We start from the raw sequence: 72089 nt of genomic DNA on the forward strand, positions 1-72089 counted from the left end.
AAAACCTAACCCTGAGTGTGTAGACAGTGAGAGGTGAAAACTTTGGTAGGGCAGTTAGTACCTGAGGTGGAGCACTCATGGATAGACTCGATGACCTTATTAAAAACAGCAGAGAACTATCATTTTCACTCTCTGCTTCCTGCCATTTGAGAACACAAGAATCAGCCATGTGCAACTTGGAAGAGTCTTTACTATAATTTAGCCTTGCTGGCGCTCTGATCTTGACTTTCAGTGTGAGAAATAGATGCAAATTGTACATAAACCACTCACTCCATGGAACATTGATATCCAACCCAAACCAAGACATCTGGACTACATGAATAGTATTTTTTCCTATTTTTGAGACTTCTGAATCTAAAATCATTCTTCTCTAATCCAGGAACTCATTAATTCCAAGATTTCAACGTGAGTGACTCAGTACTTGGTTTCACTCCGTTTTCCCTCAGGAACTCACGTTGGGTCATAGATCTGTAGTGTTTTCAATTAGTGCTTAACTCAGTGTTCAGTAGTCTCTGTCTCTGTTGTTATGGCTGTTGAGCTGTTTTCCTTCTTGCTATTTTTACCACATAAAGTTTAATTGAATTAACTGTGGATGGCTCCGCTTGCTGTATCCAGACTGCTTCAGTAAATACAATCATTTACAGTTGTTTAAGAAACAGAGCTCTCTTCCAAGCACTCTGTAAATGTTTCACATATTGTTCAAAAGCATTTATTAATTACATTTTGGGTTTTTGTTATCAAGTTACACAAGGTTTAACTGTTTACTAGTTTCCTGCTCGCAAAGATTCCAAAATTTCCCCAAAAGGTATTCTCTGAAGCTAGAAACAATTGCCCCTCCCTCCCACTCTCTGTCTCTGTCTCTTTCTCTATCTCCTCATCTTACTAAATCTATGTAAATATAAAACCATGGTGAATTTCACTAAGCATGATGTGCTACCTAGATGACATCTTTCTGTCATTTAGCACTCTTTTTTGAATCCTACCAAGAATAACACAAGTTTTCTATACCAGATACTCAAGCTTCTTCTGCAAGCTTTTGGGTATCTACTTATATATCATTCTTTTTATTGACAATCTTTTTTGAAGGAAATTATTAAATTGCTCTCTTTTTACTGCTGAACATACCAAACACATTAAAATAGCAAAATAACTGTAGATACCTAGACAATAAATTGCTTACATTTTACTAGTTGGATAGCCAAAAGAAAATGGCCAAGTTGGTGAAATTTGGATCATACTGCTGTCACCTAGGGGGTAATGCTCCAGGCCAGTTTCTGTGATGATTCAGCCACTTTGTTCTGTTCTTGTTATATCACCAATTGCTGTGCCTATATTTTATGTTTAAACTAAGTTTATCAAGTTCAGGTTTCTCTGATTTTTTTTAACTTCTTAAGTATTAGCTCTAATGATAATAGTTATCTTAGAATAAGAACATTTTAGCGCAAGTGCTATATTAGGCATAAGATCATAGTCTGATTCTGCCAGTTTTTGCCATGTGAACTGGTACAGATAAATTTTTACCTAGCCTCAACTTCCACATTCACAAAATAAGATAATGTATCACAAGGTTTTTGCATGGAATAAACATTAATAACTATAAAATGACTAATACTGATGTGGAAAGCTAAACAAGGTATGCTCACATAATAATGGGAATTTTTAAATTAAAAAAAATTACAATGAAAAACACTGCCTTAAATTCTTCTCAAAGTAGCCCCCCCACAATTAAAATATACTTATCCCATCATTCACCCCATTTTCTCAAGCATCTGAGTGTACTTTTTCATGACTGTCCCTAAATGCAACATTGCAGAAGCATCAATGTCCTGAATCAATTCAAAATATTTCCCACAAATGGTAACTTTGACTCTGTGGAAGAGGAAGAAATTACGCAGTGTCAGACTTGGTGGGCAGATGAAGTGGACCACTACACACTAGAATGTCTTTACTTTACAAGCTGCTTTCCCATTGGGCGCTCTTATCAGCAGCATTTACTGCATTTTTTAAATATACTTTGGATAGTCACTCAGAAAGGAGGACTTCCCGAAATTCTCTGGAAATCAGCAAGAATGATGAGACACATGTGTTCAAAGTAAGAAGGAATAGTTTGAGGGAATTTAATAGCAATGTCTTTTACTGGACTAATCTTTAAAATTTATTTTTAGTTTAAATATATATTATACTTTCTTCAACCTTTGCAGACGTTCACTACTTGTAGGGCTTTGCCTTTTGGAAACACAAGGCAGACTTACCATCCTTCAGATGAGGTTCTGTCTCATCCATGTCTTCTCCTATCATAAAGCATATTTGTCCTGAGAAGTTACAAGCTGCATTTATACTAGCCTTTTAGTGCTGCTTTTTGCTTTTTTGATCCCATATTAACTGGTTATTTAATGGCTAGATATCCTTCTTCTGTGAAATATTAGGTGGATAGAGCTCATATTAAACATGAAGGATGAGACACTTGATTTTTCTTTAAAGGAAGGCTTAGAAAAAAATTACTTTTGATTTTCAGTTTAGAGAACCCAGAATGACAGAAGCTTCAAAGGGTTATGAACTTTGAAATCATAGTTTCTTGCCTCAAATTTTCTGATACCTAAATGATTTAAGTACCTGTGTCCTCAGGATATATACTTCCCTTGGACCAATAAATTGGGTCATAATAAGGGTTTTGCACTTGATCCAAGTACATATTCTGTTAGTCTATCCTTCTGTTTTGCTGCTGTAAAATGCATATATGTGCACAGTCTCAATGCAACGTTATGGGATTCCCATTATATGTTTTTCTTAAAGACAAAAGACGTTAATGTATGAGCTGTTTTTCTAAACTAAAACTATAATTCAGGTTTAATTGCCTTATTGGAACTTTGAGATAAATGAGAGGGCTTTGGACTGTAGTTTAGGCATCATCTCTAAAAGGTTTGCCAACATGGCTCTATACTGCACACACACTGCTGACAAATGTGCTGGAAAATCCCATGCAACATGCAAAAAATGTCACTTTTAGGAAATGGGCACTTTACTCATAAACTGTATTCTGTTTTTCTCATCTCTAATGTGAGTTACTTAGGCATAGCTCCCTAAAGATGGAAATGAATAGTAAATGTATTTTGTTAAAAACCTATGTCAACCTACCAAAATTCAACAATAATAAAATGATTTTAAAACTTTTTTTTATTAAGGATGAAGTATGCAAATTTTTATCTATTGAACAAGAAAATAAGCTACTTTTTGGGTTAAGATGAAAAGAAAAGAAAAATAAAAGAGAGACAAAATTTGAATACGAAAATCTAGAAACCTTAGTATGCTAAAGGCAATTTTAGAGTAGAATTTATTTCTGTAATACGATTCATGTAAACAAAAACACAAACATAGCTTCTTGTGCACATCACAAAATTCAGAGCACTGAAGGAACCTTAAAGTGTAATATATACAAATGAGTGCATGCATTTTCTATAGCAGGATTTGCCTTTTCTTAAGAAGAAAAAACATTGAACCAGACATCTCATACCTCATTTTCCAAATTAAGTTTAGAAAACCATGATCCTCAATATCATCTTCCTGCAGTGTTAGACATGAGAGATTATTTTCTTATACTAGGTATTATAATGTACTGTCAGACACCTAATGTCTGAGTATTGCCTGGGTATATTCTTTTAAATTCATCTTATGCAAAAGAGAAGGTTATATTCTGTGATATTCCAAAAGACAGAACCAGGGGGGGTAGAATTTACAGTGATGAAGATAGAAACTCAGAAAGGAAGTGTTTCCCTATTAATGTTTCCCTAATAATGTTGTAGAAATCACTGCTTCCAATTACAAGGGAATCCAGCAGAATCTTATTAGAAGGCATCAGCAGGTGGCTGATGTGAGTCGGCGTGGTCAGCAGTTGAAATAACTAATCTGTGGTGACCTTCCTACTACAAACTTGCATTGTCTGACTACAATATTTATTTTTTTAGGTCTACATTAAGCAAAATAAAGAGAAGGATAAATTTAAGAGAAGGTGAATAAAGAGGGGACAGAAATTAAGGTGTAAGCATTCAGCTTTATTTAGAATCCACAAATTGGTTGTATAAGTAATGCCCAGTTACGGATTAATGCAGTGGGTAAAGCATGTGAGGATAAAGTGGCCATAAACATATGAGGAAAGAAAACAGATTTTCAGAAGGGTGTTGTTTAATTTCTACATATTTATATAATTTTTTTAATTGGTACCGGGGATTGAACTCACAACTGCCTGCTTGCAAGGCAGGCACTTATGTCACTGAGCTAAATTCCCAGCCCCAATAATTTTTGTGATTTCTTTTGTCAATGATTTCTGTTCTCATTGTGTTACGGTCAGATATTATGCAGAGGATGACTTCAGTTCCTCTGCATTTACAAAGCGTGTGTTGTGATCTATTTTGGAGGATTTCCCACATGAAGCTGAGGAGAATGTGAATGCTGATGTTTTTCAGGGGATCACTCTGCAGACATCTACCAAGTCCATTTGTTGACGGATTTGGTTTAATTCTGATATTTCTCTGTTGATTTTTGTATAGTTGATCTATTTGTGAGAGTAGAGTATTAAGGTCCCCCGCTACAATTGCGTTAGTGCTTATTTGATTTTTCATGTCTATTAATACTTGTTTTATGTAGCTGGAAGCCTAAGTATTTGGTTCATATGCATTCACAATTGTTATCTCTTCTTCTTGGACATAATTTATAATAGCCAAATATTGGAAACAACCTAAATGCTCATCAACCAAAGAATGCACAAAAAGATGTGGTTTTTTTTAATACAATGGAGTACTATTCAGTCATAAAAAGAATAAACTTGAGAGTTTTATAGGTAAATGGATACAACTTGAAACCATACTTATAAGTGAAATAAATCAGACCCATGTGTGTAAAGATTGTATTGTCTCGCTAGTGTGAGAAGTTCAATGAGTAAATAAGACCCAAAATGTACAATAGATAACGGTATATCGGGAAGAAACTTTTCAAAAGAAAAGAAAATGATAGAGGAAAGGAAAAGAAAAAAATATATATATATGTATATACACAAGACAGTTAAAATTGTTATACAGCTAGTTTTTCTTGGTTCATTGGACAGAAAAAGAATTGTGCTAATACTGTTTGAACAATATTTCATGCCTATAACTTGTACTCTAATTACTATAACAATATGTAATTTACTAACTATTGTTACTCTCTTACCAGTCTGATGTGAAACTTTTATTTTATTTTTATTTTTATTTTTCTTCTTCTCGTTAAAATAAAAAGGGCTGAGGATACAGTTGAGTGGAACAAGCACTTGCCTAGTAAACTCAAGATGCTAAATTCCTTTCCTGGCACCAAAAGTTAAATTAAACTAAATAATTTTTTTTTAAAAACAGATTTTTTCCACAATGGACATTTAAAAAATATGATGTTTATATAAAGTAACAGAAACTAAATGGCTTGTTTTTTTCTTATGAGTATTTTTGTAGAATTCAGGTGATGAGTCATTTAAAGTTTTATAATATTTGGAACAAAGTGAATCAGTACTGGGTTTACTAAGAAGAAGATGCTCAGACATTAGAACACTGTACAGTGACTTGTGTGATGATGATGCTGGTGACACAAAGTGGCCAATTTACATAGCTGCCCTAGCCACAGGTATGAAGAGTCAATGTGGAATTACGAAGACATTTCTAGGTAAGGACAGTGTAGCTACTGGCTCTGAATCAGTCCATAATCAGTCATGGAGTGAGAAGGAACCAGAAAAAGTGTGTGTGTGTGTGTGTGTGTGTGTGTCCATAAAAATCCAAGGTGATACATTTGAGTGTTTGGATTAATGAAACCTTTTGCTTCTCTCACTCACTTAGAAGCAGGTGATACAACTACTATAATTAGATCTAGAATGCCCCCCAAATCCTCCTGTGTGTGAAGGTGTTGGATCCTGAGGCTGCAGTCCGGAAGTGGAGCCTGGCTGACCCTGTGCTGCAGGGGCTCTAACCTGTGTCTGCTTCCTCCCTTCTTTCTGCTTCCGGACTGCTTATGTCATAAGCAGCATGCTCCGTGCAGACCCTCCCTCTGTGTGACTTCTGCACTTGAGCCTGCCAGTCCTGGACTGAAACTTTGGAAACAGATAAAATGACCCTCTCCTCCTTTAAGCTGTGGGTGTTGGGTATCATGTCTCAGCACTGGGAAAGTGACCCGGACAGCAAAGGTTGGTAAAGTCACACTGATGCCCCCTTTCTGTTTATCTTATTTCCTAATCAGTGAAAAGTCTTTTTATGAGGAAAGAATATTCATTCCCAGGTTCTCATGGGTTCCTCTGAGATTCAGTACAGCCTGCTCCCATGCAAACTATTCACCTTTTTAATAAGAGATGACGTCACCCACTCTGATGAAACCTGGACTCCGACCCAGTCACTGACTGTCTCTTGTGTCTGTGATGCGCTTCATGTCATACAGAAAATCTGTTAAGGGATTTCAGTTGGTCTCTTTCTCCTCTGTGTGGCATACAGGTGATTTACATTTGCTTGCCAGAATCCAAAACCAGGTCTTTCTCCCTTTTCTATTAACACAAACACTATATCAGTCCAGCTTTCATCACAGCAGAAACAAACTTCGAAACTAATAGATGATTCATGGGATCAATTTGCTGTGAGAAAACTTTGTTTACTATAAAACCATTTCAGTTTATTTTGGTCAGGGTTAAACTCATTTGTAAATTATAACTAGATGGGTAAGACTGCTTTAATGATTTTTTGAGATATGCTCTTAAATTATCCAGTATAACTAAAGAAAATATGCATAGTAATAATATTAGAAGATGAGATTGGATGTTGGGTAGGCTTAGCTGCTGTGAATTTTTTTTCTTTTTTGAGACAAGGTCTCCCTATATACTAGAATTATAGGCATACTTAGTACTAGAATTATAGGCATGTGCCATCATGCCCAGGTTGCTGTGGGATTTTTGTCAGATGAAATTTTGAAATAGGCATTCTTTATTATTCCCATATCTAAAGCTTCTTGTTATAAATTCTATACTAGAAAGTGAACCACTTGAGTAAGATATTTGTGTCTAAAGTTTTGAAGGAAGCTATTAATATCATAATAACCAGATGACCATTTTATTAAGAAACCATGTAGTATTAGAAAATAAGCTACCTGAGATAGAAAATTGGACTCCATCTCTGCCAACTGTAAAATCTTGGCAAGTTAGGTATTCCAAACTTCATAATCTCTAACTTGGGAAAATTGTGATTAATAACCACTATTTTTTAAATATAGGTTTACCTGGCTTTGCCAAATTGGGAGCATAGACATCATTTACAAAAATGTAGAGAGGATTGGTATAGAATTTATATTTTGTCCAACATTAAAGTGTTTTTAGGTCAAATTATGTTATTGCTTCATCCCTAAACTAAAGTTAACTTAGGGTGTGTCAGTGGGTATATTGTGCTGAGATGAAGAAAAGATAACTTTTCCCTCACTTGTATTTGTCATTTGCTGGCCACATATTCCCAAGGGAGCTGGAAGATGAAGTCTTGTCTGAGAGGTGACTGAAGTGGGATGCTAAGGACCCAAATGCTGTGCCTTCTAAAGAACAATTGAAGCCTGAGAAGCTTTAGCTCTGAGAAAAGTTAGTTATAGATGAGATGTTGTACTTGAGAAATTTTCATGTGAAAGAGTCATTAATCATAATTCATGTGGTTACAAGAACAAAAATTAATGAAAATACTTGGAAAGAAGAAGCAGGCAGATTTTGGCTTAAATCACAGTCACTGAATAGAAATACCGACAAAATAAGATTAGAGTGCTTTAGAAGACTTTGAGATCAGCTGATCTCATTGGGTAAAAATAAAAAAAGGGACTATTATCACAGCAGAAGTACATATAAAATTAAGTAAAGCATAAACAAGAGCATCCAGTGAAATTTAGAGTGCATTACAGCTTTGGATTCCATTTTTATATTGCTATTTCAATCTAAGTTCTCAGGGACTATTTGAATACAGGGAATATTAGCGTAATTATAGGCTTAAGTTTTCCCCTAGCTAGCGACTATGAGTAGGGGAAGTTTTTTAATATAGGATGTGGTTTGTTAGTTTTATTTATTTATTTTTAGTTCATATTTGCAGTACATAATGTTTGCATTCCTTGTGTGGAGCTGGTGTATATGTACACAGCACATCTTCGTTCCTTTCTTCACCCCCTGTCCTTCCTTCCTTGTCCCTTCCTTCATGCTCTGAATCCCTTTCCCATTTGAGAAAGATCTCTCTCCCTACTTCCTATTATTTATCTTTTAATTTGCTCTCTCTCTCTCTCTCTCTCTCTCTATATATATATATATATATATATATATATATATATTTCATGTTTCTCATTAAACAGAAGCCATGTATCACATTTAAGCTTCTGTGTTTGATTTGTTTCCCTTAACAGTATGCTCTCATGGTGCGCCCATTTCCCTCCAAATGACTCAAGTTTGCTTTTGTGGCCGAATATTACACCACTCTATGTAGATACCACATTGTCTTTATGTATTCATCGGTACAATTCTAGCTGAATTCAGGCCAGATGGGTGAAGACAAAATATGATGACACTGTAGGTCAGTACACATTCTCTCTGGAGAAAAAAAAATAAACATATTTAGAAAGGGTGTTGATAAGGCCTTAACACAATGTAAACTCAGCTTTGCCAAGCAAAATCACACCTAATTAAACATTGCCATTAAATTAAATTTTTTAATGGGCTAAAAATTGAATAGATGATTCCCTTTGTTGTAAGGCTCACCTAAACAGGCGGAGTAGATTGTGTCACTGCATGATGCAGATTTAGAGATCACCATTCGATTTCCTCTTTACCATGGAAGGCACGACAGTAATGGCTCCATGAATTCTCACATGAGCACAGAGTAACACAGGCATGGAGGACTTCAAACCCTACAGCCGCAGCACAAATAGGAAAGACTGGCCACAGTTGAAGTTTATGCATGGTAAGCTATCTTGAAGGGTGTATCTAAAAGGGACCATCTTTCTCACATGACTTGTGAACCAGCTGAGATGTAAGAAAAAAATAAAAGAATACGAAGAATCAGCATAATATTTATGATTTACATTGCTTATCGCAGTAATGTAAGCATAATGCACATTTACGCTTGAGGACTGTTCCAACTGATTCACATCTTCCTAAGAGCCCCATGAAATAGGTAATATTATTACTTCCTTTTGCTTACAAGGGAGGCCAAATCAGAAAGCTGAGAAGCAATCTGAACAATGGCCATGGTTCAGATCTGAGCCTGGTGGTCTCATTCTTCACCATTCTACGTTCTGCTGTTTTAAACTGCTATTACACAATTTGCGTTCATTGGCATTCATGTCCCAGTACTGACTGGGAGCTACGGACAGCCCTTTTCACCACCACACCTAACTGAGGGCTGAAGCAGAACTCGTGACTAGGACAGGGACTGTCCATGGCAAACGTGTAACCCAGAGAAACAGAGACAAAAGCCTGAGTTCTTGGACACCTTACTCTTCACACAAATGAGAAGGTAATCAACACATGCCCATCTTGTTCCCTAATTTTACTAATCCAATTGCGTTTCTCTCCCTTCCCAGAGGAGTAAAAAAACCAGAAAGGAGGGTATCACATTACAAGTACTCCATCCACATAGAAGAAAACATCAGTTTGGAGGTGTCTTCTGAACCCCTACTCTGTCGCCATCCACTCCAGCTTTTCATTCTCTTAAACTGGACTGTCTATAGTCGACTAGTGGTATGTTGGGGGATCAGTGGTTTCAAGACACGCCTGTCCCCATCTTCCTGAGGAAGCTGATTATTACACTGTAGGATGTCGTTCTTGAATGGTTGGTGAGAATTCTGGAAGTTGCCCTAAGTCAGTGAACTCTGAGCCTGCCAAAGTAGTTACCATTCAAATCCTTCTGAAGTTTTCATTCGTTAAGAATCAGACAGCACCACCTGGAAGCCTTCCTTGTACAAGCCAACACTGTTTAGACTCAAATTGGATCCAGGACAAATCTCAGACTTCTTAATTCATTTTAAAGATTTATCTTTGCTTCTTCTTTCCTAGTTATAATTACAGAAATTCTATTGATATATTCCCTCTGGAAAAGGCCCTGCTTAAGACTAAATTATTTTGATAAACTGATGTAGTGCCTCAGACCTATGCCAGTCATCAAGTTAATGACTGGAAATTTCATATTGTTCAACAGCTCAGGAAATGAACATTTAGGAGGAACCAATATAATTCTTATCAATGACTAAACACTCTCACTACAGAAAGGACATCACTTCCTGCAACAATGCTTGCTTTAGTCACTTTTTCTGTGATTCAGTGCACTCTCTATAAACTAGCCCTGCTAAAACACGTCTATTATCATTCTTAGTTAAAAAAATACTTGAACATTTGGTATTTAATTCCCTGGTGATTTGTGTTAGGTAAAGATTTTCAGAACAGGCATGACTTTTTATTTTTAATTTCTGTTATTAAAACATGTATTTCATATTTTTCTATCTGTGAAAATTATTGAGGCTTTCTTTGTGATATAGTTTACATTAAATTTTGAACATGTTTCAAGTAACTGAGAAGAATGTATAGGCCTGTTAGGAAGAGGTAATTGGTGTATATTCATGCTGCTTCATTTTTTGATTACATAGTGCACATTGTCTATATTCTTACTTATTTTATTGATTTAAACCATTTTAAGCATTTATGTATCAAAGTTTTTTTTATGATTGCTTTGAAAGTATTTGATATGTGGTACACAGACAGAGATTTCTAATTCCTTTACTGTAATGGAGAATGATGCCCTTTAACATGTATGAGTCATTATTAATATTTAAGACTCATCACTGATGCTTTTTTGGGCAAGCTCTCTTTGGTTAATTGTCAATATTATTGTCATTGCCTTTTATACCTATGTTTACTTGGTCTATTTTGATTTCCTTTTTACTTTAGCCACTTTGAATCACTTGGTTTCATAGTCTATATTCAAGATGCCTTTGTAAATATATCCTACATTGTTTTTCTATGAAGAAACATTAAATACTATTTGAATTTATTGGTAAAACTGATGTTTTTAATCTTAGTTCTTTTTTCCATTTTATTTTATTCTATACATTACATTATAATCTATCATTTTACTGTAGTGTTTTCAGATGATTTAATTTCTATAACTTTCTCACTGATGGGAAATTAACAGACCCTAAGATTAAACGGTCGTATTCAGGATGACAGGGTATACTGTACATAGTAAAGCTCTAGGTAGCTGAGGGAGTTTCTTCGTGGGGAAGGGATAGTTTTGAATCTTGACTGTGGTACTTTCACTTTCACCAATCTATAGATGTATTAAAATTGATTAAAATTGCATGCATACCCATACATGCACATACTGAAATAAATTCATATAAAAGCAAGATTTCACATCTGGGAGTCTACTAACCTGCAGACCACAAAATTTTAGATAAACACACTGCATCTGTACTGATCAATTTTTTCTTGATTATTAGTCACTAAATGATATATACTAATTATGCAGCACTATAGCTTATGAAAAGTATATGTAATCTAAAGATTACACAGAATACTTAGAGTCTGTATATAGGGTTACATGCAAATAGTTTTACATGTGGGATCTAAGCACTCATAGATTTTGATATGCGTGGAAAATAGGGTCATTTTTGAACTCAATGGCCACTAAGCAATGAAAGTACATATAAAATCTGAACAAGTTCTATAGGTTACAACACTGATCTTCCTGTTTCTGACATTCTAAAGCACTTATGTAGAGTGGAATTATTGGGGAAAAGAAAGCAAGGGACCAAGTTGTTCTATTTTAAAAACTTTCTATGGATCTATATTTCTTTCAAAATAAAAATGTAATACTCATGACTATCAAACCAAATTAAATTATGAATTAAAATCTTTGGGAGAAAAGAATGTATTTTGATCATTAAATTCTCTAAAGGGAACCAGTGAAATATCAAGTACCCAGAAACTGTTTCAAAAAGATAAAGAACAGTTCGGAAGCAATAATGCTCATGTTTTCTTCTTCAAGATTTCAAAATGTTCCTTAAGATCAAAATTAAAACTAGGAAATAAACTTAAGCCAGTAATTACAATGATTATTTCTTGCGGACATGAATTTTCACTGCATATTGTAAGTAAAATATTCACTGGGGTTCTCCCTGTGGCAAGGAATGAATACCCAAGATACTTATTATCAAAAATATTGAAAATCAAGAAAGTCCAATAATACCATTACTTAAACCTCTCCCCCAAGGCCATTTAACATCTTCCCTTTCCTCCCCCTGAAATCCTGAGGATTCCACTTGACATTTTGCCTGATATCTTTACATTTTATTTTAAAGTTATTGTTGTTTATATGTATGTAATTGCATGACAAAACTACTATTTTGTAAAAGAGGGTATGTATTAGTATCACTATTTCTGGAACATAAGTGTTTTGCACATTTTCAATAGTAGTGCTGAGAATTTGAGTTTTAACTTTGGGGGATTTTAAAATACCAACTAGTACCAAATGCTATTTCAGGGAAAGGTATCCATCTCCTAAAAGTAACACTATTTCCTGCCCATATATTGAAGCAGAAGAATTGGCACCAAAAGAGGAGAAACATGTTTTGCTAATTACATTTTTTTCTTCTATGGTCTCTTAAACCATAAAGAAAATAAAGAATTTGAGTGTTTTTCTTTTTACATGTATAAATGTTATTTTGAAGACAAAAACAACAGTAAATTAATCTGCAGCTATATATAATAAAATGAGCATGTGTGGGTCATCCAAAGATTTATCAAGTTATATTTGTTTCTCTCAGGAGCAAAGCTGAATCACACAAGGCAATTCTAGCGTAGAGGGGATGAGGAGTTCCTAGACAGTTATTGGCTGAGAGTGGCTCTGATCATTTCAAAGACCCTCATGGGACTACGACTCTGATGTTACATGGTTACTATTTCTTGACAGTGACATATTCAACAAAATTCTTTTTTAAGGGTCTCTAGGATTACGGCCCCTAGAAAAGTAAATGTGAAACTATGATGTAAAATGTAAACAAATATATTTTTTAAATGATGCTTTAAGAATTCTGTGACAAAAGTTTATATAGTTGGAGATTAAAGATATATACTATGTATTCTATACAGACATATACATTATGCATTCATACATTACTTACTCATTGTGTGTACAGTATATATTTTATGCACTTGTATATGTATATACATATGTTCAACATCTCTGATTCGAAATTCTATAAATTAAAAATCCTAATTTCTTCCCAATTTGAAATATTTTGTACAATAATATGATGTTGTGAGTAGAAAATTCCATACCTAAACTAATGTGTTAGGTCACAGAACCCACACAATTACACACAATAATTTAAAATATATAAAATACCTCCCAGCTCTATGTATAAAGTATGTATATAGCGTTAGTGAATCACTTTTATATTTAGATCTGGGTTTCATCCACAAAATATTAATGTATAAATAGACTTCCAAGTCTTAAAAATAATCATACTTCCGGTCCCAGGGATTTTGGATAAGGAATGCCCATACTGTGCATGTGTATGTATGCATGCAGAAAGTGAGTTATGTTCTCTTGCCTACTTATGTGAAGAGAACCTGAAGTCAGGCACCTGATGTGTGCTCATCCTCATTCACCAACATCTCCTGAGTTATAGTCAGTGCATCCACTACTGCACCGCCTAGAAAATGCAAAGGAAAGAGAGACCAGGAAAAGTTTCTCTTGCCTTACTGAGAGCTTAAGTTGGTGGAAGAAAAAAAATCCATTATTGAAATTTTATTCTGGAGCCTGAAAACAATGAATACAAAAATGAATATTTTATATTTCCCTGTCAAGAACTCAAATCCCAAATGACATAGTATACTTAAATATAGTTATTATGGCCATAGACTATTTGGTCTGTAGCAGCATAGCATTTATTAAAAGTGTTCAATAGTGTTCAAATCCATCTTAAAACCTGTGTGTGTGTGTGTGTGTGTGTGTGTGTGTGTGTGTGTGTGTTCGTATTGCTAATGCAAAGAGCCATGTTTTTGGCAGGAAGCTTGTTTTAGGAGACTACCAGTTTACGATGCACTTAAATGCCCTGTGCTGTATATTGTTTGCTAAGCCACTGCTGGACGCTGAGTTGATTTCAGCGCAGAGTCATTTCCAACTGTGTCAAGCTGTGAACTGAATCTCTTTGTACCTAGGCAAGGATGGTGATAGAACAGTTTGTCCTGCCCAAAGCGAAGGAAAAAAAAACTTCACTTTTCTATAGGATTTTAAAGTCAGGAGTGAGTCAAACTTGCTTAAATTCATTTAGATGCATTTTCTTAATGCAGCTGAAAGAATTTTTCCCCAGTTAATGAATCTACTTACATGAAGAACACTGTGTTCTAACCTCACAAGAAGGCTTAGCCTTATTTTTAGAAAGCCCTATTCCTTCCCTCCTACCCCATACTATCTTTCTTACCTTGTGATTCACAAGCCAGTGTGGGAAGTCTACTAGGAGTTGGTTTAGACTATGCTTTCAATAAACAAAGAAATAGTAAGGTTTGTTTTTCAGAATGCTTGCTTTTCAGAACCCGCAGTTAATTCAATGTCAGACATTATTTATCACCTGTGCTCTTCTACTTTGACTCTGATAAACAGACCAAAGTGATGCACTTAATTCATAGAGATTAGCTTATGCTCAAAGATTTAAAGTTAAAAATTTATTTTCCTGCATTTCAATCTTCATGAGAAACATATACAGGTCCCTTTGGATAAGGTTAAAAGGAGGATTTAGGGAGAAGATGTCTGTGCTATGATAGGATTGTTTCAAAAGTAGCATGGGCGCTCCTCTAAGCAAATGACTCTTCTTCTGTGACCCACCTCAAATCCAGCTAAAAAGTTTATAAATTAAGTGCCTTCTCAACAGACCTTTGATGATTAAGTATTCCAGGGAGCTTCAACCCCTGAGAGATCTGGTCATCTCCATCCAAATCAGAGATTAACCTGAAGTGGAGCATCGCTTGGCTTCAGTGTTGCATTCTAGAACAGAGCCATTACAGTTTTCTTTATTTTAAGAATGGTGGTTCTTTTCTTATGAACGTGTTTTTCAACATTAGTAAAAGGATTGTGCTCTGGATATTCCAAAGTATATTTATGTCCACCTCTAAATTACACATAAAATACTCTCATTTTTCCTATAATACTTAGATTTCCTATTTTATTTTACAAATAGAAGTTTTGGGCCTTCAACGTCACCTAAGGTCAGTCCTCAAGTCTAGATATCATTCCACTCGCTGCATAGCTATTTCAGTTTTTTCACTGACAAATGTTAATCCTTTCAATACAGAATCTCTAATAAAGTCTTCCTAAACTTGGCTCACTGTAAAATTCTGTTCCATTCAACCTACTGTATGACCAACAAAATCCATTTCTGCTTATATAATTTAGCTAAACACTGTAATATTTGGATCTGTAACTGTCCTTAGACTGTGCTGAGCTACCAGGTGGGAACTAGAGAGAGGTATTGGGGTAATATCTTCCTTTTATGGGGAGATCTTCAGGAAAAGTTGCTGTGAGGTTGAAGGCAAGGCAGGGATAATCCCCTTCACACAGGAAGAGGACCTGGTTCTGCTGACAACTGCATCTTAATAAGTTTCCAGGACTAAGCTGACCCAAACTAGTTGAATATTTTCAGGTAAATCCTTGGAGTCTAACTCTTTTCCAAATATCATCAACTTTCACTTACTAGCCCTAGTTAGTCTACACACTAGCTAGTTAGTCTACACACTAGTTAGTTAGTCTAACTGGCTTCTGATTTACACGTAAGTCTGTCCTGAGTACAGAAGACTGTAAAAATGCTTAGACAGGCATAGAATTTTTTCCTATTTCCTGGAGATGGTTAAGTTGAGAATTTAAACCCATGGGCTTATCCCTGCTTCCTTTGAAATCTCTGTCACAGTCTGCACCGAAACTAAAGTTCAATCCATAGTGTGCAGTAATTATCCTCAAAAGCAGTCCCTTGCCCACTAAATCTCCACCTTCGGTTACTGTAGATAATTAAATAAAGTATCTGCTAATCATCCCATGGATCACTTTTGGACTGCTTCATCTTCGAATCATAGTAACTGTTTTGAATCATCAAAGGAAAATTCCAGTTTTTTTGTTTAAATCTCACACATGCAACACTGCTGATGTTAATAATGTATCAGTCAAGGTTTAGTGGCAGAGAAGAAACTCTAAGTAGCTTGAGCATACATGGTGCCATACAGGTTATGTTGACAGAGCTAAGAAAATAGATTCTGACGGATAATTGGAGACAGAATTCAAAATACACAGAGCAGACCCCGCAGACTTCATTCTGTATTCAGCATGAAGAATTGTTCATAGAAAATGCTCTAGCAAGGAAGAAACCACAATCACAAAGCCTATCAGAAAAATTATAAACTGAGTTGCACTTCCTATGAGTCATAACTGTATAAGTTTTATACTTCCTCTTCCCACTAGGCAGTCTTGGACATAATGGCTAAGTGACACCAACATTTCTACCAACACAGATAAAGCTGAGAGCCTACAGTGCAACCTCAGAAGCACCAAGAAGGGTGCTTATCTTCAACCCCAGAAAGTTCATAAAAATCATCACATGGGTTGTGTGAATTATACACATGGAAAACCTAGGAAAAGAAGATGTTTGCTTAAAGTTCAGAAAAGCACAAAAGAAAAACCAGATCATCCTAATTTATAATATTCACCCCTCTGAAGATATGTCAATTAGTGTATTTGATCATTTATAAGATGAATATATATCAAAGCATCACATTGCAACCCACAAATAGATACAATATTTGTTAAGTATAAATATGAAATAAATTTTACAAAGAAGAGCAAAGACAACATTAGGAACACATAGTTATTTTACTGTGCCTGGTCCTGGAGATTATAAACATGACTAAAATCTTAGTTTCAAATGTTTCATATTTCTTTTATGTGAATAACATTACCAATCTCCTAAAAACAGTGTGATAAATCAACGTTTTATGAAATGCTGTTTTTGCGGCATAATGAGTGAGTAAAAATGAAATGGCTTGAAAAGAGCGACAGACTTGGTTTCCAGTCTCATAGGGACATTGCTGATGCTTTCCCCTCCTTCCATTCTACAGACATAAAACTCGGCATATACGTGTTGCATAAGTGTCATGTTAGCTCATATTTCAACCTGTTTTCTTTGTTAGTCATTATGGCTTCTAATGAGTGAATGGAAGCTGAATGAATCATTGATCTGTCCACCCTCCTCTATTCCATGACGCTCAACCGGCTTTGCCAGCTAACAAGAGGCTGGTACAGGTGTCTTCCTTTCTCATTGATCTGTGCCTTTGTCCTGTATGTTGAGTCACACTTTGAATACCCCCTAGGGATATTAGTAAGGACAAAAGATGATCACCTGGAAATGAAGCAAATCAGAGAGCAAAGTGAACAAGCAAGACCTTGAATATCAAGAAGCGCCTGAGGATAAACAGCCATCATCCAGCTCCTGAATGAAATTTCTCCTCCACATAAAAGTCACTTTAAAGCTAAATAAAAGCGTCTTCTTTCAAATTTGAAGTGACTTCTTATATTGCTTTATAGTTTACTAAGCATCATGCTATGTGCTATTGTATTCAACCTTCATAGTCACCCTATGAACTGTGAAGTAGGAGTTGTCACTTGTTAAAATAGCACTCTCCAATCCTGCCTCACATTACACTGGACATATAATGCACACTCTTTTGATTTTCATGAATTCTAAGCATTGAACCTACGCCAGAAAAAGCTTTTTCTCTAAATATAGGTGAAGAACCCCATTTAGAGAAGGAAATATTTTTATCACAATTTTGCTCAGTTTTTATCCCAGAACTAAATAGCATGCTTAAAAAATTAGCAACTAATTATTGTGTGTGAATGAACAACTCAAGATAGTAAGAAACATTTTTGGTGATTTCAATTCAAATATATCTCTTGAAACATGTAAATGGCCTGAAAACTAGCAATAAGGAGAATAAAATGTGCATCTATTTTCTGAGGGGTGTGTGTGTGTGTGTGTGTGTGTGTGTATGCATGTGTGTTAGTATTTTCAACGCACCACTCTAAAAAGTACTTCTCTCTATCTCTGGCCACAGCTTACTAAAGGAAGTACCAGAAACAAGAGAAATATACATATGTCATACATTTTCATAGCATTATCATTTTTGTTTTCAATATCATTTTTTATTTTCCTTGATGTTTTAAAAAGCATTTTGGAAATTTCAAATGTTTTAAGCTAAGTAAAACAGGAAAAGAGATTTATGTGTACAGAAATCTAATATTTAAAGGAGAAAGGAATACTATCAAATTGTATTTTTCCCTAAAATTGTAATTCAGCATAAAAGATTATCAACAGTCCAAGCTCTTTCTTGTTGCTTAAAGACCAAGCTGTTTACTCCTTGAATAATAAGCTTGATCTAAAAATATCCCATTGAAAATACTTGGTTCTGTTTAATATTTCACTTGGATTACTTCTATATGCTAATTCTCTCACTTATGAATAGCTAGATCAAAGCTCAGAGAATTAACTTGATTAAACGCCCAAGCCTAGTAAATATTAGAACCAAGAAGAAAACCATTCATCTCCAGTCCACCTACTTTCTGACCTGTTGGGCAAAAATATTTTTCTTGAGGTTGAAATTCCAAGAATAAAGCAGTCCAAATGCGTTCTGGCTTTCTGAAGTGGCCCTGATGATCACTGCTATCCAGAGGACTCAGTGCCAGAAGAAATCACAGAGACAGCAGCTGTGCAAAGAGGAAACATCTTTGCAAGGTGTCCATTCCATGAGGGAGCGGGGCACCACAGACCTTCACGTATACCTATTGTTCATTTCTTAATGTTCTCTGTTATAACCAACATGGACACAAACTGATATCTCAGTCTTTTCAGTGTTCCACCATAGGCTTGCATGATGGTGCATTCTGCTTATGAAGAGTTTTTTGCTATCAAAACAAAATTGTCTGCTTCTTTTGTTAGCTGGATCTCATATTTACGGAACAGAGGAAAGGAAAAGAATGCAGACAATGAAATTGAAATTGAAAACAAGAAGGAAAGAAAAGAAAAGAAGAGAAGTCAAAGAAGAAGGAAAAAAAGTTTCTAATAAATGTGATCATACTGGGGAATAGGGATCTGACATCCACCCCTTCCTCCAGATACACATCTGACACTCTTCCCATCCAAGCCTGAGGTGAGAAAGAACACAATGCTTTGTAACAGTGATAGGACACTTTTCTTCACTTATATTTAATTAAAAGTGGAAAGAAAATGTTTCACGTGGTGGAAAATTGTTATCCAAACCTTTATTATGAATTTGTTGATAATATGACTGAGAAAAGAGTCTAATATTTGTGATAAAGAGTATTCTAAGAAAATGTTGACTTTATAGTCCAACTTGTAGAAAATATCAAGACATATTTTTCTTTCATTTAACTCTCCTCTTCTTGACCTCTACTCCCAACCTAAAAAGAATTTCAGATTGTCAAAGGGCATAAATTTGGGCCTCAGATGTAGTGAATCAATAAAAAAGAGTCAAATTCTCCTTGCCTTTTAGCCTATCTTTTGTGGATTTCTTCCCTTGCTGAGTTTCTTTGTCTGCTCTCATCCTCATAATGTAAGCTCAGAGCCATCTTTCACCAGGGAAGAAGAAGCATTCTTTATCTTTCTCTTATTTTAAAGAAGAAAACTATGAATTTCATGCCACTGACTCAAAGAAAAAGCTTCAATACTGGAGGCATGCCAAATGCTATAAAAAAGCCTGAAAGTTCATGGAGAGAACTGAATCTAAGGTTTCTTTAGAAGAGTATAATTGATAAGTAGGAACTCATGGATAATGTTTAGAAAATTAGTGTTCATGGTGGTGTGTATCAAAAGACTAGCTGTAGAATAAAATGAAATAAATAATGAATTCACAAATGAATCAAATGATGAGTATGTTTGTTGTTTATGTACTTTTAGAAATATTTAGATCAAGTGTGACTTGCATATACGTGTTGCTCAAATGTCACACAATAATACTTTGTCGTACTCTGCTGATCAGAGAAGTATGATCAGTTTCATTTCTAGAACATAAAATACTGGGTTAGACTTGAATGAAAACTAAATCATTAGCAATTCCTCTCTACCCCAAGTGATTTTCAGATAAAACTTAATTGCATTTAGAAATGTCTTTTGATGCCAGTGCATGATATAATAAGTTTTAAAAATTTACTAATATATGACCAAAATGAATATGACTTATGTCATATTCACAGAGCAGAAGGAAGGGGATAAATAAAACCCAGGCCCTTCACTAGTCTACCCAATTGTATTTCATTGCCTAGCTGGCTGATGTCACCAGAGATGTGATTGTGTTTAACGAAAGCAGCCAAGAGGAACAAAATGAAAAAAATTGTTGTACTCTGTTTTGGGCTAGAAAAAAATCAACTAATAAATATGACAAAAAGAACTAAAGTGACAGAAAAAATGAGACAATATGTTGAAGTATCAAAAGTCATTAAACAAAACAACTAATAAACAATATAAGACTGTCAGTGTATTGTAACATTAGAAAGACTTAATGTAAAGGTCTGTTTGGTCTATAGAACATGGCAGCGTGTGAAACAAACTCTACCAAGCTCATATGTGAGTACAAGAGGAGTTAAGCAAAAGCACATGGAAATTCTTTTATGCATGCATTCCAACACCCAGATTTGCTGAAATGCTGTCCTCACAGTCCATAGTACCCTGTAGCTTGTTTGCTTATTTGACTGAAATGCTATGCCAACCTTTATGACCAAAGCATCAAATATTTACAAATTGAAACGCATACTGCTTAGTGTAACATGCTTCTTCCTGGAAGTCCACTCCAGATGATGTGATTTAAATAATAAATGTAGCCAGACAAAAATCCAAATTCACTGAAATAAGCAAGGTTATGTCTATAGACTGCCTGAAGTCCACCAATATGACTGACAATCATGACTGAAAGGGAAATACACAAAAGTATACCAGGTTTCCAACTCACTTGTGTTGCTAGTCTTCATCCTCCCAAGCATTAAAACATTCTGTGAAAGGCGAATATTTGTTTGGTGAATTCAAAGATCTCTTCGGAACGTCTTATTCTACCTCTAAATCCATCTGCAATAGAGTTTTCTCTATTCAAATGAAAAGCATGAAATGGAAAATTGCTGTAATTGTGTCAGCGGTTTGATAACTTTGGTCTGGAAATATCTCCTGGGTCCGCTGATGAACAGTTTTCACACTGATTTGAACGAGGCAGCAGTGTCTCCACACTTCCATAAACAGCGTTAGCCGAGAGGGGCGCCTGTGTGAGCTCAGACAACAGGCTCTGTATCAGCCCTGCTAGGCTGGACGGGAGCTTCCATGGAGCGGGCAAGTGGTCCTGGAGCTCAGCAGGCCAGCAGGGCCGTCTCCCCTCCAGTGGTGTTTCATTCTGCCTGTTTTCTCTGTGCTCTGCTTTGTTAAAACAGGGCCTCCAGGACCCCTTCTGTCTCTCTCTCAACAGGAAGCTTTCATTCTTCAATAGATATTCCTACTCTTAAATTTTTTAAAAAAAAATTGTAGATAATCTCTAAGAATAAGGAAACAAGAGAACTTGCAACATTTAAGTATTTTCAAAAAGTATTTAAAATAGGATGAACCAAAACGTCTCACTCAGAGTCTATCTCTATAGCCTGACTTCATTTAACATGTTATTTAAAGAAGTTTTTTATGTGACTACTTATAAGATACTTTATATTTTCCTCTTTTTATACACTTTAAATTTTACTACACGTGAAGGAAAGATATCCTTTTAGCAAACAGAAAAACAAACAAACAAACAACAAAAAATAGGGCCTCAAATGTGACACCAGCCTTCCCTGCAAGAAAGAGCGAAGATAAGGATCAGCGGGTGGAATGGCCAGCACTATTGTGGTAGTGAAACTGTGGAAGCTGGGAGGTAGAGCCCGGCCCTAAGGGGGCAAGCACTTGATTCTTCCTGAGAAATTGTGTTCAGAGGGATAAAATAATTCTCCAGGACCACAGAGATCCATGAAGCCCACAGTCCAATTGTGACTGTGACTTCCAAGCTCATGATTTTTCCGTAACCTGACATCCAAAATTGTACTTGTAAATGACAAATAGTGATATTTTAATAAATACCTCATCAAAATGACATCTGAGCATTTCACAGTTGAAACAGGTCTTTTTGCCTCTAAATAAAATTTCATTATCTTAGCAAAGCAGGACAATACCAAAGAAAGTGTTGTGAACTTTATGGGATAAAATTACTTCTATTTATTTATTATATCAAGAAACCATGCATCTAATTCACTGTTGTGGTTCTTAGTAAGTACTTAGTTTTCAATTCATCTCTCTATGACCTCGAGATGCTATAATAACATCCAATACTATTTTAAGCTCATTGCATTTACCAGATCCTATGTTATTTAGCTAAATTATCCCATTTATACTTTATAATGTTTTATTATTATGGGTTTTGCTACAGAAACAAGTTCAGAGTTTCGTGAAAGGGAGTAGAAATTGGTAATTACTCAAAAACAGAAGGGTGCTGTCTCATGTGTGCTGTCTCATTAATGATAGAATTTCACCCATGTGGACCACTGTCCTGCCATCTGATTCTTGTGGCACTGTAAGAGAGCCTTCCTAAATTAGATGGCACTGCATACTGACAAAGCAAAGCATCTCCAGATGGATGAACAGTCACCTCAAGTCCAATCCAAAGCAAAAATCCCACCGGCATTTTTTGGTAGTACACCATTAACCTTAATGTTCTGAATGATAAGCAACACAAGATGAGTCATGACTGAAAACGTCCCCGGGACTGCTTAATTGTAAAAATTCCGGATGTACTGGGGAGAATACCAGAGAAAACTAAAAATTAAAATTTTCCATTCGATTAGAGCATGTACCACATCATAGTGAGAAAAGCATCATGAGACTTAAGATAACTGAAATTCAATTCTGGGGTTTCAATCAACTTCTTCTTATCTTTATTATATCTCCCCACACCTCAGTTCTTTGCCTGAGACCAAATCAACTATGTTACTTTAAATTCTTTTTAATTCCTAAATTTCCCATCAAAGAACAAAACTATGTTACTTGGAAAAAATCCACAAACAATTTGCAATAATGACAAGTAGTGGAATTAATGAACCATTTTAGGGAAGGAAGGCGCCAGTTCAGTTCTCCTTTGTCCTCCAAATTTGTTAGCATAGTCTGAACAAGCGTCAGTATGTAAGAATAGGACCACCAAAGGAAAGTACGTGCTCCCCTGTATAGAGAACAGACAGGAGCATTTCACGAATATATTCCCTAATTTTGAAATCAGGAAATGAGAGCTGAACTAGAAGATACAAATGATCTTCCTTTAGTAGATAACTGCCAGTGCATACAAGATCCATAATTAGGACTGTCATGCCTCCAGGTCTTCAAAGATACCATTTTAAATATGTGTGACAACAGCATAAGCATGCCTTATGAAATTACAGTATTTATATTCACCATCAAAGCACGTCTGAGATGGATTACTGAAGCTTGCAATTAGGAGATTCTAAACAATCTGGAAAGATTTGCATTGCAGCCTTTTTGGTTTCCTTAGAGAAAATGAAAGTAAACTTATTAATAGTGAATACTCTGTAATTCTGTGCTTGAGTTACTTGATTTAAACTAATATCCCCTAGGTTTATCCATGTAGCCACAGTGTCAAGATCACCTTATTTTTTAATAATGTATAATATTTCATGCCACACGGCATGCACGCATACGCACATATCACAGATTCTTCAACCATTCATTTATTAATGGGCGTTAGATTTGCTTCCATATCATGGCTATTGTGAATAATAATGCAGTGAATGTGGGAATGAAGAAATTAGTATATTCTTGAGATACTAATACTGATTTACTATTTATTAATATATACCCGATGATTTATTTTTAACTTTTAGAGGAAACTCTATCCTGTTTATCATAATGGCTTTATAAACTCACATTCTTGTCAACTGTGAAGGACTTTCGTTTCTCCATACACTCTCCATCGCTTGCTGTCTTTGTTCTGTTAGATAATGGTTACATTCATTAGGGCTCTCTGAGGGAGCAGAAGCAATAGGATACATTTATTCATGCTTCTAGTTCACTATGAAAGTTATTACGTGGCCCATGGGATCAAAGTTGGAAGCCCAAGAGAGATCAAGGCAGTAGCCTCAGTCTGAGATTGAAGACCCAGAAGTTTTGCAGAGTCCCTGGGGTGGGTCCACATCAAAAGGTTGGAGAAGCTGGAGTCTAAGATTCACACTGCTAGCCATAGGAAAAGATGCAAGATGGAGATTTTCAAATGCGGGCTCACATCCTCCTTCCTGCCTTTAACTCCATCTTGGCCCCAAACCGACTGGATGGTGCCACCCACAATCCAGCAGGTGTCCCTCCTTCCATGTGCAGGCCTACATATCAGTCATCCTTGAAACACCCCACAGATGCTCACACCACGTTCTGTACTAGTTTGTTAAACATCTCTTAATCCACCAAGTTTACAATGACAATTAACTGTCACAATCATTATTCTAACACGTATGAAATACCATTTCACTGTGGTTTTCATTTGCTTCTTTCTGAATTTGACATATTGAGAATTTTTCCATCTATTTACCTGTTGGCCATATATGTGTCTTCTTTGGAGAAATGTCAGTTTAGTTCTGTTCCTTCTATTATTTTATTGTTAGATCTTCTATTGCTATTTAGAGATGTGAGTTCCTTATATATTTTTGATGTGAGCACTCTATCAGATACATGGTTTGGAAAAATTTTTCTCAGTCTGCATACAACATCTATTAGTCGTGAAGGGCGTGTGTGTGTGTGTGTGTGTGTGTGTGTGCACGTGCGCGCGTGTGGTCTTTAGAATGTTTGTTTATAAGGTCATGCAATCTGTTAACAGAGACATTTTTATTTTTATCTGATTTGGATTTTTTAAGTTTCTTTTTCTTACCTAATTACTCTAGCTTAGACTTACATTGTAATCTTCAATAAAGTGTTTAGATGAGTTTCCTTTGTCTTGTTCTTATCTTTGAGGAAAAACTTTCAGCCTTTTACTGTCAAGTGTGATGTACAATGCCTCGTGTGATGTATGATGCTGCAGTCCTGTCAAATACAGCCTTTATTTTATTGAGATAAATTATTTCTGCACCTAATTTGGTGATAGTTTTGCATCATGAATGTACAGTGAATTTGATCAGGTGTCTTTTCTGTACATATGGAGGAGATTGCGTGTCATTTATTCCTCATTTGAAAGTTTTAGAATCATGTTGATTTGGCAATATTGAACCATCTTTGCATCCTGGGGATAAAGGATGTCCAAAGCTGTATGATGCAACTTGTATGGAGTCACGGAAAGTCAAACCTGTAGAAGCAGAGAGGAAGTTAGTGTTTTCCAGAGACTTTAAGTGAGAATGGGATTAGGAAAATGTTGGTCAAAGGAAATATTCTGAGCTATGCAAGATAGAATAGCTCTAAAATCTGGCATGTGGGATAATGACAAGAGATATAATATTGTATTTCATACTTTAAATCATTAAGAGAAAAGTTCTGAAATATTCTCACCACAAAAGACAAATATGTTTAAAAATTTAAAATATAATTATATGAGTTGATGTATATGTTAAAGAACTTGATAGTAATAATTATTTCTTAATATAAATGTATATTAAACCATTACCTCATGCAGCCTTAATATATACAGTATAGTTGTTTTTTCAATTATACTTCAATAAAACTGGAAAAAATAATAAAATAGTATTCAAATGACATGACACTGCTAAAATGCTGTTGTAGAGCTTTGTTTTGCAGGGGTTCTTAGTCATTAATATGACTAAAGAGTCCCAGGGTTACTATAAAAAGCAGATATACCCAATGTGTATTGATGTTTCATTGGTCCATATTAATGATATTGCTGAATAACCAAAGTCAAACTGATCCTGACCTAAATATGTTCTCATAATTTCTCTCCCTGCAAATGTACACACATATATGCACAGAGAGACATATATTCATACACATACCCCAATATTTAGTGCCCCTTTGCACTTGGCGAACATCTAGAATTCAACTTAATGACAATAACACTATGAAATCTTCTAGTGGAATTTTCTATACATCTTTAAATAACTCTAGTGACAATCACTTTTTTTCTTGTTTTTTTTTCTTGTGACAGCTAAAAAGGCTGACCTTAGCCTGCACCAATTTATCAGTTTCAAATAAAGGCTAATAAATCTGTCATTTCTAGCGATAACACTATGGATGCTGCCAATAACCTGATATTAAAGCTTATTAAAAGTAAAGCTGTCTCTTAGTTTTGATACCAAAATTGCTTTCAAGTCTTGTTAAGACTCCATATTATTTTAGATGGAAAGGAAGAGGAAAAAATAAAACACTTCAAAGTGACCCCAATGGGGCACTGAGTAGACTGAGCTATTAAACATCTGGCTCTATGAATAGTTACAGACAGTTCTTCAATTATCACAGACACCACCTGCTAGGGGCAAATTAACTTACAATTCTCTCCTCTCACAGACCTGCTCAAGATTTTCAAGTCTGAGGAAGGTTTACTTAAAGAGAGTCAAAATCATTGTTAACTTGTCCTCACATATTTTCCTAGTTTCTATTCTTCCAATAATTTCATTCTTTTATGAAGAGTAGATTTGAATGAAGGAAGCAAGTAAAGCAATTATTTAACCCCACTGTGGAAAAATCCACAGGAAATGGTTTTGGCATTGGAAGTGCAGAGTCTATGCAAGTAATTTCTTCAGTCAACTGACAAAAGCATTTATTATTGTAAAGAGCTTTGGAATCAAGCAGAAATGTATTGACATTTTGGCTGTTCTGATCATCATCTGAGAACATGTGGGTAAATTGGCTAATACTCTAAGCTTCCTTCTTCAATAAAATGGAAATATCACTACATGCATGTAGGTATTCAGGGATAATGAGCTATATAATATGTATTCTGCTGGAAATGGCTTTTTCCAAGTTGTCTCAAAAACATCTTCCTCAAGGCCACCTCAAGAGTCACCTCAATTCCTTCCTGAAGAGAGTTTTTCTCTCACCCACCAATGTAAATTTGCTATTTTTATTATTATTATTATTATTATCTAAATTATTTGCTTTACTGATCTACTAATAACAGAAATATCCTTTTTTTCATCTAAATATACTTGGAATGAATGAAAAACAGCAATAAATCACCAAAATGATTTTAGTTTAAAATGTGTGCTCAAAATTTTTGTCATAAATATCCCATTTGCTGGTATGGCCATTTGTTAAATTATGCTTTGTCTGTATGATTATTATCTACATAAAGATCTTAAAATTTGACAAAACTTACATAGGTCTTTGAATCAAGTTTAAGACAGCTGTTTTTTGAAACTTGGGACATTTGTTACACATGTTTGTGTGGCTTGTACAAAAGTATGAAAATCCTTCTGTCCCACTCTGTTCTGTGTTCTGTATCAATTCTTTTACAGTGGAATAAAATTGTATTAACTGCATGCTAATTTTTGGTGTATACAACATGCCTTGCTGTTCACCTGCATGCTCTAAAATTTGCCAAATCAACTTTAGAAGATTAAGGCTTTACAATACAGGTTTCTAAGTTTTGAGCAAAACACTAATACATATAAAGGAATGGAGCAATTTGGATGCATAGCAAATCATTTCGTTTTTTACAATTTTCACCACACTAGAGACAATAGAAGAACTCCCCAGTTGACACAGATGAAGCTAAGATGGGGATGTTTGAGAAATTTAGCAAAACTTCTGATGTACAATCTCCTCCCTCACCCCCACTCAAGAACTGTGCTAGGTGATGAGGATGTAGAGATGATCAATTCTCCCCCTTGAAAGCTGGGGGACATGAAATATGAGGATAGACAAAATACAGACTATTCTGATCATTTCTAAACACTAAATAAATAGCTGCAGTATTCTGGAAGCAGAGGGCTCTTTTACTAGAATAGCTAAGTGTCATGGAGTAGCACTGACAACTTCCTTTATGCTCCCAGACTGTAAAATACTGGTGGGAGGAGAAAAATGATAGAGGAAAAGGAGGAGGAAAAAAAAAAGAGTTTATCAATGAGATTTGGGGCTGAGCTTGAGGATCGGGTATAATGTATTGCTTCTCTCCCTGAGGGTCATGGGAATATTGGCTTTTTGGCTCTATCTATAGGACTGTCAGCAACAGAACAGTCTCCAATTAGCACTCAAGGACACCTCTACATGAAGAGGACAAAGGCAAACTACAACAGTATTTAGATCTTGAATGAGAACTCAGAGATAAGCAGCAGGTACTTCCACAAAGACAACTTTGACTATTGCCAAACAGCAATATTCCAGTGGTTGCTGAAATCTCAACATTCCCATCTTTTCCTTCAAGGCTTAAATTTATTAAAGAAGGGGCTGGGGATCTAGCTCAGCGGCACAGAGCCTTCCTGGCAAGCACGAGCTTCTGAGTTTAATTCCTGGTACCAAAAAAGAAAAGTTATTAATAAAGAGAGGAACAAAGATTTTTAAAAAGCAAGAAGAGAAAACACTAAATAAGGGTTTGAAAATAAGAATTTGAAAAAATGCAACATATCTAACTTGAAGCAAAGACAGTTAAAGTGTCACAAAAGAATAACAAAAGAACATCCATATGATTAGTTACTCTTATCTTTCTCTTTTTATAAACAAGGAATCTGCATGCTATAGCTTGGACCTTGAGCATATCTCAAAAGTCGGTGTGCTAATGGCTTGGTCAGCAAAGAAGACAGAAACAGGACAGAGAACTACGTAACTCTGCTATTTAGACGAGTGCTATTGGAAGGCGTTAGAATCTCTAAGTGGGAGTGAGAGGTCTTCTGACCACTGGAGGCACGGTCTTCAAGAAGACAGTGGAACCCCGGTCTGTGCTTTTGGTTTGCATTTTGGTGGCAAGGTGAGTACTTTGGCCCGACTGTGATTTCTTGCCATTACGTATTGCTTCCTCGCAGATCTAAAAGCAGTGGGATCAATGAATCATGGACAGGAATTTTCAAAATTGTGAGCTATAAAATTTTTCACATCATAAAGTGATTGTGTTGGATATTTTATTATAGTGACAGAAAATTGACTGACACCCTTTAGTATGGCAGGGTTAATATAAATTGCATAAGTTATACACCTATCAGTGGATCATGGAGTCTGACACTTAACACATACTAAAACAATGATGAAACTTCTTTATATAAAATAAAAGTAGTCATGTTTGTATACTAATTCTGAGGTTTAAGATCTTTGTGTGGTTTCTTGGAATTGCCCCATGATGACTGACAAAGTTTTAAAACACTGCCAAAAGTTGACATTTAACATGAAAAAGAATCACGTTAAGAGGTTCTTTCTAACGACATATTGGAAGAAAGGATCCTATGAATATTTGTGATAATAATATCTAGTCCTAGGGGGATATTCCTATTGGTTCATCTTCTGATTCTTAGAGCTGGGTTAATGATTTGCTCCAAGGGACACTTGCTTTCAAGCAATCTAAGTTAAGGAGTTTGTGGCGTGAACACTTGAGAATACTTCATTACTTGGAAGGCTGGTCCACTCACTATTCCTGGGATCAAAGAAATTCATGTATTCACATATAGCCCACTAACTTGAAATATAAAGTAGACAAACCCAGACAAATAAATAGATACATAAGTAGTGTCATTTGCCATAGAATTTCTGGCTTTCCGTATCCCACTAGCATTTAAAGTTACATTTTAAGACTATATCCCATATCTTCCTACTAGGGGAAAAAGTCTCCTTTTTGGTTGTTTTTCTTCCACAGTCCAGAAAGCTGTAAAGGAAGCTTTGGTTAAGAAAAGAGTGTTAGAAGCTTGCTGTGTGTTCCATTGTGGAATAAACAGCCCTGGTCTTTCACTCAAGGCAGTTCAAACCACGGTCACATTATTCATTATTGTTTAGCTGCCTGGGTTTGGATGAAATTACCAGCTGCCTGGGGACCCAGTATTTTAGGTTCAGATCCAGCTGTGCTCATAACACAAGGTACAATGCTTAGTGGCATTGTCAGCCATTTAACATCAAAAGAGCATGCTGTAATCAAGTGGGGACTGTTCGACTGTGTCACTCTTGGGTCCCATTTCAGGGAGCCTAAGAAATCTACCACAGAGTTTTAAAAAAGAGAAAAAAAGAAAACAGAAAATGCTCCAAGTGGAACAAGGTAATTTTTCTCTACAATTTTTTTTTTCTTAAAAATAGTCTTCAGGTTTTTTCCAACATATACTCTTTTTGATAAAGCCATATTTTAACCATAAGTTACTATCAGAATCTTAGCTTTATATCCATGCATGAGAACTGAATAAGTGTCAGAAGTCCCCCCAAAATGTAACTGCGTTTAAACCATCATGGTTAGCACAGTTCTTGAGACTTGGACTTGGGTCTTAGTAAAAATAATGTTACTTGGCATCTAAACAAATGCTAAGGGTGACTGTGCAGAAATAATAAAGTCAAAGAGATGAATAGATTCAAATAACAGCTTTAAGCAATACAGTGAAACGTCCACTCTGTATTCACAATGTCAGTTTGTTGTGGAAGTGTTGGCTTTAAAACACGAGCAACTAAGGTTGTCTTCTCCTTTCAGACCTTATTCTAAATTCCTTTGAATATGGAAACATGAAGTCACCAATGGAAGGCTGTGAAGTTTTGATAGGAGAGATTACTACTGACATTCTAGCCCTAGAATTGTTTCTCTTGAATTATTCATAAGTGAAAGTATGTCCATATGGAAAGTGCACATTCCAAGAAAAGAGAATTATGGTAAAAAACTTAGGCAAGATAGAAAGAGAATGCAGATGGCTGTGCATTTGTGAAATTGTGGAACAAACCTTATTTGGTGTGGGATAAGTTAAGGAGCACAGGTGCATTGTAGGTATAGAATAAAAAGTTACTATGTATTAAGTGCAAAAGCCAGTAAAAATTTAAAGATATTTTAAAAGTAGTAGTTCTTAAACATAGTTCTCCTTGCTTCTGTAAGGCAGAGAGTAATTCTATTTGATTCACATGGAAGCTTGCAAGTGTACAGTAAGGAATTCTCACTGTTCTGGTTGTCATAAGTATGTAGGTAAACTCAATCAGTTCAGTGAAATTCACCAAGACTTCATTTGCTTACCTGCACTCTGGAGCAATTATTATAATCTAAACCAAAATGAAATGATGTTTCAGAAAGTGTACTGCTAATTGTAAAGAACTATGCAAATTTGTATCGCTACATAGTACCTATTACAATTAGGTAACCAATGAATAAATAGGCACTTAATTGTAGGCATTGTGAAAATTAAGAGAATTATTTTATTAACTAATATAGCCTCGGTGCTTCAAGCAAAGTCAGATACATTCTAGACCCTCAAATATGAATGAAAAAAAATTGTCTCATTTCTTCCAAAAGGACATAGAAATATTCATTTAATTTTAGAATTCTCATGTAAAAGCAGTGTGCTTATGCTAGAAATACATAAGCGTTGTAAGCTTCTTTTTTCCTTAACAAAATGAGAATATGATCTTTCTAATCCCATGGAATCTCTTTCAATAATAAATTGAAATTATTGAAATTGCAATGTTGAAATAATTATTGAAAGAATTGATAATTATTAGCTTTATTTCAATAATTAAACCTTGTGAAGTGGTGTACATTCATATACACGTCAAGCTCAGTTAGTAATAATGTTAACCTAAAAACTAAATGGAGATTCGCTGTACAATATAAAACATGTTGGTGAGGTTTACCTTATTAACAAAATCTACCATTTATAATTGCCTTGTTATTTGCCTGGCAAATTATGATGATAGCCTTCAGGCATCCTGCGTGCTTGTGCACACATGCACACACACACACACACACACACACAACACACACACACACACACACACACACACACACACGCCACACCAATTTTGAACTGTGTTTTTAAACGTGACCTTATAATAATGAACAGAAAAAAACTTCAGTTTTTTAGTATGGAAATGTCAAACCACTCAATCATATTTGGGATGTTTTCCCCCATTCCCGACTGCCTCCAAGAAATCAAAATTTATTGCTATGGAAGTAGCTGTGTCTTTACAATAATTAAGCTTGTGTTTTGTTGTCCTGACCTGACAACAAAATATATCAGAAAATATCAGCTAAAATTTTGGATAATGTTGCTTAGGACTGAACCAAACTATCCATATGCTAGCCATAGGAAAATGATTTTCTAAATAACTTATGATATAAATTAGTGTGCTGGAAATATATTTAAAACATTTAAGCAGTTGTTCTCATAGGGCCTACAGCATTTGAGAAGTACCATTTATAAACAAGTAATTGCCACACTACTTATAATTCTTCCTTACATAGGTTAAAGTAACAGACGCCTAAGACCATTTTGATACAACAATTTGCCACTGTTTCCACTTACTGCATGTATTTGAGAGATACAAACTGTCTTAAAAGTATGCTAACATTCAGGATATTATCCTTTGTTGATGTTCAAACTAAACTATGTAGTTGTAGCAACAAGTACAAATACATCCAGAACATTCATGCCTTTACTCTGAAATTCTGAGATTATATCATATTCCTTTATCATTCAAGCACAAGATTTTCACGTTGAGTGGTTACTTTCTATTAAAAAAAAAAGTGCAAGAGTTTCACTGCCTGCATGGAAACTTCTGGGCAATCTTTGTAACCCCAGGCATACAGAGTGCCTCCCATGGTCCTTGCCTTCTAGCCTTGGGAGAATAATCCTTAACCCCCGCTACCTGGGCTTCAACAAATAGCAGAGATCACTGAGGCTTGTTTTCCTTGGGGCATGGTCTGAATTACTTGTCTGCTTGAGTGATGGTCCTGGCAAAATGTCCACCTGATTGAACTGCCTGGTGTTTATTATTCTAATAGTCCTGAAGAAAGTCTCCGTGTCTCTCCATTAAAATTCTGAGGGAGCATTTCCACTGCACTTCAGAGCTTGTTAACCTAAAAGTAATGGGACATATAAATTTGGAGGGTCTGGTTTGTTTTGCCAGCATTAAGGGGAGGAAAAGAATGGCCATGTTTACTCTATTTAAATACTTCATTTAAAGAAAATATGCTGAATAGTGCTATCTTGAATCTTGACAGGAGGAGAGAGAGATTGGAAAGAAATCACAGCTATTATACTATACTTGTTCGATCACAAGCAGCCATGTATGGCTGCTCTGGCATTGGTATCTTTATATGATGAAACAACAAATATGTAACACATGGTGATATGCTGGTTCATCTTGATACTCAACCCTAAGCCATTTAATGTATGAAATGTAATATTCATAGAGGATGCAAGGCTTTGGAGGAAGGATCATGAAAGGGGACATGAGAGTGTCAAGTCAGACAGAAAAACATGTCAAAAATGTGGTAGATCTGGTGGATGATGGTTTAACCCAGGAAGAGCAGGGAGAGTCTTAGACTGAACCAACCACAATCTGAAAGGAGAAATGGAGAATTGAGAAGAGATTAGAATTTGGCATTAGAAATGATTTTATACAGATGGATCTCTGCCATGTTACTGTGTTTATTGTTGTATTCTTACATCATTAAATTATTGGGCCTCTGCCTCACCTGAAAGTGCTTTAAATAGATGAAACCTCCTGGAAACAGACTCTCTTTCCTGCCTGAGATGATGTAGACCACCGGCAAGGACAGTTACATAGGTGTGCTATGGTTCAGCCATTTGAACTCCTGATGTGATTACTAAGTGTCTTCCTTAGTGTCATTGCCCAGAACTAATTGTGAGTGAGGCACAATCAGCATGGATGTGATGAAACTCACCTGTTGTAGCAGACCCTTCTAATATTTTACTTTAAATCTTGTCGGCTTCATCTACCTCCCAGCTCTTTTTGCCATGTTTTCTAGGTCCAGACACACTCCTTGGTTGAGCAATGTTCTATGGACCTCAATTAATACCCTGTGACTATGTCTCCAAAGCACCACGATCCCTGCCTGCCATGTGCCCATCTTAGGAGCCACCCTATTGGTGCTGGGGAGAGGTCAAAGTTGCCAGGTACCTGCTATGTATGTGCAACCAGGAAGTGTTGAGGAATTGTTACCCAAAGGGATCAACTTTTGATTAAGGGGAATTCATTCCAGTTAGTCAATTTATTTCTCATTCTTCTGCAATAAACTATTCAATTACAAGTATGCGTAGGATAACTATGGGTGACAGGAAGTGCTAGAGATCAAAGTTGTATTTACTGAAAAAAAAAAAAACCCTGAAATTTGAAGTACAGCATGAACTCTCAGTATCTTAGTTACTTTCTCATTGTTGGGGCAAGATATCAGATACCCACAAATTTAAGCAGGAAAGATTCACTTTTGGTTTAGTTTGTAGATTTCGGTCTATAGTCTGCAGGCTCTAAGGTAGGGAAGGATGACAAAGGAGAACAAGCTCATGGCATGGCAGACAGGCAACAGAGAGAGATTAAGGGGGGAAGGAGGGAGACAGAGCCTTTAGGCTACTGGCCCTCAGTAACCTATCCCCTCCAATCACCAAAGTTAGCTTTAAGTGGAGTAGTTGACTGCTAGTTGACAGCTACACTGATGAGCACCAAGCCCTCATGACCTAATCCCCTTGCAAAAGCCTTACCTAGAGGCACAAGAAACTTTGGGGCACCTTGAATATGAAGAGTAACAACTGGGTTAACGGAGCAGAGCTCTGAAGGGCATTATGAAGCAAGTTGTATCTTCCTTGTACAAAGTATTCTATCATTTTTCTTTAATTTAGAAGGACTTAAAAAAATAAAAATGACAGATTTCAAAACAAGACGATAGAAAATTAACAATGGTTATTATATTGTATATTGTTGTCTGCAAAATAATTTCTCAGATTATCACATGTAAATACATAAAATACATATAAATTTGATCAAATAATATAAGCACTAACTGTTCCTTTAAATGAGCTAATAAAATGAGTAGTACAATTATCTTAGCCATCGTGTGTATGTCTCTGTGTGTGTTTCCCTCTTATTTCTTTTCTCCTTACTCCCATTCCAATTATGCTTTCTTCTTGAGCAGCGTCTTTCCCTTTACAATATCTATAGTACACTTGGGGTCTTATTTACTCTTTCAGTTTCTTACACTAGGGAGACAATACAATACTTGCACATGCAAGCCTGATTCAATCCACTTATGAATATGGTTTCCAGTTGCATCCACTTATAAAAGCCTAGAGTTAATCTACTTTACAGCTGAGTACTACTCCATTGTATAAAAACACCACATGTTTATCCAGCCCAACAATTTAGGATTGAATGCTTTGAAGTATTCAATTACATATTGTTTGATGTTTGCTTTTATTATTTTGGATATTAGAAATATTTATAAATATAACTTCTACACAGATCATCACAAGAAATCCACAATAAGTTTTATTTGATGCCAAGTAGGATTCCCTTGATAAGATACCTTATACTGATCCATTTCCAAACTCTGCTTTGTGCCTTTCTTTTTCACTTGTTCCCTAGAATTCCACTTTATAATAAACTAGTAAGATAAAAGCCTTTGCCTCAGGCCCTACACTAGCTTACTAAGACACATCCATCAAGGTCTGCCAGAAAACTGGCCGAAGAACATATTACCTTGTGCATTACTGATTTAAGTAGCTGGTAGATAACCAAATGGTGGGAACCGCTCAACATAGAAACTATTGTTTACTGAGAAAAAAGAAAGTAAGGAACTTGAGATAGAGTCGTGAACTGGGCTATTGTAACAGAACACTGCAGGGTCTTTTAGAGGATTTACATCTTCAGGTGAAACATGACATTTTGGAAATTGTCTTGTATTATATAATACAAGGTATTTGCTTTCATTGTTAGATAATTGGTAATGTGTGTGTGCCTTCTTGCTTAGAGATTTCTGAAAGGGTCTACAATAAACAAAAGAACTTTATAGGCTGAGCAGGCCCATCTCATTTCATGCAATGCCTGAAGATTTTTTGCAAAAATATCACAGCTATCCAGACACTTAGATGCTTTAAACGAAATACTTCAATGCATTAGGAATTTCGTGATATTCAAGATGGGATTATGCTTCTGAGTTGAGAAAAAGAGCTATTATATATTCTATGATCATGTTTCTCAGGATACTTGGGATTTGGGCTTTTTGAGTTTCTTCTAAATTTTTAATTGTAAATTGACAAATTATAAATGTATATACTTATGGAGTAAAAAGTGATGCTGTTATTTATGAATACAATATAGAATGATGAATTCAAGTTAAGTAATATACCTATCACTCAAATAGTTAACATTTTTATGTAAAGAATTTGAAATTTATTGGCCTTAGGGATTTTGAAGCATATACTATATTACTACCTATTAATTTCCATGTTTTGTAATATATTTCAATGAAAAAGATATTCCTTCCGACAAATTAAGTCTTGGTGTTTTAACCACCATCTGCATTTTTCCAGTCTCCAGGTTCTTATGACCATCATTCAATTATTTCTTTGAGTTCAATCATTTTAGCTTCTAAAAGTAAGTGACAATGTAAGGTATTTGTCTTCTTGTGTCTGGTTTATTTCACTTAATACAGTTTTCTCCAATCTTATCCACATTGTTGCCAATGACAAAATTTCTTTCTTTCCTAAAAAGTGATGATATTCCCTTAAATGTACATATTACATATTTTAATCCCTTCATCTAATAGTTTGATTCCATATCCTAGCTAATGTAAATACTGCTGCAATGGAACACAGGATTACAGTGGTCTTTTCAATATACTCATTTCAAATCTTGAGGCATATTCTCAAAAATGGAATTTCTGAGTCATATCCTTATTTTAAATTTATTTTTCAATGGAACTTTCATGTAGTTTTCCATAATTGTTATTATACTAATTTACATTCCTGCTATTAGTGTATAGTATTTCCCTTTCTTCCAGAGACTTGTTGGCTCTACAGAGATACTTTGTTTTACAAGAGAGTAGCGATGTTTTGTGTTACTTTATGGCTTTTTAAAAAATTCAGTTGACTTCATCAAAGGAATTAGGCACATATCTGATACTTTGGGTAATTCCAGAACCCCAACAATTGATACCTTAGAGAATACTGATGTTGAAGATGATCTCTAAGGCAGATTATCCAAGTTTGACACTTCACAAAATCATGTAAAATTGCTACACAATCAGTTCACTTGGGGCAGTTAACAATGCTTGTATAGAAGCAAAAATTTCAAGGTGTATGATCATTCTCTGTAATAATGATACCAGAGTTTCATCATAAATAGCAACTCAGAAAGAAAACAACATGGAAGTGATGTTTATAAACATTTAGATTAGTATATAGCCTAAAATTATTTTTAAAGGCGATTACTGATATAAGTAACTACTTGAATGTGTGATAACTTTAAAGATGTGATTACCTTTTAATGTTGCCTCCAAATAATTCACTTTATCTATGAAATATTGTCAGATTTTGGTACTGTCATAATACATTCACTTTTTTCAAATATTTATCAGGAATTCTTTATAGATTTTGGAAGTCAGATTGTGTTGAAGACATTCACAAAATATTGTCTTTTGGGAGATTGGGGGAGGATGTCAAAATAGTTGTCATAAGTGATACTTTTGCTATTTATTTATATTTTGTATAAGAGAAACCATATATTATCTAAGGTTGCTCATTGTCTCACTTACTATTACAGTCTTGAATTTCATCAATTCATCTATGAATGCCTCAACTTTATCCATCTTTATGTCAGAGTAGTACTCCACACATTTTCTTTAACCACTCATCTTTTGATGTGCAAAGAGGTTTTTTCTAAGATTTATCTATTATAAATGTTCTACTGTAAATACGGTGTGCATATATTACTGTAACATGATGACATTAGCTGTTTTAAGAAAATACTAAGAAAGGGAATAAATAGCTGGGTCAAATGGAGTTTCCATTGACAGTGCTTTGAGAGAGTCTCCATACAGATTTCTACAGTGCATGTACAAGATTTCATTTCCACTGACAACCATTTTCTCCCTCCAACCTCATCAGCAGTTACTATTATTTGATTTCTTGATGACCGACATTCTTTCTGGAGTTAGATAATACCTCAGTATTGTTTTAATTTGCATTTCTCTAATACTCAATGATATTGAAAATAGGAAAGAGTATGCAGGGAAATTTCTATTGCAGATGGAAAAGGGAACAAGAGATGGGAAGAGTGGAGGAGGAAGAGGGAAAAGGAATGAAAACAAAACTGAAGGAACAAATGAAAGAGTTTTTGCAAATAAGAAAGGAACAAAGTTTGGAAGGAGTAGGGAGGATGGTGGGAATACAGGATGAATAAAGAATTAAAATGGGTGATGTCCATGTACCCCAACCCTCACAATAAATGCCATCATTATGTACTGCAAATATGTACTAATACAAAAGTGGTGCCAAGGGTTCCTTAGTGACTAAGGACTTAAGAAATGTCTACTTATACTTTAGAAGACTTGGATATATAAAAGTAAAGCTAGAAATAATTAGGATACAAAATGTTAGACACAAAGTAAAATCCAAGAAGTACTGGATTTTCCTCACCTCTGGATGAGTTATCTTATAAACCAATTCTAATATTAAACTAGTGATTATTATCTGTTTTATTTGAAGATTATGAAAAACTCAACCTTGACTAAATGAATTTATAAATTTTCAAAGTTAGCAGTTAAATAATTCTGTATGTTTAACACCAGCACTTCCCTTTAGTAGTACACATTTAGTTTCTAATTGTCGTTCTACTGTGAACATTTTCCACTAAATCATAATTTACATGAGTACTTTGACCATGTCTTTTTCAAAAAGCATGGAAACTAGTTATTAACACATGTTTGTGGGATAAATTGATGAAGCAAGTTAATGTATTATGGTGATTATCTTAAAATTGTATCATTAAAGAAATAAAGTTTCACTGAGATTTAGAATAGTTTTTTCTACAATTTATCCATTTCAATAATTTTTTATATATTTGCTGATTTTTTTTGGTTTTACATAATGTCACGTGGAGTACTATGAATTTTTCTGGGAAACAAACCAGCATACTAAACAAATATGGAAAAAAATTGTTGACCTGAGCCTTCACTGTAGAACAACTTGATTTTTGTACCATGAAACTTAAAAGGGGCTTATGACTAAGTTGGAATAATCATTCACATATCACTTCATAAATCTTGAAGATATTACTTACGCTTTAGAAATTAAGCCAATTATCCTTCAAAATATGTTTTCCTATCCTCTCAGTGTAACAGAAGTCTCAATGCTTACTGGATCTTGTGGCTGTTCAGGCTGCCTTCTCCTTTGCAACTGATTTGTATTGGTCTGGGGAAAGGTATGAGTACAAACACTGAGACAAACTTTGAAAGCAAGGGGCATATACTTGCCACCTTCTCCCTCTTCCTTCTGTCTGTAAAATTAAAGTGTGACAGAGTCATGTGCACAAAGGTGATATTATGTAGGTAGTGAAAAATACAAATGAAATATAATTCTAATTTCTAAATCTGAGGAAGCAAGCTTAAAATAAAACTATATACCAACATTCTACAAAATTACAGATCACATTCAGCATTCTATAGCAAGATTATGTGTGACTGAGTATCATTTATCCCGTAATACAAGTTTTATATAGTTTGAAAAGGAAAATCAATCAATTTAAATAACTATTAATAGAATAAGACAAAGTAACATGCATTGTAACAGATTTGGAAAAATGTACAGTGTGTAATTCGTAATGTATTTATTTAAGAAGCATACAAAATATGAGAAGTAAATCTTCAAGATGATAAAATTCACTCATAACATATCTCTACCTCATGCAACGTGAATTTGTTTCTCCATGTAGTACAAGGAAGGAAAGGCAACTTTTTACCTCTTGTGCTCAGCACTGTATAACAGTGATTAGACTTTGCACTAAGAAACTGTAATGAAGTCAAAAGAAGTTCAGAAAAGAAAAATTGCCTATTTATGTTGCTTCCAGATAGTATAATTTTTTGTTAGACAATTCTGCAAAATAACTGATAGATTTATTTTATGTTTTATTTTATAAAGTTATATGTTTTTATTTTATTTTAAGATTTATTTTATAAGTTTTAAATAACTGAATTTTATAAGGATGGGTAAGACATATGGAAATATCAGATAAGTTCTTAAAGATTCTCAGTAAATAACTGGAACATTTACAGTAATTGCATGAGTAGCAATGTTATTCTAGAAATTTATAGACTATTTAATACTCAGTGAAATAAAATGTGTCTCAAATATCCACATAGAAAATGAGGAAAGAGGAAATTGGAAGGCAACCACTGAAAGTTTCTGACATGATAACAGCAGAAGTGAAAACACAAATGGAAGAGGATATAGAAAAAATATTTCCTAAGGTGGTAAAATAATGATGAACAAGATGAATGACATTAAAGCAGACACAGATTAAAAAATAGAAGGGCTCAGGAAATTAATGGAAACTATGAATGCCCAACATGAAAAAGAAATGGAATCAATGAAGTGGATCCAAACAGAAATCCAGAAGATTAAAAACTCCATTGGAAATACACACAACAGACTGACCGAAAGTGAGATTATAATATCAGATCTGGAAGATAGGATTAAGACTGATGACTACACAGAAACAAAAGAAAGATGTGTTAAAAATGGCCAGTGACGGCGGCTGGGGATTTAGCTCAGCGGCATAAGCACCTGCCTTGCAAGCAGGCAGTCGTGAGTTCGATCCTCAGTACTGATAAAAATGAAGAAGACAAAAAAAAAAAAAAAAAAAAAAAAAAAAAGCCAGAGGCCAAGGAAAATCAATTCAACAGCTATAAGATGAAGCAAAGAAAAATAGCATAAAATCAATTGGAGTCACTGAAAAAGCTGGAGATTGGATAAAAGCTATTAAAAATGTTTTCACAGAAATAATGGCAGAAACTTCCAAAACATGGATTAAAAACTTGATATACAAATTGATGAAGCATATAGAACCCCAAATAAAATTAACCAAAATAAATCTACACAAAGTTATATAATAATCAAGATTCTAGAAAATCAGCTGTTCAAAATGCTCTGAAGTATATAATCAAAAGTGAAGATGAAAATCACAACCACAAGAAAAACAGAAAAAAGTTGCCAGACAGGACAAGCAATTAGACAGAGGACAGGGAACCAAAAACAGAATAATAATATGAAGATGATAAGCCTATACATATCAGTTATAATCATCAATACAAATGGCATCTATCCACACATCAAAACAAACAGACTGGCAGAATGGATCAAGAAACAAGATCCAACAATATGCTGCATTCAAGAAACACATTTAACCCAATAAGAAATTCATAGACTAAAACTCAAAGGATGGAAAACAATAGCCATGCCACAGGAATCCAGAAAAAAAAAAGGATTGCTGTTCTATTTACAGACAATATAAACTTTAAGCCAAGATTGATCAATATCTGATGGTGTTAAGGGAAAACTCCAAGAGGCAGAGACAACAATCATAAATATATATGCACTAAACCCCAATGTACCCAACTACATAAAACTCATATTAATGCACATGAGAAAACAAATAAGCACTATCACAATTGTAGTGAGGGGACCTTAATACCTCACTTTCATAAACAAATAGTGAATGAGACAAAAAATCAATAAAGGTATTTCAGAATTAATCCAACAGTCAACAAATGGGCTTGATAGATGTCTGCAGAGTGCTCCACCCCAAAACATCAGGATAGACATTCTTCTCTTAGGCATATGGTTGTTCTCAAAAAATAGACCAGTTATTAGCTCATGAAACATGTTTAAGCTAATGTAGAAGAATTTAAATCATCCCACACACACTATCTAACCACAGCCCAGTAAAACTGGAAATCAACAGCAAAAGAAATCTAAAAACTGTATTAACACATGGAAATTACACAACACCCTTATGAACAGCCAATGAGTAATACAGTAAATTAAAGGTGAAATTAAACAGTATCTACAATTAAATGATGATGCATTTACAGCACACTAGATCTTAAGGGACACAATGAACACAGTCCTAAGATGGAAAGTTACAGCAATCAACACTTACATCAGGAAAACAGAATGAGTTCAAATAAAAAACTTGATGAATACCAAATTTACTGGAAAGGAATAACAAACCAAACTGAAAGCTCATATCAGGGAGGGAATCATAAAGATAAGAGAAGAAATTAATGCAATTGACACTAAAAAAACAAAGAATCAATGAATTGAAAAGATGTTCCTTTGAAAGGATACATAAAATTGATAAATTGACCTAATTAAAAAAGGACAAGAAAATCACAAATTCAAGCAACTAGAAAAGAAAGGAGGAAAATCACAATGGATCCTACAGAAATCCAGAAGATTACAAATACCTACCTCAAGAATCTACTCTAATAAGACTGAAAACACAGAAAAAATGGAGAGACTCCTAGACACAATCAAATTGCCAAAGCAAATGAAGAGGATATAAAAATTCTAAGAAACTTAATATCAGCCAATGAAATTGAAAATGTAATAAAAACTTACTCACAAAAAAAGCCCATGTCCCTCTGGATTAACTGCTGAATGTTACAGGAAATTTAGAGAACTAATGTCACTAATGGTGAAACTCTTTAAGAAAACTGAAAGGCCAACAATACTTCCAAAATCATTCCTGGAAATAAGTATTACCCTAAGTCCAAAACCAGAGAAAAAAACAACCAAAAAAGAAAACTATAGGCCAATCTCTATAATGAACATAGATTCAAAAATCCTCAATAAGATGCTGGCAAACAGAATGCAGCTGATCATCGAGAAGATTATACACCATGACCAAGGATTCATCCCAGGAATGCAGGGATGTTTCAATGCATGCAAATAAGTAAATGTACTATTACTATAATATTGACAGAACCAAACACAAAAATCACATGATCATCTCAGTAGATGCAGACAAAGCTTTTGGTAAAGTCCAAAACTCATTAATGATAAAAACCCTACAGAAAATTAAAATATATTGTCTTTAACTCAATCTGATAAAAGACACCTATGATTAACTACAGTTAAATCATCCTAAATGGTCAAAAATTGAAAGCTTCCACTCTAAAATCAGTAACAAGACAAAGACATCCACTATCACCATTTCTATTTGATCTAATTCTGGAAATATTAGCCAGAATAATTAGATAAGAGAAAGAAAAAGAGTAAGGATAGGAAAGGAAGAAGCTAAATTATCATTATTTTCAGATGATGATACTCTATATTGATGACCCCAAAAACTACACCAAAAGATTTCTAAACTTAATAACAGAACTCAACAGTGTAACTGGATACTAAATAAACCCTCAAAAGTCAATGGCATACTGTACACAAGAAAGAAACTCACAGAGAGAAATTATATATAATTTCATGTATCATATATAATACATATATGATAGCTAAGATAGACATGCTGCTTGTTTCTTAGTTCATTGAAAAGAAATGTTTGTGCTAATATTTTTTGTGAATATTTCGTGTTTAAATGATGTACCCTAACTACTCTAAAGATAAAAATATGTAATGTATTATTATTGTTACTATCCTATTAGCTTGTTTTGAAATTGTGCTTTATTGTTTTTCTATTCCCTTCCTTTCTTTCCCCTTTCCCGTATCATAATTACTCTTTCCTCTGTAATAGTTTCTTTCCAGTTCACAATATCCATTGTACATTTTGGGTCCTATTTATTTGTTCAGCTTCTCACATTAGTGAGACAATACAATGTTTACACAGATGGCCCTGATTGTCTCACTTTCACCAGGTGACTGCAGGCTCTCCTAGGTGGTGAGACAGGGGTTGCATCCCATGGGGAGATGGTCCTGCTTTTGCTGCCCAATGAGATCACCATTACCTTGCTGGATATTGAAAATATCTCCACCTGGGATTGTTTTTCTGAAGGACATTTTAGTTCTTTAAAGAAAATTTTAAGGGAATGCAGATAAGCTGTGAAGAAGAGGTCCTGCCAGAATGTTGATCTTTAGAGGAAATATGTCTACCTTGAAGGATCTGTCTGCATCCCTGAAGGGTCTGGAAATGGGATGAGGGACCTACAACTGCTGATCTGGGGGTAGAAGATAATGGATGCTGGTAGATGTCTCTGGCCTGAAGATCACAGCATGCAAGCAGATTCAGAACCACACATGGAGGGCAGCAATCACAGCTGGGCTCAGTTCTGTGCAATTACAGTTCCAGCAGGGAAAAGTGGACATGTGCTGGGATGTTCAGTGATGACAAACCATTTAGAGACCAAGTGCCCAAACTGAAACCCCAGACCTACTTTTTTTTTTTTTTTTGTGCCAAGGATCAAACCCAGGGCTTGCTAGGCAAGCATTCCACCACTGAGCTAAATCCTCAGCCCCCAGACCTACTTACTTATCACAAAGTGCCAGCATCACAATTAAACCTGAATACTGATGTTTAGTTTAAGAGAACAAAACAACTCATACATTAATGTCCTCTTGGAGAACACAGTAAGACATGCAACTTGAGTTGGCCACCACAGGCTTATATCTATTCTGGGGGGAGTAGAAAGGCACAGAAACTTTTACTTAGACATTCTACAGCTTGTTGATGGTTCTTTTATACCAAGATTGGACACAAAGTATAGAGGAAGAGTTTTTAAAAGACTGCAAACAGCAGTCTTAACCAACAGCATCTCGTTTCTGACAGATGTTGCACTGGAAGCCACGCAGCTGTGATGCAGAGATCTAGGAGTGCAGGGTTAGCAGTGATGAGAAACTCACTACGCCCCATCGCCTCTGCCAGTGAACGCCACCTCCTTCCCTCCACACAGAGGACAGCTTCTGGGAAACACAGTGTGTCCAGTTTTACTCTAATGGTAAAAGTGACACACAAACACATATACAAGTGTGTGTGTGTGTGTGTGTGTGTGTGTGTGTGTGTGTGCGTGTGTGTGTGTGTGCTCCAATTAATTCCTGGAGCACAGAAGTGGAAAAGTCCTATTGAAAATAAGTTTCATGAAAACAAACTGATTCAGTTTATTGAAAATAAAACATACTTAAAGAGCTTTATATGTGGAAATTGAGACCAGAACTATTCTTTATTGAGGGCAAAGTGTAAAGAGAGAAAAAATTGTCAAAATACAGATCAAATATGTTGGATTTATCACATCATACACCAAACTTCAAAGTCAATCTTAAGAAATAATTCAGAAGCTTCTTTATTTTAATAACCGGAAATAACATCGCAGATATTCTTAAAGATAATCCATTGCCCTTATGATATCATGAATTAGAAGATTTTAACAGCTGCATTTTATGTTTTGCTCCCTAAACACAAAGGCAGGTTACCTGTTTTTGTTCCAAAAGAGCAAAATGAGAAAGAAAACTCAACTACAGTTCTGATTAATCAATACTTATCACTTAAGAAATTAGCTCATCAAATATCACCCGCATCAAGAATTTCCTTATTAGTGGAAAAGGTGCACTGTTACAACAGCAAACATGGAAATATAGTTCTCAGTGTTTAACAAAACAGTATTGTTTTACTGGTTGTTATTATCATAGATTTTATGGTTGCCATTTTGACTATTTTAACACAGTTTCAGAATATATATTAATTATTATTTACTACATATTAAAAAGTCTTTACTAGGGGCTTGAGATATGGCTCAGTGGTAGGTCTCTCGCCTTGCATGCACAAGGCACTGGGTTTGAACCCCAGTGCCACATGTGCGTGCACACACACACACACACACACACACACACAGATGGCACGAAAAGCAGCCCATAGCACTGAGAAGAGCCCTAGCACCTAATATTTTCCTTTGAAATAAATGCAAGAATTCTAAATTTTGGGGGCTGGGGATTTAGCTCAGCTGCATAAGCACCTGCCTTGCAAGCAGGCGTTCATGAGTTCGATCCCCGGTACCGATTAAAAAAAAATTGCAAAAAAAGAATTCTAAATTTTATAACAATATAATTTATTCTGATTCACTTCCTAAAATTTAGTTTTTAAAAATAAAATCAAGGCATTGTATTTACATGCCATCCATAAATGCTGTCTGAAGGTCCTCCTGATGTTCTCTGCCGTTCCTCCATTCCCCTTCCCTTCAAAGGTGGTCATCTCTAAGTTGTGCCACATTTTGTCCGAATTCCCTCCCTTCTCATCCCACTCTTCCTTCTTCAACTGTTCTCCTTCCCCTAGCAAATTCTGAGGAAGTAAAAACCTACTCTTTTTATACCAGGTTTTCCACTTGATACTTTTGTTTCTTCTTCTTTGACGTAGATATAAAGTTTATTGCATGTTTCATATTTGTTTTTTTCTGCATAATCCTTTGTTTTTTCCCACTTGCTTGGAAAAAGTTTGTATAGTAGTATCTAAACTTTTGTCTAAGAAAAAATTCCAGTATTTTGAAAATAAACCCCATGAGTAGTGTTTTACGCTGTTTGTCAAACATCTGTCTCCACTTGGACTGTATGTTACCCTTGACCACACCTTTTCTCCTGAAGACCAGGGTAGCCATGTGACTTGCCTTGGCCAATGAGAACAGAGAGAATCATGTGTTACATCTGTATAAAGATTTAGGAGTTACTGAATGCTTTACAATTTTCTATTTTTTCTACTTTGTGAGTTATCAAGCTGCAGAGATGGAACATTAACTATGCATAAAATGGAGCTGTTGTCTTCACCTCCTATCCAGTTATGGAAGCCACAAATTGTCTTTTGTTGGTTTAAACCACCAAAATTCAGAGATCTAATTTTTGCCCCAAGACAATTCTTTATCCTCGGTGGCAGGTGTGATAGGATTATGAATGCATTAGTCACTCTTGACTAAAAAATGAAAAGCAAAAGCCCAAACTCCAAAATAAATAAATAAATAAATAAATGCCTTAAAAACAAATTAACAAAAAACAAAGCAATATTAAGTATAAAGAAAATAACTTGTTTACTTCCACCTCAGTAAAATTTTATTTTCTAATTATCTACTTCATCATTACTCTTGTCTTTCTCCACAGCAAAATTTTATTCATAATTTTATCTCAAACCTTATCTCTGAAATTTTGTGTTTCCATTATTAGTTTGAGTTGTTTCTCCTTTTCTCCTGAATTATGATGGTACTTCTCAAGTTGACCCTGCAGTTCATTAATTTTTTCTATTTATTATTATTTAAAATTGTTAATTTGATACCTGTTTCTAAATTGACATTTAAGTGAGACTTTCCTTCCCCAGGATAGATACCTTGGACATAATTGACAGTGTCAATATAAGTAAATCAGTAATCTTTATAAACATTGTGAAAATCTCATCAAATGCTATGTCAATTAAAAATTCATCTCAGAGTTTATGACTGCAAGTTTCAAACTTTTGATAACTTTAAACACAATTATTTTTTCAGTTTACCCAACTGCTGCTCATGGCTGAATGCATTTTCTCCTGTGATGTTTATATTTCCACTTGTAACCCTCAGGTTTTGGTATCATTTTTTTTTCTGTATGTACTCATCCAACTCTAATTTGTGCTTGATGAATTTTGAGCATGGATATGACTCACTGGAAATAGACTGATGTTTGTTTTACAGTGGGGAGAGGAGAAGTAACCAACAGATATGATTTGTTCAGAAATTATTCCCAGATACCTGTGATCTGCACCTCATACTCCAGGATAGATTACAACAAGAGTAAGATTAAACCCACCTTTCCTCATAGCAAGAGAATAGTGTTCCTATTCAGAAGCAGCATCAAGCATAGTGTCACCTGAAAATGTAAAAGTTGGGGGCATATCTTTATATATGCTGTATGAATTCTCTCATTATTCATTGATACTTTTGCTCAATTTCTTTTTATATATGTTTGTATTATTCTGGTGTAATCTTTAAAGATTGAACATAAAATAAGTTGGTCCTGAGTTCACAATTTAGGTCTCATTTAATTTTTCCAATATGTTCCATGACTTTTAGGATGATCTACATCCATAAAAATAAGTTTCTAAATATGGTATCAATGATCCCAAACAATCAGGAGGAAAGTTACAACTATAGCTGATTTTAGATTTATTGATTTTTAATTTTTCAGTGCTTTTAAAGCAAATAAATAATAATTATATATAATGATATATCAAGTAATTCTTTGATATGTGAGTAAATAGTGAAATCATTACTACAGTTAACATATACATCTCTTCCTAGGCCTTTTCTGTGTTCCTACGTCAATATACTATTTGCTATATTTTATTTTTTATAATAGGTATTTTAACAAAATTGAAGTAATAATGATCTAGAGTGTTAATTTGCATTTCTCTGATGATTAGTCACACTGTCTTTCACATCTTTTAACCATTTTTACATCTTAGATAAAATGCTTATTCAAATTATTTGCTTGAGTTTTAGTTGAGTTGAGTTTTCTGGCTATTAAAGTAGTTCAAGTTCTTTATGAATTCTGAATAATTTTTCTCCTCCACACTATTTATGTGGATGGTGAATATCATTCCTTGGATAATTTTCAATGCAGAAACTTCTGGTGTGATGCAGCCCCATTTTTCTACTTTTGCTTTTGTTGATTGTATTTCAGGGTATATTTCCAATACTTGTTTATTTTGAAATTTCTTTCATCAGTGTTTAGTAGGTTTTACAATATTAACTTATACTTCAGGTTAAATTTGTTCCTAAGCATTTGATATTATATGCTGTAATAATGCCATTTTAAAAATTTCTTTTCAAGTCAATTTTTTGTTAGTATACAGAAATACAAGTGACAATTGTATATTGAGTTTTTATCCTAAAAATTTCCTAAGATTATTTATTAGTAACCCTAACCCTAACATATATTTGGTAGATTATTTTGTATAACCTACTAGATTATTTTTATATAATGTTACATATTCTATTTTACATATATATACTCTATTTCTAGAAAAGAAAAACTTGTATAAATATTTTAATGTTAAATTTACTGAAACATCATGGGACTAATACAAGTTATCTTTGGTCTCTACAATTACAAGAGACACTCAAAATGGTGGTCATTAGCTTCCAGACTTTTATGAGCATAGTGAACAGCTGCTTAGGGAGCCTTGGTTATTGAGATTGTAGCACATGCATTTTCAATTTCTTCTCTAAGGGCCTACCATGTGGAGACATTTTTGGTGATATACAACATCCTCTAGGATCCTCATAGGAGGGTAACACCATCTGTTGTCAAAATATCATACTATTTTTCTTTTCCTGAAATGTGTATACATTATTTTGCCAGACTCTGTATACATATTAATGGTACCTGCAAACACAATTGTATTTCTCCTTTCTATGTGGTGTCACTTCTAATACTATACTAACAGAAGTGGGAAACTGGGGAAACTTACTGTTTTTCTGAACTTAATGGAAAAATTTTCACCTTTTCCCCACCAAATACAGTTTTTTTTTTTCTTTTTCTTTTTCTTGTCTTTTTCTTTTTTATCGGTGCCAGGGATCGAACTCACAACCACACACTTGCAAGGCAGGTGCTTATGCCACTGAGCTAAATCCCCAGCCCCAAAATATGGTTTTTCTGTGGCTTTATTACCTAAGACCCTTACTGTGCTGAGGTATATTCTTTCTTTTCCTAATTTGCTGAGAGCTTTCACTAAAGACATACTGAATTTGGTCAAATATTGTTTTATTCAACTAGTGTGATTTTGTACTGAATTCCACTAATTATGCATACTACATCTGAACATTTTCAAAGTGTTGTGCAATCTTTGCATTTTAAGGATGAAAATCACCTGATCGTGGCATATGGTCTTCTCAACGTACTAGTGAAGCAGCTTGGTAGTATTTTCATTATGAATCAGCACTGATCATCAAAGACATTGGCCTTTTTTTCCTTATAATTTCTTTCTCGGGGTTTGATTTCACAGCAATGTTGACTTTCTCAAATAAATTTCCAAGAATTTATTCAATTTAAATTTTATTAAGAATAAAAAAAATTGATAATAATTTTTCAGCTGGAATATATCCTTATAGGTGCCTGGTCTTGAACTTTTTCTTTGAAGGAATTTCTATGTTTGTTCTGTTGTTTTTGTTTTTAATGGTGTGACTTTTTTATGATTTGCTTGTTAATATTTCTATTTCTTCACGACTGACTCTTGATAGAGTGTATGTTTCTAGGTATTTATTAACATCTTTTAGGTTATTCAAGTTTGAATTGTATATCTGCTCAAAATATTTTCTTATAATATTATATATTTCTTTGATCTCACTTATACTTGTGCTATATTTGTTTATAAATTTCAGTTTTCTCTTTTTTCTAAATGTCAGTTATGTTAGTCTTTTCAAAAATCAAATTCTTTGCTTCTTTTTTCTTTTCTATAGTCTTTTAGTCTCTGTCTCACTTATTTTTGCTTTGATCTTTTCATTCACATTATGCTGCTAAATTAGAGTTTTGTCCATAATTTCCTAGCTCCTTGCATTACAGCATTAACTGTGTTCAAGATCTTTAATTTTCCTTAATGCAGTTTCTTATGGCCATAATTTTGCCTCTTAGAATTGATTTTCTGTACCCCATAAGGTTGATATTTTATATTTCCATTTTCATTTCTTTTAAAACAGTTCTTGTACTTTCCACTTAATCGCTTTTTTTGACCTGTTGTTTGTCTTCAGGATAGCTTAATTTTCAACCAATTTGTGCATTTTCCTTGTACAATTATTATAAATTCCTCCACTGTAGTCAGGAATGAAATGAATTCAATCTTAAAATTATTACACTTCTTCTGTGATCTATCCTAGAGGATGACCTACATGCCCTTGAAAGAATATGTTCTGCTGTGTTAGAGGGGATGGTCCATACATGTCTGTTAGATGTAGTTTGTCTATGGATTTGCTTAAATTTAGAATTTCTGTCTTTATTTTCTCTGAAGGTCATCTGTTTATGAACTATACATGATTTGCAGTTATTAAGTCCTCTAGATTGACTTCGCATCATTATGTAGTAACCTTCTTTATTCCCAGAGAAAGTCTTGACTTAAAGTTAGTTTAGTTCACTATTAAATACAGCCATCCCTACTTAGTTATGTTTACCTTTGTGTGGAGTGTCTATTTCTGCCCCTTCCCTTTCAATGTATGAGTGTCTGTTATGATTTCAATCTAAAAGTAGCTCCCAAATCCTGTTTGTGATGTATCTTGTTACTTTTGTCTTACTAGAACAAAATGTCTTACACCTACAAGTTAAAAGAAGGAAAGTCTTATTTTACTCACAATTTGTACAGGTTTCAGTTCAGAGTCAGCTGGCTCCAAGGCAGGGTTGCATGGCAGAGAGGCCTGGTAGATTAGATATGGTTCCATGGCCTGGAAATCAGAAAACAGCAAGCCTCCCTGTCCCTTTTATCCCTTCCAAGCTACAAGCCTTTTGAATGATGCCACTCACACCCAGGGTAGAGTTTCCCTTTCCCATACCCTGGACACTGGTAAATCAGTCAGTAGACTAATTCAGCTTTCATGTCTTTAATACATGTTCACATAGCCTAAATTCAGTCACCTGCACACAGCCTCGTGTTTGAGCACAGGAAGTTAGGGGGAACATCTGGTTACAAATCATAGCGGAGGGTGATTAGATCATAGAAGTACTGTGACTGACTTGATAGGAGTTGAGAGCTAATTGGAAGAGGTCTATCTCTGGGGTACTTAGATCCACATAAACAAGTTTGGACATGGGCCCATAGAAATGGACACTAGGTCCACTGAAATCTGGGGCTATAGTGTGGATGTTGAACCTGCATCATTGGATAGTAACTGATATTGAGTTGATCCTTCTGCTTGGAAATGCAGAGCTGGCCTGGAGCGTAAGTGTACAGGTGCTGGCCTGATGCATGAGGCTGCAGGAACAGGGCCTGGGACTTGGAATGCAGCCTGACACTGGGGCTTCGCAGAGTAGGTCTAGTCTAGAGCCCACTGGATGGTCTCACAGGCTGAGTTTACTGGCGCCATGAAGCAGTTTGGAGCCACAGAGGGCAAGCAGGTGACAGATCTCTGAAGCAGGCCAAACAGTAGTGTCAGTGGCCACAGCAGATGTTCACCTTACTTCTCTTCCCCACGTAGAGGTTTCCTATACCTCTAGTCTTAATAGAGAGTAGAAGCTGGTAAACTAAAGGTGCCCTTCCTGCCCTCTTCAAGGCATCTTTGTTGAAAATTTATGAAGTGTACTCTCACATCTAGACTATTAGTTTTTCTAATTGGTATTTCAGTCAGGGCGTGAGCAGTAGAAAATTCTGCCTTGTCAACTTGTTGAACTTGCTTATAGAGCAGAATTTTTTAAATTATGTATCTTATTTTTACTATATTATGTTATTTCTTTAAATATATATAGTTGTAGAATAATATTGTAAAATATGTTTAAATTTTCAAAGAAACTTTCAAAATGTATGAGTTTCAATACGTATAAATTTACCAATGAAAGGGATAATATAGCAAGCTTTTCTGGAGTTTAAGTGGTATCATGCCTTTTAAATTGTGTCTGGTTCAAATCCTAGGAAGTTCCTGATCCTCCAGACAAAAACTGAAAAAAGAAATAAACCAAGCGTGAAATGGTGCCACTTACTTCTCCATTAGGCTAACAAATGATGTGAATGTAAAATATCACCTCACAAATGGCCAGTCTTCCTCGTACAGATAGGGCACTGGGTGGGCAGGTGAAGGCATCCAGGCACATTTAATTTAAAATCTAAACATGAAAAGGGATCATTTCATGCTGTTCAGGGGCTAAGCATGACTTTAACATCCTGTTTAAGGGATCTAGTGGCCTCCTGGGAGTCGAGTTGGTTTCCATTTGTGCCTCCTGGCTCAGTGTCTGAGAACTAAGGAGCACTCTGTCAATACTGAGCTGAACCTGGTGATTACAGAGTCACACACAGCACAATAATGTCATATAACCTTCTTCCCCAAAGAAAATATTTCCTTATGAAAGGGTCTAAGATTAATTTTTAAATTACATTTTCATTCCTATGTTTTGCAATGCATGATTGCATTCATATGGGAAGCTAGTACCTGCACATAGCATACCTAAATTCTTTTCTAGCCCTTCTCTCTCCTCTTTCTATTATTACTTTTTCCTCTCTGAAAGAACCTCAGTTGAAGTTATACAAAGAAAGTGTCTGCAGATTTTTAAAATATGTGTCACACAGGGAGAATTCTATTCATATTTAGAATAATATTATACATAAAAGAGAAATTTGGTTGTATAGTTTCTTTGAAAATTGTTCTGGCAAGACATCTACAAAATAATAGCACTTCAATATTAAAACTATATACTTTTGGTGATGTGATCAAAAGTATTCTAAAATATATGGAATAAATAACGGAAAAATTTTAATTCAATCCCAGTGATGTATGTTAGCCTCCATGAAAGGAAAAAGGAGATATTAAGTTAGATAGGTAATTATGAGTCTGTTAAATAGTAGAATGGGTAGCTTTGCAAATTACTTTTCTAATTATGAAACAAGTACAATAGACATCATTGGATTCTCACAACTATATGAAAACGAAAATAATTTTCCTTTTCAGTTAGGATTGATAAAGTGCTTGTCTAAGAGTGGCCTTAATAGTGAAGATGCAAGGATCAATATGGAGGAGGCCAACTAAGAAGTCAAAATTAATTTTTGAAATTAAAATGCTTTGAATATGAATGATAAATATGGTTTTTGATGCCAAACAACCTTGGTATCAAAGAAAGGCTGTGGTATTCTGAAAGAAAAAAAGTTACATTTCTCATCACTGAGCTAACATACCCCACACCACAAGCTAAAGGAGGAGAGATTTATTTAAGTCACAGTTTATAGAGGTTTCAGTTCATAACTGGCTGTCTCCAAAAAAGTGTGGTATCGCAGAGGAAAAATAGTCAATGACAAAGCAGGGCAGGCAGATTACAGAGCAGCAAGCAAGAAGCGATGACCCTCTTTTTATCTTTACATCTGACCCAGGCTTCCCACCCTTGGGTAGCTTTCACATCCAGGTTAGGGCAGCCTCAAGCCCAGCATTGCACCACGGATCAACTCCAGAATCACATCCTTAATCCTAGAGTAACACTCTCTACACCCCGTCATCTCTGTAAAATACCACCTATGACTGCATGAGGCTTTTAACACATAACAGTAGATTTCTTTTTTTAATTTCAAAAGTAATTTATAATAAAATAAAAATAATTTTCTTCTTAGAAAAAATATAATAATGTTGAAAGTTGAAAATTGATGAAGGGAAAAATTATACACCATGCTTTTATTTTATGTACTTTATGAACTTACCTAAAATATTACTGAAAATTAAAACTTTAATGTCTTACTTGGACATAGAGCTATTTATATGTAAAACTCCAAATAATAGGTGTGTGAATTATTTTTAGACTGTTATTCCTATTGGTTGTATAAATGTTTTTGTAATAGAGCCACAATAATAAACAATTTAACTAGGAATAGTTATTCAAATGATAAACATGAAGCCTATAAAATAATTCTTAAAAACACAGTGGAAGACATAAAGGCAACCGTCTCTGTCCTTTAAATCCAGATACCTGTACCCAGCATTTAAGTAGAAAATCTTGACTGACACCCCATTTTGTTAACATAGTAAAATCAACTAGCTGGTCCCAATTCTATCCTTTGTCACTTTATTAATGAGCCTTTGTCTGTCCTGACCTGTGCTATAATACATTTCTGAGAAATTGACAAATACCTAGAGTACCTTTATTCTGCTGTGTTCCTGGGTATCTTAATTAGTTTTACCTCTAAGAGAACTATTGCTGTGAAGCTTTACTAGGTGGAAAAAAAACTAGAAAATGGTCTACAGTGTAAGTTATATTCATTTCGGGTGACATTAGACAGGTATAAACAAACATTTGGCATGCAAAGATGTGGGCACACCATGTGAACTTCTTGGAAAGTGTCATCTCATTCCCCCAGAGAAAGGAAGTGGCCATGTCAACAGCTGATGCCATGCACTTCCTGTCCTTTCCTCCTACTTCATCTCCTCAGTTCTGCAAATGAAATGCTGTCATGCACACAGCCCCAAGAGGGAGTCTAGTGCACCCAAAGCGGGCAAAAACTGCTTCTTTACTGAGGAAGATTCTGCACCGAACTCCAACAAGCCATACTCTACAAACTGATACCTGGTGCATCTGTGATATTACAATTGTATAGGAACAGGATACTAGGGTGAAAAATGTGTAAATGTTTCTTTTTCCATATAATGAATAAAATATTGAGAAATATTGATGCAGTATCACAGAGAAAAAAATTACCAAATAATTTATCCATCTCATTTTAGTTTTACAATTAAATAAAATGCAATTTAAAAATACAAATGGCTAATGCAATCTGAAGGTCTCTTAGGCAATAAATGGAGGAAAATGATGTGCTGGAGGAGAAATAATTGACATTTGTTGAAAATGATGTAAAACATACTGTTCATCAGAGCCTACAAATTGCTACAAATGGGGCACATGCAGGGGTGAAGTATCCAAAGGACTGCAGAACCGTAACCAGAGTCCTCATGGCAGAATGTGACGGGGTGCATTAAATATGCTGTTGTTGGACTCTTTAGGAGATGATTCAAGAGAGAAGGAACTGGAGTCATACACAGTCCAAATATTGTTCTCTGGAGCAAGCAGAATGATGAGCAAGCAAGAAGCGGGCAATCTTTGAGTCTCAGTCTCTGTTTAGAGCCTCGTGAAGAGGGAAAGTCAGGACAGGGTCACATTCCCCCTTGTGGAGTTAGAAACAATGAATGAAAAGCTAAATCCAGAAATCTCTTTGGTCTTTGTTTGCTTGTCTGCAAGTAAACACAAAGGTCTTGATGACTTTTAACCTTTATGATCAAACACTATTGATTACCAATATTAAAAAATAAAATCATTATGCTAACATGTGTTCTCTGGTATAAAGCTAAAATCTTAGTAGCTAATATGATAGGACTAGAACAAAGCTTTAAAATCTCATGATGATAAACTGCCGCCAAGAAGCGTTAGGTATTTCTGTGTTCTTAGTCTTCACCACCTTCTACTGCCTCAAAAAGGGGCCTGTAAAGCATCCAAAAGCCCTTCAGAACTACAAAACTTTGGAGGAAGCAAGACTTCTGATCCTACTTTATGTTTTAGTTCTCCTTTATATAAAAAAGTCTAAAACAAAGGACTCATGTTCAATTGCTTACTTGAAATGATGGTTTGCATGTACAATGGACATATAGAGAGCATATTCAAAACAAAGCTCCTTAGTGTCTGCTGCCTATGCGTCACCTGTTTTTCTTTAGTTTTCTATATACCAGCTGCTATGAATTAAAACCGGTGGCCAACTTAACACCAGCTGAATTAAATCAGCATAGTGCTGAGTGTAGATAGCCCACCTGAGGAAAGTTGCCAGCATAAAAGGGGACAGTGGAGAGGAAGAATGTGGCATTGTGAGTTCTCCTAAGTGTTGTTTAAAGCCGTTGGTTCTACTGGAGGAGCTTGCCATGCTGGCTTCCCTGGTATGAATTCAGGCATTATCATCAGAGGAACTCTGAACTTTGTTGTTGGGAATGGTTGCAGGGCACTTTGAGGGAACTATGGTCCTTTTTTTGAGCATCACTTCCTGGCTTTAGTACAGAACCTCAGTGTTTTTAGCTTCCACCACTGACCTTTGGGTCTTTCCAGTGCAGATCTGTAAAACAGACTTGCATGAGTCATTGTCGCGGGCTTTGTGCTTCCTGTTGAACTCATGAAAGGCATTATCATGGGCTCTAGATCTTCAGCTAGACTCCTGAAAGATACTGCTATGAGATCTAGGCCCTTGGCTGGATTTTCTAGGTCTTTAGTGTTTAGTGTTGTGAACAGATTTTCTGTACTTTCTTGAATTTAACTCTGGGTGACCATCATAATAAAGTAATATTATAAATTCTGTGTCCTGTACATAATTGTTCTCCTTGCAACCCTTGATTACAACACCAGTTAAAGACAATTCTTTCCTTTTAGCTGATTAGGTTAAAATCCTTTCTTTTAATTTTGAAAGTATCTTAAAATCATTGATCTATGTTTCAGCTCTCCATATGTAGACTTCAATGTGAATTAAGTCAGGACTTTTCCAGGGAAAGACAATGACTGTATTTTAATCATGTGGGGATCTGGCTACTTCTTGTGCCTAATTGCTTTCCTCAGACAGCTTCTATTTTATCTTCTTGACACAGAGAAGCAGGAATCATTTTTATGTTCCTCCATTAAATGTAATCCAGAAGATCAGGAAAGCATTCTTTCCTGTCTTGTGAGATAAGACTAATAGCAGAGCTCCACTCTCCCAGGTTACTTAACTTCATTAGCAGATGCTCTATATCCAAGTATTGTTTTTCTGCTGGGAAGAAATTGTGTCCTTTGCTTTTGAATCTTGCTAATGCAGCTAGTCATCAACCTGGTCCCACATCTCCCTCAACACTAATGCATAACACATAGATATTGTCAGCTCAAGCTGGAAAGAGCTGCCTGTGTGTGTGGTATGAGTACATGAAGACCAAATGTGAATGTTAGGAGAAACAGGAAAAAGGAGTGAGAATATAGAAGTATGGATGGTATGGAGAAGTCTCTCTCTTCTGGGCTGGGCTTACAGAGACCTGGGTTACTGGGATTAGATAGCAGACACTTAAATCTGAATCGCAATCACAGAGAACAGTTGTGGTCATAGCCTGGAAATCAGTGTGAAATTTCAAATATTTTGATTGCAGTTGTAAATGGAAGTGTAAGAAAGGGTCAAATGGGTAATGGCTCACAGAAAAGATAGGGCAGGAGTTCATAACTGAGAGCATTAATGAAGAGTGGGTGCTCGAGAGCTGCTTTTTAAAATGAAGCCTTATGGCAGCTCATTTGCCTTTGTAGTAATGACAGGAAGATCAGAATCTCTTCCAGTAATTGGGTGGGAAGATGCTACTAGTCCTGCAAATGGCCTTATGCCAACTACTGAAATTCAGCTGGACAGTACTCGAACTTTCATGGGCACAAAAAGTGCAAACATCTTGCAACATCAATAGAAAGCCCTTGAGAGGAAGCTGCATACAGTCACACAAGGATATAAGTCTTCTCCATCAGGCAGGTTAACAAAAGGTCCCATAACTTTGCCTATTAAAAATGGGAAAGCTCAACTGGCCAGAGTATTTTGCACAAGGAGAGTATTTCCCTTTAGAGAGCAGAGGCCCTTACGGTATTTATGGCAGGGACTGGAGCTTCAAGGTGAGAATTCCCTGTACCTGCTTGTGAGGCCTGGGCTTTTGATTCACCAAGGAACACCTTTCCCAGTCCCTAGATAGTTTAATGTAAGAACTGTATAGTCTCTTCAGATCTTCCTCGTCTAGTTAGGAGGGCTTGCCATTCAGGGCTGTTTGGATCCAGCAAAAATGACAACCAAGATTCAAAGGCAAAACAAAAGGAAATTTTCACTCAGAGTTTCCCCAGGACACATAGTGCACGGGATGATATAAATAACACTTTTTGAAGGGGGCAGTTAGTGGGACTCTAACTCAGGGCCTCCTGCTTGCCCAGCAGGCGCTGTGCTGCTCAGCTACAGCCTCAACTCTATGTATAACATGTAAATTCAGGGCTAATACAAGCCATAGAACAGTAAAAAGATTAATAACTAACACAGAAAGCCTGAGTGATTCACACTGCTTGGGTCAAGAGTCCCCATTTCCTCTTCTCCTGCAGCTCCTCCTTTCTTTTCTCCTCTGCTTCCCTGTCATCCTCCTCCTTCATCCTCATCTTCATTGTCTTCTCCTTCTCTTCACCTTTCCTTATACTTCCTCTTTCCCCCTGCCGCTTCTCTTCCTCTCCTGCTCTTCTTCTTCCTGTACCTGTAAAAGTGACGGAAGCTAAGATATTGAGATATATGTAAGGTGTGGTATAATGCTCAATTGTGCTTAAAGTAAGCGATTCAGAAAGCTGTCTCCTTTCTGCTCAGTGCCGTTTATATAACATTAGGCAAGATGCAGCTGCTAAATGAACCCAGAAAGAAGTTGACATAGAGGAGTTAACTACAACAACTAAAAGTATATGCACCATTTATATGTGTGTTGTTACTTTGGCTAACATGCTTAGATCAATTCTATGCAATTCAATTGCTAACACTCTAAATGGTTCATATCTAAAATGGGAACTTCCCCAAAGCCCTCAGACAGTTGTAAAAAAAACTAGAAAAAAGACAGAGGTCTGTGTGACTCAAAAACCCACTCTCATGTTTACTAGAACGTGACACATCACAACATGGTGCAGAATGAAAAGACAATCTATCACTCTGAAACTTTATCAGAAATGTCTCTCATGCTTTTTGGCTGAGGACGGGTGGTCATGACATAGGCTTTGTGTTCCATATGTCTATTCCTTTCTTGCTGTAAACTGATCATGAACAAGGATATTGTTTTCCAGATAATGAAAGTAAGATCACCCCATCTTCTGCATTTTTCATCTTCAGACAAATATGGAAACCTAATTTTAAAGTAACCATTTCCTATAACAAAAAATTAGACAAATATCTTAAGATAGCAACACAATTCATAACCTGGAACACAGAGACAAAAAGTTTAAAACTTTGAGTTGAAGCATAAGTACCATCTCTAAAAGGACATAAAGACAGAAAAGATACTTTGGAAATGGTAACAAAACCAAAATTCCAGGGGCCTTTCTTTAGTTGGGGGGGGGACTTCTGTTCAAGGGTGAGCATCCTATGAGATGGGGCAGGGAGCCAAAACAAGAGAAGGCAAGTGACTGGCCACATGGGCCCGTGAGAAGCAATCATTTCAACTAGGGAGAGATTGTAGTTACAAAGCGTGTGAAGCTCGAAGTAAGATACGTTAATAGTTCTTCCTAAATAAAGCATTCTTGGTGGCTATGATAGACCCAAGTAAGTTCATTATGATACATGAAACTTCATGTTCAATGGGATAATATTAGAACATTTCTCCCCTTGGAGATATATCTGTATCTATATCATCTATATCTATATCTATCTATGCACTAAATCACATACATACACAGGTACAGACAAACACAAATATCTCTGTAAAAACTCTCAATACTAAAATTTTAGGAATGTTAAGCCTCCTTTAAGGTATCACTTGAAATAATTAATGTAGGAATGTTGCTTTCCACTCAGCGTGTTTTAAAGTAGAATGGCAATCAGCGATACATCTTTTAGCTAATCTGGTGACTTTCTAAAACATGATGTTTGGGTTTATTCGTATAGTTACCTATTTTAAAGTACTCAGTCTTTTCAGAAGCAGGCGGATAAAGCAAACTCCTGCTGCGCTCAGCTGTGAGTGGGGCTCTGGGGAAGCGGCTCTTGCCTCTCCACCGGCCCCATTTCCAGCATCACCAGCTCGGCTCCTCTGCTCCTGAAGTCTCCCTCAAGGGACCTCACCTTTGCCAACTTCATCTCTGTTCGTTCTTCACTTCTAATGCTCCTCCGTGGGTTAGTTTGTTGACTTCACTTCCAATTCTATTACTTTTATTAATCAGTGCTCAGAAATATTCTACAAAACACCTCCTCCTCTTTCCTTACATTCGTTTCACTCGTTTTCCTCAAACTTCATTCTATCTTAGGCTCTCCTTCATCACCACATTCATTCCCTCAGTTCTCACGGCTGAATTCCACAGCACCTGGCTTTGATTTCCTTACCAGTCAGACATCCAGCCCTCTCACTTGTCTCTGTGCTCTCACTACCTGTTTTCACTTTAGGGAGAGCAACTTACGCATTAATATTAAAATACATGCTAGGCACATAGGCGTGCACACAGATATTTCCCCATCTGCCTCCAAATAGGTATGTGTGCCAAAACTACAGAATTGTATATTTTAATACTTCCTCATACGTTCTAACCCTCTGGGACCCTACTTTCTAATTCTATCAATTCTGCCTTAGCACTATTCCACGTGTACTCATACATTCACTCAGTAAACACAAACCACCATCCAGGCGGCTGGTCTCTTGAGCTGATATTGCTGTGAAGTAGTCCTGAAACCCTGTAAACACTGCATAAGTAGTGCTTTCCCCTGCTCCCACCAATATTACAGTGCTTCCCTTTTCCTTTCTTTCATTTTTTCTTTTCCTGTTTCTTTTTCTTTCTTTCTTTCTTTCTTTCTTTTTTTTTTTTTTTTTTTTTTTTTGAGAATGGAAGGGGCTCTGTACTGCTATCTTCTTCCCTCACTGAGAGGATAATGGTAGCCCATCTAAAATATTGAAGCTACTTTGTCTCTTAGTATTGTCAGCATGAAAGATCAAATCAACGTTTAACTCAAAATTTGCAAGATGGAAGTGATGGCATGTATTTTAGAGCCAGCTGCGTTAGAGTCACAGGTGCTCAATCTTTACTCTTTGCATGATGCTTTGTACCTCAGCTTTTCTATTTGGAGCAGTAGAGAGTAACTACTTACTGATAGATTGTCATGAGGAACAGCAGTGTTGGTCTATATACACTGTTTTGTGCAATGCTATATGCATTTTCTGTTGTTACTATTATTATTATTACTAGTAAATAACTCACCGAAGAGCACATTCAAAGCATGAATCCCCTAGTGACCTCTGTTATCATATTAGACCTGTATGTTTTCACAAAAAATCATAAGCCTGGAGATATGACAAAAAGACATTTTAAAATTCAGCAAACCTTGTAAAATTGCATGCTTAAAGTAAAATGAGAATGATAATTTTCTGATGAAGTATTAAAACAATGCTCAAATCAAGTCCTTGAATATAAATGTGAAAGTAGCCAGAGGGTTTCTTCTTTTTATTTTTTAATATTTGACAAACAAACAAGAATGGTGAGGGAAAGACAGCAAAACCGATGCTAGCTCTGAATTCTGAGCGATAACTTACTGTCTTCTCCCAAACATCTCTGAGCAGAATAACGACACTCTGAATATTTACAAGCTGTAGCCTGCTTGTGTCTAGGAAAAAAATGGTCTGGATGAGAGGGGAAGGCTGAATCTGAAATCTTACTGAGTAACAGAATAACACCACTGCAAAAACAACCAGTTCAATTCTGCCAAGGCTCTCCCAGCATCTTGATGGCATCAGTGGCCTGTGGTGTGAATGAGGGCAGAGGGGTTTATTCATCTTTCTATCATCTCGTCATCTAATTTCCTGCATTACATTTGCTACTTTGATTTAGTGCCTTGGTTCTGCTGAAATGGTCCTCCCAAAATGAGCCTTTCCTGAAGCAACTGAGTGAGCTAGGATCCCCTTTAAGTCTAGTTAATATTGAAAAGCTCTTGAATTGTAATTGCACTTTTCTGCCTTTATGATACACATCCTACCTGCTTTTTTTCCCTGATTGGAAATGTATCTTACCGTTATTTCCCTGATTGGTCACAGGATAGGCTCCTAAGCAGTGTATGTTCTGCTAATGCACAGGGGTCCCTCTCCAGGTCCTGGGGGCGGGTGCCAGCCCACCATTGTGGAGGGCGAGTGTGGATGGGGCCGTGCGGTCCTGCAGGGAAGGCTGAGTGCTGCAGAGAGGCAGGACTGCTGTGGACACAGTCTGTACTCAACGCGGGCTCTATTGGTGGTGTGATGCAGCCAGACATCTCTTGGGAACCAAGTGAGAACATCTATTTCCATCTTCCTGTTATTCATATCAAGGAGATAGTTTGAATTTTAAGGGCATTTTATCATGGAATTTGGGAAATAATACAGAAGAAGTCTTTTCTTTCTTATTTCTTCTTTTTTTCTTCCACTTACCATCCTTTCTTCCTTTTCCCCTCCCTCCTTTCCTTCCTTCTGTTATTCCTTCCTTTCTTTCTTTTTCAGGATTGGGACTCAAACCCAGGGATGTCATAACACTGAATAGCATCCCTAATCCTTGCTATTTGTTTGTCTGTTTCCCCCCAAGGTAGCAGCCTTAGATTCCTGCTCAGTTACCCAGGCTGGCCCTGAACCTGTATCCTTCTTGCCTCAGCCTCAAGAGTTTCTAAGATTTCCATCATGTAGCACCATATGCAGTTTCCTTTTTTCCTTTTCCCCCCAATGGCACAAATATTTAAATATTTACCTGTATTCAAGTTACTGTGACTCATGATAAGTAGTATGTGTATGAAATACCATAACCATCTAACTTATATTAGTTTATTTTGAAGAAATGAAATACAGGATAGGTAACTATTGAATTGATCACGAATTTTTAGAAATGACAATATACATTATTGTCTGAACAAAAAATTTATTTTTCATTTAGAGTAAAAGTCTTGTACTTGACTCCAGTGAATCCTCCATCATGAATTATAATCTATTTGTCTATGTTTGCCTCATCCCTGACATGGTAAACTTTTCTGGCAGAGTCATGAATTATTTGTCTCCATTTGTTTAGTATGCCATTGTGTTTGACAGATGCCTGCAGTTTCATAGACTTGCTACTTACCAGTAACTTTAGTTAAATAAAAAGAAAATATTATCAGTTCCGACTAAATTTTGCAATTATTGCAAAAAATTAAATAATAAAATGCAATTATAGCAACTGTTCAAATTAGGAACTTCACATATCATTTTTAAGATTGTGCCATAAAATGCTGCAAAGGATATGAATATCAGTAATTTTAATTGTTATTTGCAGAAAGCTAGATCATGTGGAGAATCAAATGGACATTTGTTCTACCAAGGCTGCTTCCTGACTTTATAACCTTTAGGAAAGTCACTTAACCTGTTTGAGCCTGTTTCATCCATATATATGCTCATGGAGATAAAGGATACTGTCATTCAGTTTACTAATGCTTTAAAGATTCTTCCTTAAATCTGCCAAGTGTCAATCTTTGTGTACTTGAGACAGTTTTCACCTTCTAAATCCAATTGGAGAATGGAAGTCAGCAAATCCAGTGCTCTCTTCTTTTCAAAATAAGGATATAAGACTGAGACCAGGGCAGAGGAAGTGGAACTCTGCCAGACATCTTTATCAGCATGAACTTTTGGGCTTTGCTTTACTTATGGAAAGTTTACTTATAACATCCAACTGCACCATTATTTTTCAGTTTAATAAAAGGCAATGTCATTATCCTGTGCCTTTAGTAGTGACCAATGTTTATTGCAGATATATTTTAAATATTTTTAATGACTTTGATGCATTTAGCATCTCTGGGATTCGAGGTTCCTTGCCAAAAATAATGAATTTATGTGTTTTTCTCCTGCATTAGTTTGATGCCTTTTCTAGACCAATAGCTGTCACAGGTATTTCTTTACTCTGTGACCCTGGTGTGGGGATGGGGGCACAGTAGATTCTCCAAAAATGTGTTAGTTTACTTAAACCAAAGTCCAAAAGGAGGGTCCAGGAGAAAACCAATGCCTGGCAATAACTTTGCACAAATCCTAGGTGAATGAAGCTGTGATCACCTGTATCTGTAATTTCAGAGTCGATAGTTACCTCCCAGGGCACCTCTGGACTAATTAGATTAACTGTTACTGTCAGGGCTATCTAATTGCCTGTACCAAGGAAAGCAAATTGCAGACAGTAGATATCAGTGTAAAATCAAACAGAAAACAGGTGTTTGCTAATTAAAACTGAGATTTTAATGAATGACCCATGCAGTTTTGGTGAATAAATACCACTCCTTGCATCTGTTGTATGTCTATCTCCTTTCTTTGTGTCTGTCTTTCCGTTTGTTTCTTTTTCTCTTTCTTTCTCACCCCATCTTTTCTCTGATCCATTCTTCCAGTAAACACAGTAGTAAGTGTGAAATGACAAATTCAAACAGACAATAATTTTTACTATCTGTAAATGGGGCAAAAGCAGATATTGCTAGACAAACCAATCAAAAGGAAGAAAAAAATGCAGTTGGTACATATTTATGTGCATATGTATACGTGTGCATTCACAAATTCATGTTTATACATTTTAAAAGATTATATATTAGTAAAAGAAGTAGCAGAACTTAAAAGAATGGAGAAAGATCACATTAAAACATTTTAATGCGTGAATTGATCATGGTACCCTGGGGAAGGCTTATTATAAGCTCCGGTTCATCTACCATTTGAGACTTTATTTTGAGTTAATTGGGCTTCCTGCTGAGATGACCTCATCTGATGTATGTTACGTTTTGCTTTTCCATCCATTTAAAAGCAAAAGAGGAAAAGCTAATTTTAAAATATAATAATAAGTGTTGAATGTGTGTGGTAAGCAGATTTAACTGTACAGAAATGCTTTGGGTTTTAAGGAAAGCTCAAATGAGAGAAGCTATTTAGAATGGCGTCATAGGACACAAACAAATGGCAGGGTATTTTGTTGAAACTATTATTATTCAGAAACATTTTTCCCACTGACAGTCTTTGTGCGTTTGAGTGCTCTGGTTAAGTGACTTTCTAGTTGTAGCTACCTTCAATTAAAGACTGCAAAACCTCAGTCAAGGCAACGGAGGACTTAGAAGGACCTACTGACCACTGTGTTAACTAATAAACAGCCAAATATGTTGAAATCTAAGAATATCAAGTAGCTTTTGAAAATGTCTTTTAATTCATTTAAAGGTACAGGAGCACAAACCATAGGTTAAGAATATAATCGGCATGTCTTACAGCCAAGGGTTTGGACTGATCTATCATTTTATTTTAAGAATCAAACTGGATACAACAGATATCGGTGATAAGGAAAGGGAAAGGAAGTGCTCAAAAGAGAAAATCAACTGAGATAATGGAAAGGAGAAAAAGAAGAAAGAAAAGATCATGTGTACATAGGTATACATACGTGTGTGTGTGTAAGTGTGTGACAGATAACTGTACTATTAATCTCTGTTAGTTCTTCAAAAAGAACAGTTTACACTTTCATTGTTTGAATGTCTGATCATATTTTTCATGCCTGAATCTTGTCACTGAGCAACGGCTTTTGGATAACAATATGCCATGTATTAATTAATGTTAATTCCTTACTATTTTTTGAAACTGTGTATCATTTCTATCCTTTTGTTTGTTTTGTTTTACTTTTTAAAATTAAAAAAAAGAATAAAACTGGGTTGTAGCTGAGGTACAATCCTCGTCACTGAAGAAAGAAAGAAGAAAGAAAAAAGAAGGAAAGAAAGAAAGAAAAAAAGAAAAAGGAAACAGACAGGAAAAGAGAGTGGAGGGGAATAGCCAGATAAACATGACTGGGAAGTAGAAAGTGCATCATGGCCCTTAATGAAGGATAAGCATCTAGGACACACTTCATTTGCTTTTTAATATATGCATATTTTTAGAAAACTCAACAGAATTGGTTCTCGTCTAAACTAAGCAAGCCACAACGTTGCATGCAGTCAGATACATATACACTGTTCAAAATGTGGAATCTGTGTGCTAAGCTGCATGTACACAGCATGCTTTCATATGCATGCATAAAATGTAAACTGATTTAGAGAACTGGGGATGAAAAGAGACTCGTGATGATTTTTCAGGGCAGAAAGTCACCTTCCTAGAAGTGCTCTGTTGGATTATTTATGGCACTTCTCCAGTGACTGCTTCAGATGACCTCTGAGTCCCAGTCTCAGAACTTTGTGACCAGCACTGCCGGACCATGAGTAGCTTCTCCTTGATTCGCAGGTCCCCAGCTGTGGTCCACACTACTAGAGACATGGACAGCACCCATCAGGAAAAGACAGTAGGATGCCAGAGGAAAACCAGGACTAACCCCTGGTGATTTTCCTCTTTATTGCTGGAACATACCTTGTCACCTTGGGCCTGAAGTAGGGTGTTTTGCTTCTATTTGGAACATCCTCAAATCCCTCCTTGAAATAATTTAAGCGACTAATAATCCCCAAATATCAGACACAAAGGAGCCAGACCCAGTGTATAGATGGGTGAAGAGGGTTCTGTCTGTCCCCGTTTGCCTCTTCTGTGTTCCTTCCATGAAAAAATGCTCCCCAGTGGAGCCATTTCACTCCTAAAACTCATATTTTATCTTCTTCAAATTATGCATCAGTTATTTATGAAAGGAGACTTAAGTTGATATGCAATTTACAAAGCCTGATTACAACTAAAAGAATGTGGGATGTTTATTAAGAAAAGAATATGAATCCTTTTGAAGCCTGTCATGGCAGAGATAAGAATTTCTCTGCACTAGGTTTCTATGTTCTCCCCGTTTTATCTTAATGATTTTGATACACATGTGCACTCTAAACAGTACACTTACTATTTTGTGCATCTTAAATCATACATCAGCAGGTGTTAAGGTACAGGTTCTTGTTGCTTGTTGTGTTTGTCGTTTGTATGGAAATCTGACTCAACTCCAGCATGTTGAATGGCATTGTTACCAGATGGTAAATCAGGCTTGCCTACCCGAGGTAACTAAGGTGGTCATTATGTACTACACTTTTTATATAATGTTGAATTTAACTCTGCCAACATGGCTTTCAAGATCTTTTCATCTCCCTTCATGAATAAACTTGCTCTTCATTTTTTCATGTGATTCATGTTTCCATTTGTGTTGGGATCAGTAATTGCCAATGTCTCTGTTCTCTTCTAATCAGAATGATATTATTCATTGTGTTCTTGACTTTGTTCCTTGTTGTGTTGTAGATACAGCAGAGGGAAAAGAGCCATTAGTTTACTCTTTTCAGGAACAGTTTGCCAAAAGTGGTGGATCCATGCTTTTTTATTAACTGCACTCTGGATTATCAGACATGAGCAGTAAATAGTTGAAACTGTAGACTGTGTCGATTAGAAGGGAGCAGGAACGACCTTAATGTATGGAGAGAAGGAAAACACATATTCGGTGGTCAGAGATAAGGATGTAGTAAAATGTGCAGACCAACCATCAAAAGTGTTTCCTCCTCTTCTCAGTACTGAGCTATGCTTTATTTTTTTCTTGTGTCAGTTTTTTTAATGTAGTCTAATCCTTTACATTATTACTTGTGTATTTTTTACTTTTACCAATACATGTTTTCACTACATAATCACATTCAGTGTCTGGGATTGGTACATGCACACACCACATTTCAGGTCCCTTCTTTTTCTCACTTTTCAACTCCTCTTTTACTTTCCAGCATTAAGTTCATCTATTTATTGTATAACTTTATAAAGTTAGTTATCATGCATATGGTTGAGAACAAAATTAACAGGCCAAAGAAAATACAGAATATGTAAGACAATTGTATTTACTCAACACTTACATTGTCCATGCTAAATTGATCATATTACATTTTTTCTTTCTCTTTTTTCCTATTATCTCATTTATTTTATACTTTATTTACATATTGAGTTTTTCATATGCTACAAACCATGTGATATTTAACCGTGTGTCTGAGTTACTTCATATAACATTATAGTTGCAAGGTACATCCATTTTCCTATAGATGCCAAAACTGTATGCTTTTTATTGCAGATAGTGCTCTGCTGAGTATAAATATGACATATTCCTACCACATATCTGCTGATGGGCATGTAGTATGTTTTCAAGACTTAGCTCTTATAAATTGCACTGTTATAAACATGAGTACACATACATCATTGTGGTATGTGTTTGACTCTTTGGGGATGATACCTAATGAAGGAGTAGCTAGGTCAAATGGAATTTCTACTTTTAGTTTTTTGAGGCATCTTCACACTGATTTCCATAGTGGTTGTGGCAGTTTACAGTCCTACCAGTTATAGAGAATGATTTCTTTTGTGGTACCTCACCAGGATTTGTTATTGATTGAATGATTGATGTCTTGATGGTAGCCATTGTTTCTGAAGTGAGATGGAATCTCAGTGTTGTTTTAGTTTGAATTTCTTGAATGATCAGTGATGTCAAACATGTTTTTTCATGTGTTCATTGAACATTTGTATTTCTTCACCTGAGAGGTGTCTGTTTATTTCAGATGTCCACTTTTTTAATTTAGTTCTTTAAATTTTGGAAAGGGTCTAATTTTTTTTTTCGAATTCTTCATATAGTCTAGATATGATTCTTTTGAGGAACAGCTGACAAAATGTTTTCCCATCCAGTGGGCTGTGTCTTCACTTTGTTAGTGTGGTTCCTTGGCTGTGTTTTGATTTAATTTCATTTGTTACTCTTTGTATTATTTTCTATTTCCTGTGCAACTGGGATTTTCTTCAGAAAGTCTTGGCCTACAACTGTCTTCAAGAGTTTTCCCTAACTTGTCTTCCAGCAGATTAAATTATTTCTGTTCCAATATTTAGATATTTGTTCTATTTTAATTTTGCTTTAGGACATGGTGAAAGGTATAGCTCTGGGTTCAGCCTTTGGCATGTGAAGAGTCAGTTTTCCAAGCATCATTTTTTAAAAAAGTAAAACAGGAAAAAGTACATAAATGATAGAGAATTTGCAAAAATAGTAGGGAATTAACACTAGTTAATACAGTGCATATTGTTATCTTTGAGGTATTTATTCAGGTTTCAAGATGTGATATGTTTATAAAATGGAATATTATTCAGCTATAACAAGGGTAATCTTAAAGATTTTATAGGTAAATGGAGACAACTTGAGACCATATTCGTAGTGAAATAAATCAAGTCAAAGAGGTTCTTTTCTTCTAGTGGCCCCATCATCAAAAATAACATAGTTGAGTATGTTTGGAGCTGTTTCTGTATCTTCGATTCCATGATTCTGTTTGTTTATTTGTTTGCTAATACAATGCTATTCTTTGTAGTATAATTTGAAATCTGGGGTTAGTCACTGTATCTTTATAATATAACATGAAATCTAGGTTTGTGGTGTCTCCTACCTTCTCCTTGTTACCCGTGATAGCTTTCTAGGTCTCTTGGTTCCATACAAATTTTAGGATTGCTTTTTTACAACCATGTAAAGAATATTATTGTTATTTTAACTGTGATTGCATTAAATCTATCTAGCAGTTTTGAAAGCATGGTCATTTGGTCTCTATTGGTTCTGCTTATCCAGGAACAATGGATGTCTTTCTGTTTTCTGATGGTTTGTGTTTTTCTTTTTTGAAGTATTAGAGTGGTCTTTTACTGCCTAGTTAGGTTAATTTCTAAATATTTCATTTTTCTTGATGTCATTGTGAAAGGTGTTGTTTCCCTAACTTGCTTCTCAGTGAGTTGGCTTTTAGTGCATAAGAACACTACTGATTTTGAGTGTTTACTCTCTGTGGCTGCACTGCAGAATTTAGATATTAGTTCTAGGAGTTATTTGGGGGGATTTTAGGGTGTTCTATGTAGAGTATCATGTCATCTGAAAATAATGATCATTTAGACTCTTCTTTCCATATCCATGTCCCTTTTGATTCTTTTTCTTTCCTTATTTCTATACTTAATATTTTGAGAACTATATTAAGCAGAAGTGGTAACAATGGACATCCTTGCATTGCTCCTGATTTTAGAACAAAAATTTTCAGCTTCTTTCCACTTAGTATAACTTTGGCCATTGGTTTGTCATAGATAGTTTTTATCAGATTGAGGCGAAGACCTTCTATTCTTAATTTCTTCTGTGTTTTTTGTTATATTTTGTTTATGAATGGATGTTGGCTTTTGTCACACGCCTTTTCTGTGTCTATTAAGAGGACCATGTGAACCTTGACTTTGCTCCTCATTGTGTGGTACACTACATTTATTGATTTGCATATGTTGAATCATCCATCCATCTTTGGAATGAATCTTACTTCATCATGTTGTATGGTATTTTTGATTTGCTACTTAATTTTCTGATTTTTGAAGCAATTGCATATGATAACATAAAAAAGTTCTTACAAGAAAAAATTGCAACAAAGGTGATGAACATAATTTCTATGACCACCCCAGGAAACCTCCCCATGTGTGACCTCCATGCCAATAGCCTTGGCCTGATACCCACCAGAACACCACATTTTCAGAGATGTTGAGGGGATGAGAAAAGGTTCCTTAGTCTTGGGCAAAGAATAAGTGATCTTTCTATATCTAAATTATGTTCTTTAACACAGAATTTGAATTCACTTCTCTCTGGTGTCTGAAGATGTCAGCGCCTCAGGACCACTTAAAAGTGAACATACCATTTAATTTTGTTTCAGTACTGTGAGGAACAAATGGGAACAAAGACTAACTTACTGCCAAGAGTAACCATAGGTGGTGGTGTGGTCTACATTCTGAAACACAGTTTAAAAATTTTTCCTTTATTCCATCTTCTTTTCCCAAAATTCAGATGGGCAGTCAATTCTCATCTCATTTATTTCCCTAGACAGGTTTTTCTTATTGTTTTTACTCATTAAATTCTTTGAAAATTGTTTGACTTGAAGAGCAGGTGAAATGAAGGCATCTTAGTCTGCGCGAGGGTGCTTCACTTACCTACCTCCTTTATACTTTCATCTCCAGCATCTTCTTCCAGCTGCCCTTTGAGACAGGCTTCAAGCCTTCGCCCCAGCAAATTTCAGCTTCTCAGGGTCCCCATGCTGCTGTGTTTTCACTTTTTGACTTAACCATCACTTATATATTGTAAAATATGCTGTTCATACCATACCCAGGTTTTTATGTATGTATTTCAATGTAGCTCTTCCTGTTACCAATATCCTTAGCCATCATCTCCTGAATCCCTTATTCAGGTTATATTAGAATTCTCTCTTGTACTGTAAATTGTATGGCTTGGACAAATGTATAGTGATATTTGTACTATAGCATCAAATAGAGTAGTTTCACGTTCCAGAAAATCAGCTGTACTCAGTCTATTCATTCTTCCTTCAGTGAACATCTGGTAACCACTGCGTTCCTGTCTCCATAATTTTGCCTTTTTTGGATGTCATAGGGTTGAAATTGTAAAGTCTATGCCAATGCTATTTGTTTTTCACTTAGTAATGTGACTTAGGGCTCCTTTATATCTTTTTATATTTAATAGCTCAGTTCTGTTTAGTAATGAATATTACATTGTTTGTGTATCACATTTTTATGTCCATTTGCCTAGTGAAAGAGATCTTGGTTGCTTCTAGATTTTGACAATATAATTAAAAATGCTATAAGCATTCGTGTGCATGTTTTTATGTAGATATAATTTTTCAACTCATTTGGGTAAATATCAAGGGATGCGAATTATGGATCTGTAAGACATGTTCAGTTAAAAAAAAATCTACCAACTGCCTTCCAATGTCATTGTACT

This window comes from Cavia porcellus, unplaced genomic scaffold, assembly GCF_034190915.1.
Source record: "Cavia porcellus strain 051 isolate PalLab524CR breed Dunkin Hartley unplaced genomic scaffold, mCavPor4.1 scaffold_29, whole genome shotgun sequence".
NCBI classification, from domain to species: domain Eukaryota; kingdom Metazoa; phylum Chordata; class Mammalia; order Rodentia; family Caviidae; genus Cavia; species Cavia porcellus.